We start from the raw sequence: 53,844 nt of genomic DNA, 5'->3' as shown, positions 1-53,844 counted from the left end.
CCTGACTTTCCCTCTCATATTCAATTTTTTGAATTTCAGTTCTTTCAATCATGGAGGCTCAGCATCACCTGTGGGTGTTACCTAGGGTGGTCTGCATGCAAATATAGCCTGCCTAGGATTGCTCACTCCTCCAGCCTGAAACCCACCAATGAAAGCAGTTTCACTTGCAGTGATTGCTGGCTGTGTGAACGGGCATGAATAGCTATGGCTGCCTACCAGGGCTGGTATTAGAAACCACAGGGCCCCCCCAAAACCAAAGGGCCCCATACAGCCAATCTAACAGGCCCCCCCACAAACAAAACAGTTTACTAGGCTTCAGTTATGAACACAGCGAGTGATCGGTACCGATCACTCATTGGGTCCATTCAGGAATGGGCTGGCATATTACTGGAACTAATCCCCTGCATGTTTCTCTCTGCAGCAGCTGAAAGCCAGCGGGGGAGGGGGGGAGAGGAGAAAAACCCAGCTTTCAGCTGCTGCAAGGAGCATGCAGGGGATCGGTTCCAGTAATTGCCCTGTTCACACTTCCTGCCCATATCCAATTCACCCAGCTGCCTGGGCCCCCCTGCAGGCCTGGGCCCCGTACAGTAGGACTGGTGGTACCCCCTTATCCATGGCCGCCTACAAGCTGTCAATGCAGCATATGGGCTCGGCCGTCGCTGCTTACTGCACGCAGCTGTCCATCCCAGCAGCAGATTCCTGCTGATGTGGTTTGTAGCGTGGCAAAACGCCCGTGTAAATGGCGACCTAAATTCTGTCTGTATTCCGACACCCAAAATCCACATCTAACACGATAATAAAGAAAAACACAGCACACAGGAGAAAAAGGCTTAGTTAAGTGTTTTTATTCTTGTTAAACAATACATTTTTTGTGTTTCGGAGAGGAAAAAACCTCTTTTTTTTTCCCTCCGTTTTTTTGTTTGTTTTTTTTTTTTACTGTTTTTGTATCTAAAAACCGATCCAACAATTTTTTTTCGTATAATAAATAATTTAAAGATATACTTTAGGCAAATAGATTTTAAAGGTAAATACGGTTTTACAAATGCAAAATAAACAAACAGAAAACCTTTAGATAAAATAAAAACAGCTTCAGAAAAAAGGTACCTATTATCACTATTACACAGTAGAAAAATAAATTAAAAACAAAAAAAAAAAAAAGGATTACTTAAATCGGGAGAAATATATATAGTGTTTTAATGGGAGTAATATATACACTAATAGTATATATATATATTTATTATATATATATGTATACATACATAGAGCAGAATTAAAAGCATACCACGCCCTTGTCAAAAAATTTAAAAAAAATGTAAATTAAGCATCAAATTGAAATGACGGACTGATTATGCGCTCTCAAAGAGTACCTGTTGCATATCTGCAACCCGAAGTAGCTATTTTGTGAGTAGAACCAATGTGTATTAAAGGTGGAACTCCAGGCGGAGAACAAAATTGAAAGTATGCTCATTGTTGTTGCCAGATATCTGTGAATTAATGAGAACCAGTCACAATGAATGCTTATGCAAGAATCTGAATACTCACAGGTCTATATATAAAACGTTTGTTGAACGGATGTGACAACAGTTGCACAATCAGGGCAAAAATTGCCGTACCTCCTCTATTATGTGTGATGCCTAGATCGTCAGAGCCATCTAATGGCCATAAAGCCTTTTCCAGAAATACCTCAATCAGGAAAAAAACCCCCAAAAAACAAACATTGTGGCCGCTAGAAGGTGCGGACGATGTAGGAATCATATATAATAGAAGTACAGCAATTTTTTTGCCCTGATTGTGTGAATGTTTGCATACGTTTTATATACAGACCCCATGATCCCAAATCCATGTACTTCTGCAGGCTTACTGATGAACAATCTTTATTTGCCTCTTTATTCAGTCATCAAATTCAACCTTTTTCTGAGGATCTTAAAGTGTTACTAAACCCCGGACCCTGCATCCACTATATCTGGTCCCCCCCCGGACCCTGCATTCACTATATCTGGTCCCCCCCGGACCCTGCATTCGCTATATCTGGTCTCCCCGGACCATGCATCCACTATATCTGGTCCCCCCATGGACCCTGCATCCACTATATCTGGTCCCCCCCCCGGACCCTGCATTCACTATATCTGGTCCCCCCCCCCGGACCCTGCATTCACTATATCTGGTCTCCCCGGACCCTGCATTCACTATATCTGGTCTCCCTGGACCCCGCATCCACTATAGCCGCTCTCCCCGGACCCTGCATTCACTAAATCCACTCTCCACGGACCCTGCATTCACTATATCCGCTCTCCACGGACCCTGCATCCACTATATCCGGTCCCCCCGGACCCCGCATTCGCTATATCCGCTCTCCCCGGACCCCGCATTCACTATATCCGCTCTCCCTGGACCCTGCATCCACTATATCCGCTCTCCCGGACCCAGCATCCACTATATCCGGTCCCCCCGGACCCTGCATTCACTATATCTGGTTCCCCCTGGACCCTGCATTCACTATATCCGCTCTCCCAGATCCCCGCATTCACTATATCCGCTCTCCCCGGACCCCGCATTCACTATATCCGCTCTCCCCGGACCCTGCATTCATTTTAATTTTACAACTTTATCCACGTTAAATCTCAAGCTGAAGTGTCAGGGTCACCCAAAGTATAACTACGTGAGGGGGGCACAAATATAAATATTTCATCAGTAAGTCTGCCCAGGTACAATACCTAAAATGTGAATATTCAGACTGGTGCATGAAGTCATGTGAGATCGGTTCAACTCAAGAGCAGAGAGCGAGGAGTTCCCACAAAACCGTTCAGATGTGCAAACCGCAATCTTATCTGGGCACGCTGTCCTGTACCTGTTCATCCAAATAGTGTACCATCACATCTCTCAAAAGGTCCATGTCACCCCCTATTAAACCGTACATAGAGGAAAAAAAAAGTAAAAACCTAACATACCACCATTATGTTTCAAGGTAGTATTCGTCGACAGGTGTGCCTACAGTTGAAGCTGCTTTGAGCAATGTATCTAATAATACATTTCAAAAAATGTGTTTTGCAGACAATATGGGCAAATTCTAAAGCTTCAGCTTGTTTTTCCATTGAAAACTTTTGCAGAGAAGCTCTACACCCTTTGTGCCCATCCTATGGCCCTTTGGTGCATATTGTATTGCCCTGGAGCCACAGCAACCTGTACTGGGTGTGGGATCATTAACAAATAAAGAGGCTGTATTGGCAGTGATCTCTAGCAGTCTCATGCAGCATGTCCCCAGTCTCTGACCACCTCCTGCAGCATATCCCTAGTCTCTGACCACCTCCTTCAGGATGTTCCCCAGTCTCTGACCACCTCCTGCAGCATGTCCCCAGTCTCTGACCACCTCCTTCAGGATGCTCCCCAGTCTCTGACCACCTCCTGCAGCATGTCCCTAGTCTCTGGCCACCTCCTTCAGGATGTTCCCCAGTCTCTGACCACCTCCTGCAGCATGTCCCCATTCTCTGACCACCTCCTGCAGCATGTCCTTAGTCTCTGACCACCTCCTGCAGCATGTCCCCAGTCTCTGACCACCTCCTTCAGGATGTTCCCCAGTCTCTGACCACCTCCTGCTGCATGCCCCTAGTCTCTGGCCACCTCCTTCAGGATGTTCTCCAGTCTTTGACCACCTCCTGCACCATATCCCCAGACCCTGACCACCTCCTGCAGCATGTCCCCAGTTTCTGACCACCTCCTTCAGGATGTCCCCTAGTCTCTGCCTACCTCCTGTAGTAGGTCCCCAATCTCTGACCACCTCTTGTAGCCTGTCCTCAGTCTCCAACAATATTCTGTGTGTATGTGTGTATATATATATATATATTTATACACACACACACACACACAATGTGTGGCCGCCTTGAGAAGTCAGGGACCGGAGTTGGGGCCCTCTTCTCTCTAATACACTGGCCCCCACCAATCTACACTGTCAGAGGGATTCTCCAGGGAAAAACCTTTTTTTGGTTTTGATTTTCAATTTTTACTGCTATGCCACCAAAAGGTAGGGTATCCCTCATTGCCTGCTACAGTGATCCCTGTCTCCAAGGCAGGCAGCAAGGGACCCAGACATGACAAATACTTTCCAAGACAAAACATAAAGCCAGCAATAAAATTCAACACTGGCAACCTTATTGATTCAGACAAAAAGGGACAAGAAGACCACCTTTATGATGAAGCTCAGTCTAGTAGGTGTAGCTTGCCAGAGGAAGAGGTCCCAAGTGGAGACTCCTTGCCCTATTGTCTAGAATCAATAAAGTTATCAGCATTAAATATTAATAGTGTCGCTGGCCTTTTTTTTTCCTTGGACCATTTGGGCATGTGGGGCATAGGACAAGCCCCTACCTGGTTTCTGGCACCTAGTGTTTCCTCGAAGGGTGGCCCGGTTTCTGGGCTTGTGAGCAGCGCATGCATTATTTTTGTTAACAGTTGTAATATATCCATAACTACTTTCAAAAATTAAAAAAAGAAAAAAAAAAAACGTCACATTCTGACACACAAGCTTGGCCATGTCAAGCTTTTATAAAATTGGAGAAAAACAGAAAATTTAGCAGCTGAACACGAGAAATGTATTTCATCGATCCTCGTGGCCTACAAAGTAAAAAAAAAAAAGACATAATCTCAGTACCAACATACTAAAGTACCTATCAGGGGTATGCTGCCAGTCAGAGGAGGTACGATGGCTCTAGGTGGTGTGGAGCCAACAATTATGTCAATTGATTTACAACACGATTGTAGCATTCCCAATGAAATGACGAGCTGCCCTGCCTTAATTACAGGTTCTACCCACAAAACATACTCCACTATCTTACGTAGGAGACAGGTCCACTTGAACCTGTATTTTTTACACAATATCAACACAAGAGATTTTTCAACTCTTCCCAATTTCTGTCATTTAGAAGAACTGGTGATTTGACTTTATCCCACAATCATCATTTAAGAGTTCACAGCTCAACTCCAGGCAGGTATAAAAGACACAAAGGAATATATCGCTGCATTCATCAATGCATCTTTAAATGCAAACAGTGTGAGTACCGGAATTTAATCTATTTCTGCCTCCTGCAGTCCCCTGTACAGCAAGGCTCAGACTGGTAGAGGAAGAAGCAGCACATGGAGCCCATCCGGTGATCTGAAAGGAGGATAGAGCAGCTAGAGAGATGGGCTTGTTAGTCTGCTGCTTCACTTTCCCATAACAGGCTGGGGCAGGGACAAGAGCTGTGTTACTGGACTGCAGAGGAGGAAAACAAAAACAAAAAAAACAACTGGTTCTCCTCCCCTGCCAGGCAGGACTGTGCTATGTGGTAGAGCCGTGTAAACCTCGGGATTGGATGGACAGAAATACAAAGATTTGGGCTCTTATATAAAGTCAATTTGTGTATCTAGCAGTTTGCCTGGAGTTTAGTTTTAAAGGTAACTTGTCAGAACAGAAATGTGTAAGCTGCCATTGCTGACTTGCTCTGAGGCTATCACTCCCACCCCTCCTGACCCTGGCTCCAATGCCTAGTAACTGCCCATAAGAGGCAATAGGGACCACATTAAAGAAGAACTCCAGTCTCAATCTTCTCGGAACATACATACTGTTCCCAAGTCATTAAAGCGGAGTTCCACCCAAAAAGAAAAGTTCCGCTTTAAAGATTGGTCCCCCGCTCCCCAGTAAGGATTGGCACCTTTGGAGAGCGAAGGGTGGGGGACAGGTACCCGAATTTGACAGGTACCCGCTCCCACTTCCGCATGTTGTCCTCCTACCGTCCCTCCCCGAAGTCTTGTGGGACACATGACAGGTCCCAGAACACTACAGGGCCATTCATGAAGCGCAGCGATACTTGCGCATGCGCAGTGGGCACCTGGCTGTGAAGCCGCAAGCTGTCAAAGCCGGGTGCCCACATTGAAAATGCAGACACCTGGAATACAGGACGGCTGGCTGGCTGCGGCGGGGGCAACGTGGGATCGTTGAACAGGTAAGTGGCTGTTTTTTAAAAGTTTTTACAGCTGCTGACTTTTATTTTTTTACAGAGTGAGTGGAACTCCACTTTAAATGTCCACAAAACGACCTTTAAATTTCAATTAAATGAACCACTCCCATTCTTGTAACCATGATAACAGTATTTAGTTTGTAGACAGGATTTCTATAAAACCATTTGGTGAAGAGCTCAGCCTCACCTGTTCTTGTCACTGGCTCCCTGCCTTTCCCACGAGCCAACAGTCAAATTACAGGTATTGCTGTAATATGGCATCCCCAGACTTGAGGTTTACTGCACTGAAACGTCATCTTTGGTGAGCTACTTAGCACAGTGCTAAACATCTAGAAGGATGCTGGTGAGTTTAGTGCTTCTATGACAACACTGGAGATAAGCATGGGGAATACAGTCAAGACGATGGGGGTTATGTACCGAAACGGCATGGTGCAAAATCGGATGCAGGTCTGCATAGAAACCAATAGGCTGCCCGGCTTTATTGTCAAAACTTAACTGAACAAGCTGAAATTCGAATCTGATTGGCTCCCATGCACAGCTACACCGGTGCTCTAGTTTACTCTCCCCCAAAGTCCTTCACTTGGCGCTGTCTGCATATCTACATGTCAAAGGCAGGCAAGGATTCTGGAACCCTCACCATATATACTGTAAAGCGGCCCTAGGTGGTACTGAGAATGGAGTTTCATTTCAAGTGACTTTTCACAGAAAAAAGGTTGTTCGTTCTTTAACCCCTTCCTGTCATTACGTGTGTGTGTGTGTGTGTATATATATATATATATATACACACATATATACATACACACATACATATATATATATATATAGGAATGAAGATGGGCCTGAACATCGTCCTGTCACATATGTGTACCTCTTCTGTAGGGAGCGCTCTCAATTGTGTGTCCCCACCGATAGCTCACGGCCACCTAGCAATGATCAGGAACTGGGAGGCCAGGCTCCCAGTCACATGATCACATGACAGTGAAACCCATGTAGCACCCAGCAAAGTGATGACAGCTATGAGAGGGGGGGGGGTATACATGGCCAGTGTTATATGGAAAGTTTTAAGGCAAATATTACTTATCAGAATCCTTCCTTAAGAAGCCAAGAATTACACGCTGGCAGACACTGACAGCAACGACAAAACCAGCCAACCAAAAGCTGTGTGCGTCCTTTCAAAATAAAAGGATTAGAACTGAGTGAGTTTATGAATGCAATATTTAGAGCTGCTGCTTTCTTTACTTTGCATCTCAGCTGTAAGGAAAAAAAAATAAAAAATCAGTGGCTAGAAGTCGTCTGAAGCCTAAAGGGCCGTTTTCAGCCATCTGCCCAACCTCATTCTCTCAGCTCCTAAACATGCATTACAGGATCCAATAGCTGAGTACTGTAGTTTTTTTTTGTTCAAATTCCTTTTAATGATGTAATTTCATAATGTTATGTATGCTTAGAAGCTGGGAGTCAGAATACAAGCTCTGGCTGATGGATGTAAAAAAACAAAAACAAAAAAAAAAAAAAAAAAAAAAAAAAAAAAAAGAGTGAGACTTCAGGAGACCTCTTATCCTTGATCCTTAAGCTGAAGAAGGAAAAAAAAGGCAGCAGCACTCTAGGAAGGTTCAAACATTGACAACTTTATTGTTGCCTGGCATGAAGGCCCAGCCAGGGACTCTTTACTTGTATTCCAGAACAATAAAAACTATCAGCGTTTGAACGTTTCTCCGGTGCAGCTTGACCTTTTATTTTCCTATATTTATTGGGCAAAGGATGAGCCCCCACCAGTGTTTAGCATCCAGGTCTTTAGGCCTAACTTGACCCAACCTAGGGCTTGGGAACAGCACACTCTACATATCTGTCTAAGCTCCACGGTAAATATTCAGGCTCTAAACAATAAGCGATATTCCAGATTAGGGCAGATATAAACCTTTTATCCGGCTTGCATTATCCCAATCATGACCGGATCTCTTTGAACTCACTGGCTACATGGAAGGGGTCGAGTGCATCCTCTCTCGACCTTTTTTACCCCAGAAGTACCCTTGAGATAATTTTCAGGTCTCAGGAACCCCTGCTAAAACAAAGCCAGTTGGAAAAATGCCCCTTCTATTGCTGGTTATTAGGAAGAATGCCCCCATAACTTTGATGGTTAGAATGCCACCGTTACAGACAACTACAAAGATCGTTAGTGTCATACTGCTGGCTCTACCAAGCGGCACTGGCTCTGGAGCTATGAAGGCACCATCAGATGGATGATCAATCAGCCGTAGTTCAGGGAACCCCGAGGAAGCCTAGTTAAGAATGGCTGGTCTAGACCGTACATAGGACAAGCAATCAGGAACATTGTGGTTGAGGTGAGCTCTCCTCTCTACAGGGTGTAGTGTACCATATTAGAAGACCTCAAATGGACCTGTTAGTGAGAAGTTTAGTGTGTGCCGGTGTCACCAAACTGTAGTGTTTTGCTAGATTCCAATATTATTCACATAAGGGGGAAGGGCTGCAGTGGGTTTGCGTACTCTGCTATCTCTGGTCTAGCCATGTTAGTGTGTCTATATCAGAAAACAAGACTGTTTGTGTCTGGAAAGGCAAGCTGCAAAAAACAGCAGGATGGGAGTAAGATCCAGATACCAAATCTGTCTATTACTTAGCCTGACCCCGCTTATACAAAGGAATACTGGTTGTTCACAGCTCGTGCACGAGAAGCAGCATTGGCATCGCTCATATCCTCCGAGCTGGCACCCCCCGGCTGCAACTGCTGCAGGCGGACTGCAGCTTCCTCCTGATCTTCGACAGGTGACGCACCCTCCTCGTGCTGAGTGATCGGAGGCTCGGGAGGAGGGCGGCTGATCACGGAATCTTCTGGAGGGGAGGTGCTAGGCGGGTACCAGGGCGGCTGCATGTTCCCCTCTGCGCTATGATGCCGCGACAAAGGGTGGGGGGGAAGTGGGGGAGGATTACGGCTGCTGGCTGCCTCTGCAAATGGGAAAAGAAACAAAAAAAGAATATAAGACACATTGACATGACCCAAATGGACTATCTTGAATCCAGATCTAGCTGGTGTTTAACCCCTTCACGTCTAAGGGTAAAAGAAATCTAAATGTCTAAGCACAATTCTGCAACGTTGACCTGTGTTAGTAAAACCGCACATATCATCACAACTACTTTGAACATCCAGGTGAATTATACCTCGTTTTTTCAGGACAAATTGGGCTTTCATTTGGTGGTAAATGGTAATGGATAGCTCCTGATTCTTTTTTATCAAAGGAAAACTGGCTCAAAATAATAAAAAAAAAATCATTATTTTTTATTTAGCTGTGTGTTTCTTGTTACTACCATAACCTACTACCAAAGAACAACCCAAAATAAATTCTCCAGCTCTTGGCGATCGCAGCGATACCATATATGTGTATGTTATTTGTGGTTTATACCCGTAGTACAGCCCAGAATCAATAGTGCGCATTTTGTTTTTGTCTTTTTTACCTAAAACACACTGACACCAATTTTTTTTTTTTTAAATCCTGACTTTGACCTTAACCTTTGACCCTGACCTTGACCCAAACACTTACCCTGGCACTGAACTAGATCAAACCTTGATCTAGGTATTTTTTCTTTATATAATATTTTTTTACCTTTTTTTTTTTTCTACAAGCATTTTTTTCTCTCTACGGTGTCCGTTTATGACACAGAGAATAGCTGCGATTCAGAGGATCGCAGTTACTCTCTGGTCATTCACAGTTTATGAGACTCAGGAGATTAGCGAGGAGCGATGTCAGCCCTTCACTGGAGATCTGTGTTCTCCCTCCAGATTCTCCAGCCCAGAGCTGGAGAAGCGGAGGAACCGCAAACTAAGCAGCGATAATTTACCTCTGCTTAGTAAACTGATCTCTTAGTGTGATCTTGCGAGATTATAGTAACAGCAGCCGTTTTCCAGCGTTTGTAGATCGCTCTCCCTTCGTTCGGAGAACTGATCTACACAGCTTCATTAAAGGCATTCGCAGGAGAACGGTGTTCTCCAAGAATGCAGGAGAACTGAGCAGCGATCATTTACTGCTGGTTCATAAACGGACACCTATGCCAGGAGTTAGAGAGATTACAATGCATCTCTCCTCCATTCATAGAGAGAAAAAAAAAAACAAGGTGGCCAGGCTGTACAGTGACTGATCACTGTGATAGCCAATCAGAGGCTATCACAGCGATCATATGACCCGGAATCGGAAGTCCCAGCTCCCGATTGTTAGAACGGGACCCAGAGCTCTCAGTGACACCGCGGTCCTTGTGCTGACGCGCTCCCAGCAGAAAGAGAGGTACACAAATATGCAGCCCCACGGAAAAAAGCCCAGTTCTGTGAAGCTGCATATTTGTGTTACGTCAGCGTCAAGGGGTAAAGTATAAAATCATCTCAAAGGCTAAAACATAAAGACAAGGAATCTGCAACAATTACGGGAGGAATCGTACAACTGCAAAGGGCATAAAACACTTCTCTCTTGCAAAAGAATCCAACAATTCACCAGAGTAGAAGGTAAAAGCACCTTACGAACCCAACAAGCACAGAAAAAGGTAAAGGAGAACTATGGGCAAGCAATAAAACCACATACTACTGTACATAATTCATAACATTTAGACTGCATTATTTGTTTCTCTATGACCCATGTAAATGCCTGTTGATCATGACAGTAGTACCATTCACCTGGCACAAATCCAACAGTCAGAATCCTTCTATACACAGAGAAGAAATAGGAGCCTACAGATGGACTTTGCCTGCTTTTTTAAACACATTCCCAATAGACATTTATCACGTCTCTTTTTAAAGGATAAGTTCAGTTTTGAAAAAAAAATAAAAATAAATGCACATTTGTTTTCTGATAAAAAAAAAAAAAAAGAAAAATGTGAATTTATTATTTTTTGTTGCAGGAGCCTGTAAAGCATTGCACTAGCGATCAGCAGATCACTGGTGCCATGCAGGACTCCTGCAGACTTGTCAGTATATCTGTTTGCCCACTAGCTGTCAAAGTGGGGGAGTGGGAAGGAGCAAGGGCCAGTCCTTTCATAACACGTTACACCCTGAATATGGGTGGAAATGAAAGGTGAACTTATCCTTTAAAACATTTCTTCTTTGATTGAAGCCGGCCATAGATGGATCGAATCTCGAGCGGTTCACCAGGGACCTGCCAAGATTCAATTCATCTATGGGCAGGCTGGCTGTACTGAAGTCATCGATCGACTTCAGTACAACCAGACTATCAGATTTTTTCATGCAATCACTTCTGGCGGCTATGACCGCCAGCAGTGATGATAGTTTCCTGCGAGAAGAACACAATAGGCAGTGTGGGAAGGATTCTGTGTTGATGGGGGAATTGAGCTTTTTTTTTTTTGCCTTCCACATGTTGTGAAAGGAAAGAAAATTGCATAATCTATGGGCTGCTTAAGTCTTGCTGCTGCTGCCCTTCATCTTCTTATATCTGGGGTGAAGATAGGAGCAGCCTATGTGTTCAAAATGGACATTAACCTGTTGCCACCCGTGTAATACATATGTGCAGCAGCAAAAGGGTGGGCTTTAACATCCACATGCTGCACATATACATCACTGGGCGGCCAATGATTCTGTGCTGAAAGTGTGCTCACTGTGCACTCCCAACACAGAGACCGAGCTGTCACAGACAGTATTTGCAAACAACTAATAATAATATAGATATCAGCGCACATCCTTAGGGATTGCAACGTTTGATGCGCCGCTCTCTAGATGCTTTACTCTCACATTCACAGACAGAACAATTGTAATCTTAGCGATCGCCCCTCTTGTCCTCCACACAGCAAGGTTCACTCAGATTCTTATACTCCCAAAATATCCGCCATCCTTGCAAATAAAAGTATTACCACCTACAGATATAGAAGTCATAGTGGTGGTTATTTTGTGAGTATAGAAAATGGAGTGAACGGTGCTGTGTAAAGAATAGGAGGGGTGACCGCTAAGATAACAATTGTTCTACGTGAAATGTGAGAGTAAAGTTTTCAACCTGCCCCCTCCTCTTTTCCCTCCTTTTGCCTTTCTTGGAACCCACATGTAGTTCTGGGGAGTAGTACTCCATATTTAGATCACACCGTATTTTACCTCCCTTTGTATTGCATTATTCCGTAAGGTTTCCCTGTTGTATATGTTTTTGAACGACATTTTCCTTTTTGCCTCTGGGAAACATGTTCTCTTCTATTCTTGTACATGTACTAAAATGTCCTACGCTTGTTACTAGCCTGGAAAATTCAATAAAATGTTTGAACAAGAATGTGAGAGTAAAGCAACTAGAGAGTGGCGCAGAGAACGTAGCGATCCCTAAGGATGTGCGCTGATATCTACATTATTATAGTTGTTTTCAAAAACTGTTCGGGTGTGGACTAAGGATAAGTAGCTGGAAGGACCGGCTCCCCATCATGTGCCCACTGTGAAAGCCAATCACAGATGCCACATGATCGACGAAACTTGAACATAAAGCTAAAATGATTAAAAAAAGAAAACCAGTGCAGTCACCACATCTAAAGACTGTAGAGCTGCAATACGTTACATTTTTGTTTTTGGATATAGGATATACTGTGTTTCCATCTTAGGTGGGCATAAAATTCAGCTGCTAACAAGTGAGATTCCACAGGCACAGGATAGGCCCTAGGATCCCCATTGCATGGTTACAAGCATGGTATAGTCCCCAGGATCCCCATTGGGCGATTTCAGGCACTCTAGAGACACTAGGATCCCCACTGGGTGATTACAGGCATGGTATAGACACTAGGATCCCCACTGGGTGATTACAGGCCCTCTATAGACACCAGGATCCCCACTGGGTGATTACAGGCCCTCTATAGACACCAGGATCCCCACTGGGTGATTACAGGCATGGTGTATAGGTCCCAGGATCCCCATTGGGTGATTACAGGCACTCTATAGACACTAGGATCCCCATTGGGCGATTACAGGCATGGTGTATAGGCCCCAGGATCCCCATTTGGCGATTACAGGCATGGTGTATAGGCCCCAGGATCCCCATTTGGCGATTACAGGCATGGTGTATAGGCCCCAAGATCACCATTTGGCGATTACAGGCATGGTGTATAGGTCCCAGGATCCCCATTGGGTGATTACAGGCACTCTATAGACACCAGGATCCCCATTGGGTGATTACAGGCCCTCTATAGACACCAGGATCCCCATTGGGTGATTACAGGCACTCTATAGACACCAGGATCCCCATTGGGTGATTTCAGGCACTCTATAGACACCATTACAGGCATGGTGTATAGGTCCCAGGATCCCCAGTGGGTGATTACAGGCATGGTGTATAGGTCCCAGGATCCCCAGTGGGTGATTACAGGCATGGTGTATAGGTCCCAGGAACCCCACTGGGTGATTACAGGCATGGTGTATAGGTCCCAGGAACCCCACTGGGTGATTACAGGCATGGTGTATAGGTCCCAGGAACCCCACTGGGTGATTACAAAATATTTGTTTTGCCATAAAGAAAGGTAAAGATGGGGTTTTTAAGGTATCAAGAGGTAATGGGTGGAATATTGTCTGCTTTCCCAATTATAAAAGAAAAAAAAAAAAGACATAATAATTTAACTGGTTGGACGTATAAAGTTGAAAACCTCCTTATGTAAAACATGCCTACTTATATGTCAGACTGAGTTGGGATTCTAGCAAAAATATTATGTCTTAAATGATTGTCTCATTAGTCTTCTTATAGAGACAGTAGAATTATCCCCATATTAACTTTACTTACTCTGAGGACAGAATTCAGAGGGCCTGCAGTTGTTGTGTCATTATGATAATACATGCTGTCTCCCAGCTCATTAGTGTGCATAACATTATCAGAAAGCAAAGTTGTTAAACTGAAAATTCAGAGCCATTGGTGACTGATAATCTAACATTGTGGTGTTCTACAAGATAGAAAGCCCCGTGTTAGTGATGCCATGTGCAGTCTTCCATTTATTAAGAATCTACAAGTCCCCACAAGCCGTATCAGGGCATGCTGGGAGCTGCAATTCTTCTGCATGTTGGCTACTATGTACACTCCCAAATATTATACAAATTCACAATGCCTGGCACCAGCACAGGTCCGTACCCCTTAACTCTCACCTTCCTGGGAGGGGGTTGTGGGAAGGGACACAAATGGGGCATGAATGGTTGTAGTCAGCACTTACATACAGTCATTCGCTCCAATGGAGATGGGGTTTGATGGTGAGTCTGGGATGCGGTGAGGGACCTCACATACGGTCGTTCTACTGTCAGCCCTGTCTCGGCCTGCAAAGAACAGACGGTGCCCAATCAGAGAAGAGGATGGAGTGGAGGGGCAGAAGAAGGGGGAAAGTAATGCATGTGGAGGGGGGAGGAGGAGAAAGCACTTAGAGACATCTCCTCAGCTGAGCACATGTGACTTCCTCTGGCGGCCATCTTGTCCAGAAAATTCAGACCTATCACTACGGATTTCACATCTTATCTGCTCAACAGAACCAACAACAAAAACAAAATTCCAGCAACCAATACCAGATCACATAATGATAACGTTCAATTACATCAGACTCTTATGTAAAAGAATTCCACTTTTCAAAAAAAGAGAAAGAAAAAAAAAACAAAAACAAAAAAACAAACAAAACAAAAACCTTCCCAACCTACTAAGGTCAGCTTATTCTGTACAGGTGATGGCACGTGGGATGTTTTTTCAGTCTCATTGTGTCGAGGTGATAATCAGTTGATTGTAAACTGTCCACAGCTTTTCGTGAAAACTTGTTTGGCTCTTTATGGTGGGGAAGGACAGATATTTTATTTTGAGCTTTAGGCTAGGTTCACACTAATGCGGTGCGGCACATCACACAGGAACCGCACCGCATTCCCCTGCAAATCACATGCGAATTCTGTGTCGTGTGATTTGAGCCATACATTGTGTATGGCTCAAATCGCACCACATCAAAAAGGTGCAGGACCCTTTTTTGGGTCCGCACTAGAATCGGATCGCATGGGTATTCACACCTATTTGATCCGATTCTGCACATCGCACTGCATTTTGCAGACTGATTTCATGGTGTTGTTAACTTAACCACTTCCAGTCCGGACACTTTTACCCCCTTCCTGTCCAGGGCAATTTTCAGCGCTATCACACTTTGAATGACAATTGCGCGGTCATGCAACACCGTACTCATATGAATTTTTTACCATTTTATTGAGACATATAAAGCTTTATTTTGGTGGTATTTATACACCGCTGGGATTTTTATTTTTTTTGCTATGTAAACTAAAAAAATTCAAAAATTTTGAAAAAAAAGTGTTTTTCTTATAAAATTTTGCAAATAAATAATATTTCATCAGAAATCTTGGCCAAAATTTATTCCATTATCTTTTTAGTAAAAAAAACAAAGCCAAATTAGTTTATAACCAAAAACTATAATTTTTAAACATTTTTATATTATTATTTATGGGGTTTTTTTGGGGGTTTTTTTTTTACATACTGTCACCCTAACAGTTCAGTGTCACCATGGTAACACTGTACTACTTGTGGGGGGTGATGAAGATTTTTTTTTTTTTACACTGATTGCTTTTACACCCATATAGGATGTAAAAGCAATCATTTCTCTTTCTCTCTGTCTGCATTCCTGCACTCATTGAGAAGTACTGAGTGAGCTGTGATTGGTCACAGCTTGTTACATGGTACAAGGCTGTTGTGAATAGCCTTGTACCATGTGACCTCTGTGATCATTCACAGATTTCACACGTAGTAAGCAATGATGTCACAAGTGACATCTTGCTTACTACTTTGCATGTGATCACTGATTAGCCAATCAGTGATCACATGATCAGGACCTCGCACAGAGGCCCCGTACGACGATTGGTGTTTCACTGTGTCCGGGGGACACAGCGGGCACCGGAGCACGGTGCTGCGCGCTCCCAAGGAGTGCGCACAAGCAGGGTGCGGGGAGGCCGTTTATAAAGGATGGATGTTGAAGTCAAACTCATCTCTCCTGCTAACAAAGTGATTATGTGGCCAGGCCATGGACATTCAAATATCTACAAATTCCCAGCAAACATTAAATCAGCTTTAAAACAAGCCCTCACTGACCTCTCTGTAGCTGCAGTCAGTGTGGGAGAACGCACCCTACATGTTCGCAGCAAAAACACTAAAATCCTTCTCTCTGCCCCCTATTCTGCAGTTACCAGAAAATAAAAAGGTAAAGAGCAATTGGGCTAGATTGACACAAGAAGGTGGAAGGTCCTCTTTATTGACTTCAGTATTTATTCTGCAAAACTTGAGCATGGATTGGTAGTCTACAGTGCCTGGGGCTAGGGAGACTGATGAGGGTTTGTTTTAAGTCCTCCTGCACACTGGACATTTTTACAGCGGCTGTTTTTGGCTTTTGATGTTTTTTTTCTACAGCTAGTAAACCCCCCAGCATGTTATCCTATGTGTCCATACACACACAGACTGGAATCAATGTTTTTTGACTGGTGGACTAGTGGGTTTCTAGAGAAGTATTTTAGCTGTAAAAACGCTCTAACGCTGAAAAACGTGGTAAAATGCTGCAAACCAGCGTTTTTGGACGTTTATTTGACCCAAAAAAAAATGGGTTTTTTTTATGGCTAAAAAAAAAAAAAAAAAAAAACGCAAAAAAAGCAAATGTATAAAAACGCTAATTGTGGCAAAACACTGCTAAACTCTAAGACAAAAATGCTAAAAAACTCAAGTTTTTAACGTGACTTTACACAGCTAACGTTACCAGTGTTATTAAAACGCCCCGTGTGCATGAGGGCTAAAGCTCATTTAGGGCTTCTTAGGAATAGGTATATACCGGAAAGTCCACAGTCCTGCCACAGACTCACTTTAAGCTCTTTTACAGCCCATTAGCAAAAGGTAGAGCTGCTGTTAATGTCGCAGACTTCATGCCAAATTAGAGATACAGGGCAACAAGGGGATCAGTAAAAAAAAAAAAGCCCTCTAAAAGGGGGGTCATACACTGATATAAACAGCACTATAAATGGTCAGATGAAAAAAAAAACATGCCTGTGTGCCATCACCCTGAGATTAGATAAGTGCTGACATATTCTCTGCTGGTAATGCGAAGAACCCTTACCATGCAACCTTTGCGAAGACACCACATAGCTGATGAGGGTGACATCACTTGAGCCACCTGACTCCAGAGGTATCGGGTGCACTCGAAAGTGCTCTAGCATGTCGAAGATGGTCTGAAACCAGAGGTGTTGCACTCGGCACTGGCCATCCTCATTCAGGGACAAGCGGAGGTGCTGTGGGAGGAAAGTGGAAATTATCCTTTGTGGAAGGAGGAAGTACAGAGGTGGGACAATAGAATATAAAGAGTGACCGACCTTGGCTTTGCCCTGGAAGTTGAAAGTCAGCACGTACTCCCCTCTTCGAGTCTCGCTCTGCCGCACCAAAAAGACACCGTGGCTGTTGGTGCCCCCTGCGAGCACAAGCTGGGCTGCTTTAAGTCGTGACAGTGTACCATGGAACCACTGGTACTCCGATAATGGGTGCTCCCCATCTCCAGGGTCCTGCTCTCCTTGGCACAGGAATGAAGCTAGAAAAAAAAAAAGTAAATTTCACAAATAAAACAACAAAAATAGACTTCAGGTCTACAGTACCAACCTTCTAAAGGTACCAAGCTGAAACTGAACATACCCGGGTGTATGGCCCAGAGTGAAAGGTTAATAGGTCATCCTACTGAAATGGGATATTTCAACTACAGTAGGAGTTTGGTGCGCTTGGTTCCAATCATCCTAGGAGTTTTACATGTTCCCGTCCTCTATAGTGTCTCATTCCTCCTGCTACAGAGAAGTAAAAGCAACAGGGAGAGCTTGGACTCCTCATATACCACACAGCAGGTCTGCCGACCCGGAAACTTAGTGCAGAGATCTCACCAAAACAGCTCCTGGGAGACAGATGAGACAGAAGAGACCGCCAGATGAATGAGTTTCCCACCATCTACCTGTATGGACTGACTACCTCCTAAATGAAAAGCACTGTTTTGCATGAGAATTGTGGAGCACATTTAGGAGTGTTGCATAGATCACCATTGGTACTGTTGCTTGTCTTAAAGTGTTACTAAACCCCGAACCCCGCATTCACTGTATCCGCTCTCCCCGGACCCAGCATTCACTGTATCCGCTCTCCCCGGACCCAGCATTCACTATATCCGCTCTCCCCGGACCCAGCATTCACTATATCCGCTCTCCCCAGACCCTGCATTCACTGTATCCGGTCTCCCCGGACCCAGCATTCACTGTATCCGCTCTCCCCGGACCCAGCATTCACTGTATCCGCTCTCCCCGGACCCAGCATTCACTATATCCGCTCTCCCCGGACCCCGCATTCACTATATCCGCTCTCCCCGGACCCTGCATTCACTGTATCCGCTCTCCCCGGACCCTGCATTCACTATATCCGCTCTCCCCGGACCCTGCATTCACTATATCCGCTCTCCCCGGACCCTGCATTCACTATATCCGCTCTCCCCGGACCCTGCATTCACTATATCCGCTCTCCCCGGACCCTGCATTCACTATATCCGCTCTCCCCGGACCCTGCATTCACTATATCCGCTCTCCCCGGACCCTGCATTCACTATATCCGCTCTCCCCGGACCCTGCATTCACTATATCCGCTCTCCCCGGACCCTGCATTCACTATATCCGCTCTCCCCGGACCCAGCATTCACTATTATCCACTCTCCCCGGGCCCCGCATTCACTATATCCGCTCTCCCCGGACCCTGCATTCACTATATCCGCTCTCCCCGGACCCTGCATTCACTATATCTGCTCTCCCTGGACCCTGCATTCACTATATCTGGTCTCCCCGGACCCTGCATTCACTATATCCGCTCTCCCAGGACCCTGCATCCACTATATCTGGTCTCCCACAGTACACAGAACATGGAAATGAAATTACTTTAGTAAATATAAACTGCTAAATACCTTTTCTTATCAGCAGTTAGAGCAGTCTTGTGACTTAAGCTGAGCACTGGTTAGTGCTTGTAGGAGGAGTTTTCTTTCTGCTCTAGGAGGATGTGAAACCTATGACCTCTGTCTGGACAGTGCTGATTGGCCCTGTAATGATCACATGCACTCTCCAAAGAAAAAAAAAGCCCTCTCTAGCAATACACACCAAACTGAGCATGTGTGACTACTGATTCAGTCTGTATCAGGTGGCCATTTCAACAAGAGGAGGGGCAGAGAAGACAGGATCAAACAGCCTTTTTACACAATGCAGAGGATTAACCCCTTAGGTCCCACAGTGAGTATAACAAGCATGCTTTACTGCATCTACAGACTGATTGTACTGTTGTGGGTTTAGTAACACTTTACATTTTTGGACGTTTTATGGACACATAGGGCTTGTTTTACTAAAGGTAAATAGGCTGTGCGCTTCAAGTGCACTGAAAGTGCAGTTGCTCTAGATCTGAGGGGAACATGCAAGGAGAATAAAAAAAACTGCATTTTTGCCTGCACATGATTGGATGAAAGAAATCAGCAAAACTTTGCCTCATCTCAGAGCTTCCGCTCGGATCTAAAGCGACTGCACCTGCCGTGCACAGACTATTTACCTTTAGTAAATCAACCCCACAGTGTTTGTTTGTTGGATTAGCACGTTAGTCATAGTTTTTTATTTGGATATATAAGATAGTTTGCTGAGAATTGTTACACAGTTGTACACAGTTGCTGGTGGCATACACGGATACCTAGCGCCCAAGTATTTCTGCAGTACATGCACAGCATCCTTGTGTATTTTACATGGGTGATTTGGGAACAGCAGAGGTATTCCAAGCATCTGGAGTGATATCTTTGGCGCAGTGATTTAGGTGTATAGTTGATTGCGCAGATCTGCACTGAGAATGATTGACAAAACGTGTGAGGACGGGTTTCCTTTCCTTTCACAAGGAACCCGTTAGAAGACCCTCACTGGCTTTGTGTACTCACTCCTAGTTAAGCACCCGAAATCTATGCAAACTGTACGCACCTGTAGTGTCAGGGGTGTCTGGAAAAGGGGCCCCCATAGCGGTTTGAGGTCTCTCCCCCTCATCAATAGGTGCTCGAGGAGGCAGCTCTGGTGGGAGAAGTTCCATAGAGTCAAAGTGTGAGGCGGTCATGGAAACTGAAGTGGGTGAGATGGATGCAGAGGGCCGATCAGAAAGGCCACCATAGGCTCCTATTAGTGAATTAAAAAAGCAGTCAAGGAAGATATATCCCCGCCAGCCAGAACCCATTTGCATCACTCAGGTTTAAACATATGCCATTTATTATTATTTATTTCAGGTACTTTTATAGCACCATCATTTTACGCAGCGCTTTACATATTTATTGTACATTCACATCAGTCCCTGACCCTCAAGGGGCGTACAATCTAAGGTCCATAACCCTCAAGGGGTGTACAATCTAAGGTCCCTAACTCACATTCATACATACACATACTAGGCACAATTTAGACAGGATCCAATTCACCTACCAGCATGTCTTTGGAGTGTGGGAGGAAACCGGAGTACCCGGAGGAAACCCACGCAGGCACAGAGAGAACATGCAAACTCAGGCAGGTGGTGCCGTGGTTGGGATTCGAACCAACGACCCGAGTACTGCCAGGCGGAAGTGCTAACCATTTAGCCGCTGTGCTGCCCATTAAAACAAACCTGTGTGCTTTGCTTATTCAGATTTTCTTTAAAACTCCAAACTGAGCAACTTGGACTTACTTCTTTCTGGTTTCGTCACGGCTTTTTTTTCCTTAGAGTCAATGTTAAAACCTAGTTGGGAGCATTAGACAGCAGACCACCCTAAGTAACGCCCCCATGTGATATCTCTATGATTGAAAGAACTAAAGTCCAATTAATGAAAAGGGCTGGTCCCTAACAGTCAAGCTGGGGAGGAAAGAGCTAGATGATTAGGGATGTTCTCCAACTAGGAAATGAGGTAGGTTCTGACTCGCTGCAGCTTCTAATGCAGACTGTAGGAAGCTCAGAGTAGCCAATTTCAGTACAGGAAAGGAGCCTATACAACTGTGCAAAACTGAAGGGAAGGCTGGAATTCAGCTTCAACCCCTCCAGAGGATTTGCCCCCCTTCCTGGCCAGGCCATTTTTTACAATACGGCGTTGCATTACTTTAACAGTTGCGCGGTCATGCAACACTGCACCCAAATGAAATTTATGTCTTTTTTTCCCCCCACAAATGGAACTTTCTTTCGGTGGTATTTGATCGTCTGTGAGGTTATTATTTTTTGCACTATAAACAAAAAAAGACCAAATATTTTGAAAAACAAAATTGATATTTTTTACTTTTTTCTATAAAACATATCCAGTAAAAATGTCTTAAATTTAGGCCAAAATGTATTCTGCTCCATGTCTTTGCTAAATGCCAATATGTGTAAATTAATTGGTTTACATGAAAGTTATAGTGTTTACAAATGGCGGAATAGATACTGGGATTTTTTTTTTCTTTTATACTAGCAATGGCGGCGATCAACGACTTATAGTGGGACAGCGGTGGGCATTCTGACACTGAAAGGAAACTGACTAACTGCCACTGACATCCCCAGTGACACTAATACAGTGATCAGTGCTAATAAAAAGCACTGATACTGTACTAATGGCACTGGCAGGAAGGGGTTAGCATCTGGGGCAATCAAAGGGTTAACTGTGTGCTGGGAGTGTTTTACTGTGTAAGCATGCTGCTATGCAGAGCAATACAAAGTAGCATGCTGGTGCTGACAGGGGAGAGATCTGTATTGTTTACATACAGACCTCTCCCCTGTCAGTGTTCCTAGGCAATCGCTGGGTACTGGCAGGGAATCTCCATCCGGGACCCAGTGACTGACAGCTGTAGCCGCCAATGGCGGTGCAGGTCTGGAACACAAAATCACACATATATCTATCTATCTATCTATTTATGCGATTTTATGCAGCCCTGAAGCCCTGTAGCAGTAGTTCTGCTATAGGGTAGTCGGGAAGAGGTTAAAGCAAATTCATTGTTTTGCCCTGAATGGTAAACCCGCTTTGTAATTCTCAGTGCTCACACACCTCCTGTTATACATTCTATAAAACAAAACAAATGAAAAATATCAGTTTTGTCTTCACCAAAGCTTAAAATTCATGCCATGCCTTCTGTGCCTGGCAAAAGCTGCTCCCAGGTCTTACTATCAGATAACGGATATAATATCACCGCATAAACATAAAAATAGAAAGCAGTTTCCTCTGGAAGTCACGTGACATGTATCAGCCTATACCTTGGCAGAGCTGCTCGTTGCTCTCCGTGGGTATCAGAGGTAGATCCCGGCTGGGCATACTTTCCGAATGGTTTATATGAATAGGTTCTGAGGGGTCAGGTCTTTCCCTGCTGAGTAAAAACATAGGACACTGTTACTCAGGGGCTAAAGGGATGATACTACATAAAAACTTGATAATCTACAAAACTTTCCAAAAAGAAAACAAACCAAAAAAACCTTTATTGTTAAAATGGCACAAGAATGACAGGAAGGCTTACCTAGACATCATGCAGTCCTGTATGTCAGAGAGCCAGGATCTCATCTGCAAGGGGTCTACTGACTCCAGGATGTACTCCGAGGAATTCTCTGTCTGGAGATCCAGAGAAATCACCATCAATATCAAAGCAGCAGAAACTAGTGCAACATAGATAACATACTTGGGGCATATATATATCTGCATTGCAGCAAGGACAGTGGAAAAGCTGAAAGGAAATTTAATGCATGCAATGTTCAACAAGAGATGTGAGTACAGTATACTGTGTGTATATATATATATATATATATATATATATATATATATCTATCAATTTCTATACACTGCACAAATGATTGATAGAATACAAGGTGTGCTGTGAATGGACAAGGGGAGAGGAGGAGTAGATAAACTTCTTTGTATCAGAGCCACGGCTATACAATCTGGCATTAAAAAAAAAAAAAGAACAAAAAAAAGGACAGCAGCAATAGGTGGGCGCTTCACTTTTATTGGGGGGGGGGGTATATCCAAACTAGAGCAGACAGAATCTAGAGTAGCTGTACATTGCAACAATCAGCTTCTATCTTCAGCTTGTTCAATTGAACCATGAAAATGGAAAAGAGCAGCTGATTGGTTGCCATGCACAGCTGCTCCAGTTTTATTGAATTCCCCATACTATATTAAATCGGAGTTCCACTCACGCTGTCAAAAAATAAAAGTCAGCAGCTACAAAAACTATAGCTGCTGACTTTTAAAAAACAGTCACTCGCCTGTCCCACGATCCCATGGTGTGTCCCCTGCAGCCCATTTTACCGTCCATCTTCTCTCTCTGGGTGCCCGGAATCTTCAGTGTGGGCACCTGGCTGTGACAGCTTGCAGTTTCACAGCCGGGTGCCCAGAGTGCATGCGCGAGTAGCGCTGCGCTTCCTGATTGGTCCTGTAGTCTTCTGGGACCTGTCACGTGTCCCAAAAGACTACAGGGAGGGAGGGAGGAAGGGAGGACACTTTCTGTTTCCGTTCGCCTAGGCGATCGGACCGGAAGTGGGAGCTGGTACCTGTCAAATTCGGGTACCCGCTCCCCCCCGCCCCCCAAAGGTGCCAATCCTTAATGGGGAGCGGGGGACCAGTCTTTAAAGCGGAACTTCCCCTTTTGGGTGGAGCTCCGCTTTAAGGACTGTTTTTCAAGGTAAGATTTGGCTGCTATATCATTAAATACGTTTAGGAAGACTGCAAAAGGACCTCATTAGAGATAATGTGTACAGATCCTGGAGGTGACATACAATGCAGCAGAGTAAGGATTTGTTACAGATTGGCCCCTAATGACGTCCCCTTGTGATGAAACATGCAGGGCAAAGCATAGCATACTGACATCACCACGTAACACGTCCGGTGGCAGGACAGTATGGTGTCAATGTTGCCATTTTGAGCTTTTATGTGCTTTTTAAATACATTTTTGGGACTACCTGCACTATTCTTAGACATTCTCCTTTGTTTCACATGCAGACTAGAGAGGAGCTGTTTGCCTTACTATGAGTGGTGAAAAGGCTGATGGTCTCACTAATTCTGTATGGGGATGACTTCCATACATAAAGCATGGCTTGACCTCCTGAATTCTGATGTCCAACTATCTGGTACAAGTCTTAGGCGCTTTCAGAGGAGATTGTGTCACTGAGGCATTCTGGCACTGAAGCAAGGCACTACACAGTGGAAAACGTTGCACTTTGCTGGACTAGAATTTTTGGAAAATGTTCACTAAACGTGTGGTGGAGATAGATTTTGCGGAAGAGCTGCATGTATTGTTTTAATAATTTTTTTGCCTGGAGTTTAACTTTAAAGGATAAGTTCACCTTTGGGAACATGTTACCTATTCCATCTGTTTTTAGAGTGGAACATGTAATATGTTCCCGCCACTGCCCGATCCCCCCCTCCCCTCCCTGTGACAACAGTACAGGAGAACTTCCCTGTACTAGCTGTCAGTGTTTGAAAACAGCGCAGCCATTGTGGGGCTCTGCCCGCACAGCCGCGTCATTCATGCACAGTGTACTGAGAATGAATGAACTACCTTTGCAGCGGTCGGCATGTAGTTCTCAATGAACTACCACGGCGCTATGGAGCTCTGTGGTAGGTCATTTAGTTTTCTTGTCAGACTGTATCCGCTTACCCGCATGGGATGTACAGGCAAGCAGATACACCTGACAGCCCTGCATGGCACCAGCAATTTGCTGATCGCAAATGCAATGTTTTCCAGCCCCCCCCCCAAAAAAAAATATAGTAAATGCATTTCTTACATACCAAAAAAATTGTTTTTTGGGGTTTTTTTTGGTGAACTTAAGGGAAAAAAAATGTTCATGAGTTAAAGATATGTACAGCAGATTTTTTTTGTTGTATTTTGCCTAGGCCTGCACTTATAATAGACTATGCATCATGTTTTACCTGCAACTAACAAGTACTCAAATAGATATATATATAGGTGCAGCACTAAAATATCAAAGTTGTCACAATAATGTACAATACGCAAAAATGATAATAAATATTGAACGAATCACAAGTGGCGAAGTGCAAATAATCACAATAAGGTGCTGATAAAGTGATAATTGTGAGCACACAATGGTGCTAATGAATCTATGTATCAATTAATATTGCACAAGTGTCCACAGATAAATGTTGAAGATTCGAATTGGTCTCAAATAAGTGCTTCAAACAGGTAATCATCCAGGTGGTGTGCTGTGAATATGTTAGGAATACGCACTCACCAGATGCGCAATCAAAGTAAGCATTTGTATGTATAATGTCAGCTGGAGGTCCCCTTAAGGATATGTACAGCCAGGTCTGGTCAGAAAACCTCGCTTCCCTTGGTCATCTGTCACCACTCAGCCGTCCTCCAGAATGGGCTCTATGATGGTGTTGGCTCATATAGAGCCCGAAAGAAGGATGCCCATAGTGTAGTATGTTTTTAAATGGTACTCTGTGGACACTTGTGCAATATTAATTGATACATAGATTCATTAGCACCATTGTGTGCTCACAATTATCACTTTATCAGCACCTTACTGTGATTATTTGCACTTCGCCACTTGTGATTTGTTCAAAATGTATCATTTTTTTGTATTGTACATTATTGTGACAACTTTGATATTTTAGCGCTGCACCTATATATCTGAGTACTTTGGAAGGTTGTTTTTGGTTACCTTTTATTGGTGCAATAGCTGCTGATGGTTTTAGTGCGCACTTTTCTTTTGTTTTATATATGCAACTAACAAGTGGTTTTTTATTTAGACTGTCTATTGTACATAAAAAAAATAGTTCTACCCTACTGTGCTGTTCTTAAAAGGGTGTTCTAACTGCTCTTTACTTTATTCTGAACTAAAACAAAAAATGTAGCTTTATATACACTTTCCCCCCTTCCAGTCCGGACACTTTCCCCCCCTTCCAGTCCGGACACTTTCACCCCCTTCCTGCCCAGGCCAATTTTCAGCTTTCAGCGCTATCACACTTTGAATGACAATTGCGCAGTCATGCAACACTGTACCCATATGAATTTAGCATTTTTTTGAGACAGATAAAACTTTATTTTGGTGGTATTTATTCACCACTGGGATTTTTATTTTTTCACTAAATGAAAAAGTCCAAACGTATTGAAAAACAAAGTGTTTTTCTTATAAAATTTTGCAAATAAATAATCATTCTTCATAAATCTTGGCCAAAATGTATTCATCTTTCTTTTTAGTAAAAAAAAAAGAAAATAACCCAAAATTAGTTTATAACCAAATATAATTTTTCAAAAAAAAAAATGACATTTTTATTTTATTTTTTTTATATTATTATTTATTTTTTACACTGATTGCTTTTACACCCATAAAGGCTGTAAAAGTAATAATTTCTCCTCCTCTCTGGCTGCATTCATTGAGAAATACTGTGTGAGCTGTGATTGGTCACAGCTTGTCACATGGTACAAGGCTGCTGTGAATAGCCCTGTATCATGTGATCTCTGTGATCATTCACAGATTTCACACGTAGTAAGCAATGATGTCAGAAGTGAAATTTTGTTTACTACTGTTTATGTGATCACTGATTGGCCAATCAGTGATCACATGATTGGGACCTCATACAAAGGTCCTGTACAGCAATCGGTGTTCCCAGGGAGCGCGCAAAGGAAGGGAAGCAGGGAGGACGTATATAAACGGCCATCCGCTCCTGCAATGCTTCCATCCAGCCATTTATATACACGGACCGGACGGGAAGTGGTTAAAGGGAAAATTTCATTTTTGCCCATTCCCTCGACAACAAAAGGAAAGTTTCAGAGTATGGGGAAGCATGTGACTTTTCATTTGTGACAGTGCTTGGGTCTGAGCAGCCAATGACTAGGTCTCAACACTGTCACGTGGCTGACCATGAAGTCATTCTGGTCTAAACTTCAACACTAGTTGACACTGATGCTTAGACAATAAGGGGTGCTGCAGTGGGAAGGTGGCAAGACAGTATGGCAGGGTAAGTACATGACCGCCTCTTTCCAACATACAATATTAGCATTCAAAAATCACAATCAATTTTTCCTTTTAGATTTAAAAAAAGGAAAGGAAGCCCTGATCCAACACTGCTCCTTACCTTCAACACAAATGTGTTTTCCTTGTCTGGCATCTCCAATGGCGTTGTGGTCCGTACATCAGCAATAGATGAGCATGGGATGCTGACCCGTGGCTTTGTGGCCTACAGTGCAAATATAGCAAAAAAACAAAACAAAAACTAGTGGAAACAGAGTATATAGAGACATACTGTACAGCAGGCACCATTCCAGTGTCAAATGGCACCACTACATTTTTAGGATCCCTCCCCATTGCTGCTGGAGTCTTCTGGATATACAAGACTCTTTGGGCAGAAAGCAGGCAGGCACGTTCCTCCCCTATGACAGGGAACTCACTGATCCATAGGGGCATGCCCAAGCCTCTCTAGCCGAGTTTGATGAGAAGTTCTATGGCCTCCTGTGAAGCTTACATTGCTACCAGGCATCATAAAATAGCCCGGCAAGAGGGGAAAATGGAGTGGGATTTGCCTTCACTTCCTGGAGATGTAACAGGAAATGAGTGAAAATCTTTACAAAGTGAGAGGAAATCCCCAACGAGACATTTCCCACTTGAACACGTCTCCTACACATATACTTAAAGGAAAACTTTTCTGACTCCTCAGTCCTAACATACTTGTTGACTGGCTGTCATCCGACCCAGCAGCTTCAATACATTTGGCCGCCTAACCCAGAACAAATATGCAGATAACAGGCTGTGACTTTCCTGAACTGCATTCTTGTTGTAGTGGTTTTGTCCCTGAGTACCCTCCTTTGCGGCTTAGGTTATGGCTCACCTTGGGAGGAATGTAGAACTCCAATATATACCCATCGCTCTCGGGTTTTCGCAATAGAAGCCGGCATTTCTGCCACCGAGCCCGGCTGCTGCTGTTCACCTCTTCTGCCACCACGAAGTTCAAAACCCCTTCCCGCCGCACGTCCCGCAGCTCCAGCCTGGGGGCCGGAGGTCTGCTTAGCCGCAGCTTCTCGAACCTGTGTGTCCATCGTTCTCCGCCTGCCCTGCCGGCTGAGGAATTGCAGTTGCTGTTGGCCCCTGTCTCATCAGTGGGGGATTCCGCCGAGCTTCTCCACTGAAGAATCCCCCTGACGCTACCCCGTACGCTGCGGCTGACGTTCCGCAGCGAGAAGCGCTTCTTCAGACGCGGTTTGGCCGTGGCCGAAGAGGTGGAGACATCCTCCGAGCTGTGGGACTGACTGCTGGACAGGCCGGAGGTGATCCCAGAGGAGTCCTGGCGAGGCTGAGTCTCCACTGGAGATGCCAGGGAGGAGTCACTGCAGGTCTCCGACAGGTCCCTGGTGGAGGTTTGAGCACCTGTAAATGGAGCAATGCTGCAGCGGGTGGGAGAAGGACCGTCCGGGACATGGGACTTGTTCAACTCCGTCTCAAAGTGCTCCACGAAATGCTCGGCAAACCGTCTTGAGAAGCTGCTCTCCGCCCCCGGCGTGGCGTACTGTGGATTCTCGCTCAGGAAGACCCGGAACCGTCGGGCAAAGTCAAGAGCAGCAGCATGGGCGTGAATCTCACAGAACTCCTTCCAGTTCGGAGATGGAGAGGAGGAGGAGGGTCCCTCTGGGGGCAAACTACCATTCATCATGGGGGCTCCAGCTGGATCAGCTGCTAAACAAAAAGGCAGAAAAAGAGTAACACCACGATTAGAAGAAAACATTCACCAAAATGAGAAAAAAAAATACATAAAAGTTACCAGCATTTAAGTGGCCCTTTCCTATTTCAATAATAAACCAGAACACTTGTAACCACCTGTCAACCCACTCACAGTAAATCTACTGCAAGAGGGTGGGAAGTGCAGGTACCGCCACCTACATGCACGTCGCAAGCCTGCTTCTGGGTTTTGGGTGCACACACGTGCACTCCCTGCTGATCAGTGCAGTAGTTGGCCACAGCACTAGATGGTTAGCTGATTACAGCCAATGATTGTGGCTATATACCAGCTGATTGGTTGTAGCAAATCACATAACACGGTTCTGCGTTAACAAACACACAGGACTCTGTACAGAGACAGTGATCTGGCTGTTTCTTCTCCCTGCAAAGCAGGGAGATGAAACAGCCAGATTTGTAAGTACACCAAGCACATATTACACTTGTTAGGCACACAGTTAACCCTTTGATTGACCTTAAATGCCAACCCCTTCCCAGCCATTGTCAATAGTACAGTGAGAGTGTGCAGTATTATATCAGATCGCTGTATTAGTGTCACTAGCGACATTAATGTCAGTCAGTTAAGTGTACCCCCAACCAGCGCCAGGTAGTGCCAAATTGCCTTCCACACTATCACCATCATTACTAGTATACGGTCACAGCTGTGGAAATTGCAGTATACATACCATCATCTGTGCACGCTAGTTTATTTTTACCAAAGACATGTAACAGAATTTTGGCCCAAATTTTGGAAGAAGTTTGATTTTTTTAATATGCTATAGAAAATAGTTTTTTGTTTTTTTAAATGTAAGGTTTTTTTTCATATATTAAAAAAAAACAAAAAAAAAACAAAACAGTGGTGATCAGATGCCATCAAAAGAAAGCTCTATTTGTGTGAAAAAAAAAAAAAAAAAAAATTCATTTGGGTACAGTGTTGCATGACCACGCAATTGCCATTTAAAATAGCACAGAGGTAAATAGTAAAAAATGTCCTGGTCATGAAGGGGGTAAAACCTTTCCGGAAGTCAAGTGGTCAATCACTCTTAGTAGTTGTCATGGAGCAACTATAATATTCATTCTGGTTTCCTGGACTGTGGGCAGAGACCTACACCAGTGCTTCTGTGTCATCATTCATCAAGTATTAAAATCCTAGGACCCTTATAGTCCTCCCGCTGCTATCATTCATCCAGAAGGAAGGATGGGACTATGCGGAATGTAAACTAGTCCATCCCAGGTCCATTCGCTGACAAACTCATGTAGACTTCACCTCCGCAACATCTCCAAAATACGTCCGTTCCTAACCCAAGAAACCACTAAGCAACTCATCCACTCCCTCATTATATCTCGCCTCGAATACTGTAACTCCCTCCTCATTGGCTTACTTCACCGCAGGCTATCCCCGCTTCAGTCTATCTTGAATGCTGCGGCCAGACTCATCCGCCTTACTAACCGCTCTGTATCCGCCACCCCTCTCTGCCAATCCCTTCACTGGCTTCCGATTGCCCAACACATAAAATTCAAAATGCTAACATTGACGTATAAAGCTGTTTATAATACTGCCCCAAACTACATCACCAATCTGGTATCCAAATACCACCCAAAACGTACTCCCCACCCCTCACAAAACCTCCTACTCTCTAGTTCCCTGGTCTCCTCCTCCCATGCCCGACTCCAGAACTTCTCCCATCCTCTGGAACTCCCTACCCAAATCCATCAGACTTTCACCTACTCTCACCTTTAGGCGCACTCTGAAAACCCATCTCTTCAGGGAAGCCTACCCCGCCCTCAGCTAATTACTTAACTCCTCCACTCTCCCTACCACTCCATCCCCCACAGCTATTTACTCTTGAACCACTATCCCCTCCCTCCTAGATTGTAAGCTCCAAGGAGCAGGGCCCTTGAACTCCTCGTGTATTGAATGGTATTCTTACTGTACTATCTTGTGTATTGTCTGCCGTTATATTGTACAGCGCTGAGCAAACTGTTGGCGCTATATAAATCCTGTATAATATTAATAATAGTGGGGGGGGGGGGGGGTACCAGCCTCTTCCTCCGGGTTAATGCTGTGCAAGAGCCTGCACACAGCTTTGTCACCCTATAAGTTTGAGTGATCTTAAAATATAACTAAAGGCAAAACATTTTTTTTAGGTTTTGGATACAGTGGACAGGTATTAGAACCCCTGTCAGGTTTTCACTGCCGCCTGTACACCCCCGTTAGGGAGTTACCATCTCTATATGTCCCGTTTGCCATTATCATTGAAAGTGAAAGTAAAAGAAAATCCCAAATTTTGGGTTGTCCCCAGAAAAGTAATCGAGAGGAAACCTTCCAATGGGAGCTCTGGTGAGCTTAGGGTCCCCAAGGAATTCCCTTAATTTGCAGGGATTTCCTCTCACTTCTTGTTTGCTATGGGACAGGAAGTGAAAGGAAATCTCCACTATGGGACACAGATGGCAAAAAAGAAAAATAAAATCTGACAGGGGTTATAACCCTCCCTTACTTTATCCAAAATGAAGAAAATGGGGGTGCGGAGTGGTTCCAGTCTCCCTGTCAGAACACAAAGGCACATCGGGAGAGATCACTACACTAAGATCACTTAGTACAGAGATCTCTCAGTTGTACCAGGCTTAAGCCATCAAAGCTAAAGTGTTTTCTACTTTAATGGTTTGGAATTATACTACACAATGTGTGGAAGGTAGAACACTTCCCGGTATTGATCACCTCTTGCAGAGATCACAGTACTCCCCCTGCAAAATAAAAACATTTTGTCACGTTTTGACTCTTTAAAAATGCTGCAAGTAAAGAAGAATTGCTGTCAATTTGCCAGAAATCCACTGTAAACTTAACTTCCTGTTTGGGCTGACAACACACAGCCTCTGCTATATTGAAATTTAAAGCAGTGTTGTCAGGCCTCAATATAAATGTAAATGGGGGTTTATAGGGAAGAGGAGGTGTTTTGTAGATCTGCAGGAGATGACAACATTGCATAGGGTTTCAGTGCAGCAGAGTCACTGTTGTCACCTCACTACAGGAATCTAGGTGCTCATTGCATTTCTGGCTGATCAACGGGTAATTTTTGTTATTTGCACGATTTGTAAGGAGACAAAACATGGTGAAATGTGCATGTATTGCAGAGATGTACTGACATTTTTATTTTAATATTTTTTCACTCAGCTGAACTCTGGGAAAGAATCAAAAACTACTTTTGCAAATAATCGTTCACTGTAAGGGTTAAATGCTCATTTTTGTCTAGTGCAGGGCTCTCCAAACTATGGCCCTGCAGGTGTTGAGGAACTGCAAGTCCCATGAGGCCTTGCAAGACTCTGACATCCACAGGCAAGACTCCCAGAGACAGCTGATGGGCCATAGTTTGGAGAGCCCTGGTCTAGGGTATCATTAAAAAGCAGTATTAATTACCTTTTCCCATGTTCCCTCCTCCCCATGCAACGAGTGTCTCAAAGCTGCTTCTTTTCAGTCCTCTGTCAGTCGCACTCAGACTGCAGGAACTTAAAGCCCAACTCCGGGCAATTTAGAAATGACCCCTTTCAGTGTGGCTGTGCTTACACTACAAGGGTTAATTGCTCAGTAATGCCTAGGAGAATAAAAGGAAATTTACTTACCCGATCCTCCACTCCTCCCTGCAGACCAGTCCCTGCAGCGTCTGCACCCCCCATTTTTCATTGTTTTAGGGTGACGACGTCATCAAGACCATAGCAGGATTCAAAACCTTGCTCTAGATGTGAGGATGCTGAGGGACAGTCTACGTCTGGATTGTGGGGGGAGCGCCATCTGCCAGAGGAGCGGAGGATCAGGTTCCTCTCCCCTAGACAAATACAAGCTATTAACCTTTGCAGTGTTCCCAGCACCACTGCAAGGAATCATTTGTTATTTGCCCACAGTTGGACTTTAAAGTGGACCTAAACCCACATTTTTAAAAAATGATGAACAAGCCGCTATGTCTCTTTTGCCATAATTATTATTATACAGTATTTATATAGCGCCAGAAGGTTTGCTCAGCGCACCATAAGACACACTTACCTGCCTGCCATCCTCTAATGAATGTACACCGAGCTGCACATGTGCAGCTCAACATGCATTCCTGACACTCCAAAATGACTGACTCCCATGTGCGGAATGTCATCCCCTGCTGGCCAATCAAGAAGCCAAATCCTGGCAACCAGAAGTAGCTTGGGGAGAAGAAGACAGCAGCCAGCAGCTGAAAGGTTGAGGTAGTTTGCAAAGTTTAGTTACGCTTTAAAACAGCATTAAACCCAAAAGCAAACATTTAATATATTGCAGCTTGCCCAATTCTAAGAGGAGATGGCTGCATTAGTTTTCTGTTTTAGGCTTTCTTTCCTTTATTTTCATCTGGTGATCCAGCCAGTAAATATGTTGTTGTTTCAACAGAAAAAGCGCTCTTGCAAATGTAGCAGTTTGTAGGGTTGAGACAAATACTTTACCAGTGACAGGGATGCTTTCAATAATCAGCATTTATTTATTCATGCAAAAACTTTTTTCCCAAAAGAAAACAATACTGTTGCTGTAATGAAGATGAAGCGTGGCTTCAATTTGTTATGTAAATTTATTATTACAAGTACTTATATATCGCCATCAATTTACGCAGCGCTTTACATATATATTGTACATTCACATCAGTCCCTAACCCTCAAGGGGTGTACAATCTAAGGTCCCTAACTCACATTCATACATACACATACTAGGGACAATTTAGACAGGAGCCAATTAACCTACCAGCATGTCTTTGGAGTGTGGGAGGAAACCGAAGTACCTGGAGGAAACCCACACAGGCACAGGGAGAAACTCCAGGCAGGTGATGCTGTGGTTGGGATTTGAACCAACAACCCGAGTACTGCCAGGCGGAAGTGCTAAACATTTAGCCACTGTGCTGCTGGTTCATCTAACACTCCCCCAAGACTGACAATGCTGCTGTCCAAAGGTGCGTCCTGTGCACTGTTTAGGAGAGATTTACTTGTGTAGCAGCATTGGCACATGTGCTCTGAAAGAACAGCATGCTCAGGTCATTCCTTCAGAGTTGTGTGCTGTAAAAAGTGACAGTGACGTCATTACGGCTCAGCCATTCAAGTCGCCGGAGCCTACAAACCTGGAAAAAGGACCGAGTGAAGATGGAAGCACCGTCAGCAGTGGATCTCCCCGGATCCTTTGAAGGCAAGTTTCACATATTGTGCTAGTATGCGATGCACACTAACACAGTATGACATTGATTTGCAGGGGAAAAGGGTTTCTTTTTCTATTTTTTTTGAATGACAACCGCTTTAAAGTGTTACTAACCCCCGGACCCTGCATCCACCATCTCCGGTCTCCCCGGACCCTGCATCCACTATATCCGCTCTCCCCGGACTCTGCATTCACTATATCCGCTCTCCCCGGACCCTGCATCCACTATCTCAGGTCTCCCCGGACCCTGCATCCACTATATCCGCTCTCCCCGGACCCTGCATTCACTATATCCGCTCTCCCCGGACTCTGCATTCACTATATCCGCTCTCCCCGGACCCTGCATCCACTATCTCAGGTCTCCCCGGACCCTGCATCCACTATCTCAGGTCTCTCCGGACCCTGCATCCACTATCTCAGGTCTCCCCGGACCCTGCATCCACTATATCCGCTCTCCCCGGACCCTGCATCCACTAGATCTGGTTTCCCCGGACCCTGCATCCACATGACAGGTCCCAGAAGACTACGGGACCACTCAGGAAGCGCAGCGCTCTTCGTACATACGCAGTGGGCATCCAGCTGTGAAGACGCAAGCTGTCACAGCCGGGTGCCGACACTGAAGATGCTGGCGCCTGGAATACAGGACGGCCGGTGAAACGGGCTGCAGGGAGGACACTGCAGGATCGTGGGACAGGTAAATGACTATTTTTTAAAAGCTTTAAAAAACTTTTATTTTTTCACAGTGCGACTGGAACTCCACTTTAATGATACCACATGAGCATTTAACCCTTGCAATACTAGGAGCCCAACTGCAGGGGTAGTTCTGATTTTTACCCTAAAGTTCAGCTTTAAAGCAGTGGCAAATGCTTAGCACTTCCGCCTGGCAGTACTAGGGTTGTTGGCTCGAATCCCAACCATGGCACCTCCTGCCTGTAGTTTGCATGTTCACCCTGTGCCTGCGTGGGTTTCCTCCCACACTCTAAAGACATGCTGTTAGGTGAATTGGCTCCTGTCTAAATTGTCCCTAGTATGTGTATGTATGAATGTGAGTTAGGGACCTTAGATTGTACACCCCTTGAGGGTTAGGGACCTTAGATTGTACGCCCCTTGAGGGTTAGGGACTGATGTGAACGTACAATATATATGTGAAGCGCTGCGTAAATTGACGGCGATATATAAGTACCTGAAATAATAATAAAGCAAAACTTCAGTCCGCCTCCCAGGTGGCTCTGCCCTCCTTTGGGCGTCACCATTATGGCGTATGTGCAGATGTGCCCATGGGCTCTACTCAACCTTCGAATCCTGGCGAAGCTGGGTCAGCGCATTTGCACAAGCTCAGGGGAATTTTCTGCACACGCACAACGTCAGGTTTCCAACTTCCCTGGCAGCAGTCGTTGTGCATGTGTGGAATGGTTGGGGGATACCAGCACATGCGCAGATGTGCTGCAGGGCTCCCTCTGGACTTGAGCCTATCGGCACATGCACAACATAAAGGAAGGTTTCCGACTTCCCTGTCAGGAGTCGTGGGGCATATGTGGGATGGTTGGGGGATACCAGCGCATGCGCAGATGTGCTGCAGGGCTCCCTCTGGACCTGAGCCCTGCAGCACGTGCACGGGGGGGGGGGGGGGGGAGAAAGTCTTGTCTAGGTGAGAAGGCATGAGGGCTCAGCACAAATAAGGTTCTTTGTTTTACAAAAAATAAACACAAGAGGGTGGGGGAGGGGGCCGGGCAGTACAACAGTTAGGGTGAAGGTCCACTTTAATAAGGTGGCAGACTCCCTTTCAGGCCAGCACCTCTTCCTACTTGGTGGAGTTGTCCTCCTGAGTCACCGGTAATCTGCCATTCACTGATGTGACTCCTTACTACTGATAATTACATGCAGTTTGTAAACAGATGTTTCACTTTCAGCACAGAACCTGAGTGACCAGCTCATCAATCACTGAAAAAAACCATTAGTGACTAATTACCCCGGGAAACTATCAGCCCGTCATTACAAGGTCATCCCATATGTCGGAGTGCAGTCTTCACCAGGTTTCCTGCCCAAGGGATGATCTTATCAACGGAGAACGAACGTTCAGATTGTTCCACAAATGGGTTAGTACAACTAGATTGTGCAACTCTTATTACACAAGGCGTGCAAATATACAGAGAGATTACACGTTATATTTAGAACAAGGAAACATTACTGAAGGAATATGGAAGAGGCCATCACTCATTCTCTATTTCTGGAAATGCTAGTGACCTGGCTGTGTCTGTTTTATTATTATTATTATACAGGACTTATATAGCCCCGACAGTTTGCTCAGCTCTTTACATTATGGAGGGGGACAATACAGTAACAATACAGTTCAATACAAGAGGGATTCGAGGGCTCTGATCCTTGGAGCTTACAATCTATCAGGGGAGGATAGAGGTACAAGAGGTAATGACTGTGGGGGATGGACTGGTTGGAAGAGTAGAGGATTCCAGTATCAGCTGACGTGGGATAGGCTTCCCTGAAGAGATAGGTTTTCAGAGATCACCTAAAAGTGAGCAGAGTAGGCGATAGTCTGATAAATTGGGGTAGAGAGTTCCAGAGGATTGGGGAGGCTCTGGAGAAGTCCTGGAGACGCGCATGTGAGGAGGAGACAAGGGAGCTAGAGAGCAGGAGGTCTTGCGAGGAGCAGAGAGGACGGTTTGGGTGGTATTTGGAGACGAGATCGGTGATGTAGTTTGGGGCAGAGTTATAAATGGCTTTATATGTTATTGTTAATGTTTTGAATTTTATCCGTTGGGCAATGGGAAGCCAGTGGAGGGATTGGCAGAGAGGGATGGAGGCCAGTGGAGGGATTGGCAGAGAGGGATGGAGGCCAGTGGAGGGATTGGCAGAGAGGGGTGGAGGCCAGTGGAGGGATTGGCAGAGAGGGGTGGAGGCCAGTGGAGGGATTGGCAGAGAGGGGTGGAGGCCAGTGGAGGGATTGGCAGAGAGGGGTGGAGGCCAGTGGAGGGATTGGCAGAGAGGGGTGGAGGCATTGGCAGAGAGGGGTGGAGGCATTGGCAGAGAGGGGTGGAGGCCAGTGGAGGGATTGGCAGAGAGGGGTGGAGGCCAGTGGAGGGATTGGCAGAGAGGGATGGAGGCCAGTGGAGGGATTGGCAGAGAGGGATGGAGGCCAGTGGAGGGATTGGCAGAGAGGGATGGAGGTCAGTGAAGGGATTGGCAGAGAGGGATGGAGACCAGTGGAGGGATTAGCAGAGAGGGATGGAGGTCAGTGAAGGGATTGGCAGAGAGGGATGGAGACCAGTGGAGGGATTGGCAGAGAGGGATGGAGGCCAGTGGAGGGATTGGCAGAGAGGGATGGAGACCAGTGGAGGGATTAGCAGAGAGGGATGGAGGTCAGTGGAGGGATTGGCAGAGAGGGATGGAGGTCAGTGGAGGGATTGGCAGGGAGGGATGGAGGTCAGTGGAGGGATTGGCAGGGAGGGATGGAGGTCAGTGGAGGGATTGGCAGAGAGGGGTTGCAGATATGGAACGGTTAGTAAGGTGGATGAGTCTGGCAGCAGCATTCATGATAGACTGAAGAGGGGATAGCCTGCGATGAGGCTGGCCAATGAGGAGGGAGTTACAATAGTCAAGGTGAGAGATAACCCGGGAGGGAATAAGTTGCTTAGTGGTTTCCGAGGTTAGGAACGGATATGTTTACTCTGCTTATATTCTGCCTTCCCTTTTTTTTTTTTCTCTTTGCACCCTTCATTAACAAGCTAATAACATTTCTAAATAAAACCTTTCCATTTTCATTACATACAAGGTGGTATCAAAACATTTCGAGACAAGGCTGCACACACAGTCACAGGAAGCACCGAACTTCATAAATCAGTGTGCCAAAAGATATCATCCTGTGTACATCGGGAGCTATGCAACTGGTGCTATTCTGACCACGTGCGTTACCACATCTGCCATTTCATCATGGATAGCGAGTTAGAACAAACAGCAAATGTGAAATTTTACGAGGAACTGGGCAAATTTCTGCATAACTGCAGTGTTGTCAAAACGGCATCCTTTGAGCTGGATATTCAGCTTTGGGAGGAGGGGGTTGAGCTCGTTGAAGGTCTTCCTGACCTCTCTTCGTCTTTCAGTGATATTCTTCCACTCTTGAAGCATGTGTGCCACTCGAAACACCTCGAACGACTATTACAGCATTGCCGTAAACTTGCCAGAAGTCTCTGTGGCATATTTGCCCAGTTTCACACAGAATTTCACGTTTGCACTTCCTTGTCCATGATGAAATAGCAGGTGTGATAACACGTGATCAGAATTGCACCAGTTGCACAGGACGCTGTCTTTTGGCACACTGGCTTATGAAGGTTGGTGCTCCCTGTGACTGTGTGCGCAGCCATCTGTTGGCGTGTTACAAAACTAGTCTCAAAATGTTTTGACACCACCTCGCACCCTTTATGCTTCTCTATGCAATGCAGGAAAATCATGACTGGTGAGAGGGGCCGCCAGGGGGCTGTACATAGCTTCCTGAAAACATCACAGCACCCTGCCTCAGCCCTCATCTCTCTTGGGAGGGTTTATGCAAATATCAATATGTCTTGATGGGTGGATGTCAGCCTGGAGGGTTGGAAGTTCCTAGGCAGGATGCATTTGCCCCAACTATGATGCTGAGCCACCAGGATTGAAACTGAAATCCTCACACTTATTTTGGCTGTGGGACAGGAAGTGAAGAAAAATCTCCCCAAAGGTACACAGATGGCCCAAAAAACCCCCCAAAAAACTGAAAGGGGTTATAAACCTTCCAAAAATGAAAAAAATATATAAAAATAATAGCCTTTAGTTTAATGTAATGGAGGGGAAGTGGGAAAGGATGAAGGTCTGCTTTAAAATATGTTGTCGTCACTTTGTGACTTCCCCGCTTTAGAGTTCTTCTCAAAGAAATTATTTTTCTTTTTAATGACCTGCACCTCCAGATTTTGTGGCTAGGACAGAATGACGAACCCCCCCCGACTGCAGCCTCCTAGAAGGGACAATCCACAGCATCTGTGCATGCACTGTGGTGCTTCATCAGGAGAATGGTTGTCTCCTACTGGTTCTTGCAGCTGGTTCTTTGATGACCCATGCACGTCTTCGGGGTCCGACTGCGAGAACCAGGAAAAGACTGCCGGCCCCCCAATGTCGGATGAAAATGGCAGCATGGGACCGGGACTGCAAAGCAAAGTGGTGGTGGATCGCTACAGGACATTGCTGAATTCGCTGGATGTGCGAGTATGTTTTTTTGTAGATAACCAGATGAAAAAACGGTAAGACAGGATGGGAAAAAGAAAAAAGAAAAAAAAAAAATCACACACACACACATAAAAACAATAATAACAGAAAAATCACACAAACCTAAGGGGAGGGGGTTGAAGAAAACACTAAGGCCCGGTTCACACTGAAGCAAACTTTACTTCACTTGAAATAGCGCGATTTCAAAGCCTCAGATTAATGCGATTTGTACCTCCGATTTCACTGTGGCTTGTGACTTCGTTTAACAGAAGTCAAAGTGATACTAAAATTGTTTCTAAAAAAAAAAAACAAACATGTCTATACTTACCTGCTGTGTGCAGTGGTTTTGTACAGAGCAGCCTGGATCCTCCTCTTCTAGTGTGCCCCCACAGCAAGCAGCTTAATATGGGGGCACCAGTGCAGGTCCGCTCCCAAGCCACAGCTTTGCATGTCCATACACACAGAGCCACGGCTCGGCCCTGCCCCCTCTTTGTCCTGGCTGTGATTTGCCAATGGGTCCTGCTGCTGCGTCAACCAATCAGGAGGGAGAGTTCCCGGAGAACTGAGGCTTTGGCTTCACTTCTTCCTTCTCCTGATTGGCTCACTGGTTGTGATTGACAGCAGCGGGAGCCAATGGCTCCCACTGCTGCCTCAGCCGATTGGAGTGAGAGTTCCTGGAGAACGGAGGCTTTGCTCCTTCCTTCTCCTGATTGGCTAACATGTCTGTGATTGGCAGCAGCAGGAGCCAATGGCGCCCACTGCTGTCTCAGCCAAATAGGAGTGCGAGTCCCTGGAGAACTGAGGCTTTGGTGGACATCGCTGGACCGGGATGGGACTCAGGTAAGTGTTGGGGGAGTTGCTACACACAGAAGGTTTTTTTATCTTCATGCATAGAATGTATGAAGGTAAAAAACCTTCAACCTTTACAACCACTTCAATGCAAGTCGAAATAAAATCGGGGAAAAAAAAAGTAGTGTAGGAAGAATTTTTTAAATTGTGCTACTTCAAATCGCAAAATGATTAAGACGGTGCCATAGAAATACATTAGATGCGACTTCAGGTGCAATTTGGGAATTAGATGTTGTACCGGTGTGAACCAGGGCTGACAAAGGAACAAATGTCTCAAGCTGAAGGTCATCAATGGTGGCAGAAGAGCACTTAGCCCGGGTTCACACTTGTGCAGTTCGGCATATTGCATGTGATTCACATAGGAACCCACCGCACTCCTGTGCAAATCACATGCGATTTGTGTGAGGTATTTTTGTATGGCTCAAATCACACCACACCCGCACCACAAAGGTGTAGGACCCTTTTTTTAGATTTGCACTACAATCGGATCACATGGCTATTCACACCTATGCGATGTGATTCTGCACATCGCACCACGTTTTGCAGAGTGATTTCGGGGTGTTAACATAAACACCCGCAGTGGGGTGCAATTGTGATGCGGTGCGCAATTTGCACAGAAACCTCTGCGAATTCTGCACCGCATCAGTGTGAACCCGGCCTTAAAGTGACACTAAACTGTTCTACAAAAATAATCCAAACACATTTGCTACCTAATGACCCTGTAATCTATTTTTCATGAAAATGTTTCTTCCTGTGTTTTTCTGCTTCTTGTAAAGTCCTCCATGAGCTCCCAAACCTCTCCTGATCCCCCCTTGTTTCTGTTTTTAACAAGCAGCGCACTGCTCTATACACACTACAAATCTCATAGTCTATAGTATATCGGAAGTGAGGGTGACTACGGTCCTACATACAGTGGGACCATGGTGAATGAACGTAGCCACCCTCTAAAAGGGAGTCAGATCACAGCAGCAAAAAAAAAAATAAAAATGTTAAAGCGGAGTTCCACCCAATCTGTAAAAAAAATACTGTAGCTGCTGACTTTTAAAAAACAGCCACTTACCTGTCCCACGATCCCGCGTTGCCCCCGCCGCAGCCCGTTTCACCGGCCATCCTGTATTCCAGGCGCTGGCATCTTCAGTGTGGACACCCGACTGTGACAGCTTGCGGCTTCACATCCGGGTGCCCACTGAGCATGTGCGAGTAGCGCTGTACTTCCTGAATGGTCCTGTACTCTTCTGGGACCTGTCACAAGTCTATGGGAAAGAAGGGGGGGACAACTTCCAATCCTTAATGGGGAGCGGGGGACCAATCTTTAAAGCGGAAATTCTCCTTTTGGGTGCAACTCCGCTTTAATATCGTGATTTGGAGGCGGCTGACAGCAATAGAAGGGACTTTTCTGTGATATTATACATACTGGAATAGAATTTTTTTAAATCGAAGTGCCACTTTAAAAAACACGGGTGTCAAACTGGCGGCCCTCCAGCTGTTGCCAAACTACAAGTCCCATGAGGCATTGCAAGATTGACAGTTACAAGCATGACTCCCAAAGGCAGAAGCATGATGGGATTTGTAGTTTCTCAACAGCTGGAGGGCCGCCAGTTTGACAAACTTGCTTTAAAATGTATCTAAAACTTATTTTTATTTGTCACTTATATACTTTATTTTATATTGTGGATAGAGTGGAAAGGGATCAGAACCCCCTTGTCAGGCTCTAATTGCTGCCTGTGCACCCGTTAAGGAGATCCACTCTACTTCTAGTGACCACCACTGACCTGTTGCCAAAACAGGAAGAGAGGGGAAATCATCCACTGGTGTCACCTGTTCCTGTGACAACATAGAGGGATTTTTCCCTCACTTGAAAGAGCTTTCCTTCTACTTCCTATTGCTTCTACAGGACAGGAAGTGAAGACAAATCTCCCCATGGGATGGCTTCAAAGGAGCGACCACATTTGTCACTAGATCCACCACCCCTTCCCACCTGCTTCGCTGTCCCTTTTATCAGTTCTGAACACTTGCTGAGGATGAGCAATAATACGGTATGTCCACTGTCACAGTGATCACGACTGGAAGCCAGTCCCACCCGCTAACGATCTTTAGTCCAGACTGGGTGCAGTCTGTGACATCTCAGTCTCTGTGATGGGAGCGCACTCTCGGCACATAAACATCAGCAACCTAGGGATCCTTATGTGCGGCGTGTTGCAATAAATTTCCCCCCTTTTGCCACTACACATGTCGCAAAGGAGCAAATATTGGTCGATGTTTTTGTCATTGTGCCCGCCTCTCCATATAGATGTATTATATTATTAATTATTATAATCAAGACACAAAGCCAGCAGATAGTTAAAGCTCAGCATACACCTCACAATCTGATTGTCCAACCGCCTTTAGATGTGCCATCAGCTACGTGGTGCAAGGACCTGCCTGATTGGATTACAAACTGATTGGATGGATTAGGTGTGTCCTCCTATCACATAGTTTTGGTAAATCTAAGGGAGATTGTACAGAAATTGTACAGTGTGTGGCCACTAGTAGTGAACTCGACACAAGTCCAAACCCACCTGAGCTATCCCGCCAGCCAGTCATAGGCCGTGAAGGCATTCCCCACCCCGCAGCCGCCTGTATGCACACCCTTTATATATGAGCATCTGCAGGGTAGGAATGCCTCTGCTGCCTGTGATTGGCCGTCAGCTATGAGCCTCCAGGCGAGGTTTCACTCGAGTCCAATCACCCCTAGTGGTCACCTTATGACAGCGCATATATCCAATTAAAGAAAAACAAAGACACAGAACAGAAATACCTCTTGGGATCCCTTTCGCCTCTGCCCATCTTGTCCCGGGTCCTCTATGCACAGGGCCCCCGGGATGTGGCCCTTGGCTGTGTGTGATTCTCCTTGGTTGTGGCCCCAGCCTTTCTGCTTGCCGGCTCACTAGGTAAAGCTCTGGGTCCGTCCAGCCAGTTTTGGGGTGCTGGTAGTATCAGATGAGGTGATTGAGGTTACTATGAGATGAGTCAGAGAGGTTAGCTACACTGGGTGGGAGATTTGGAGGTGTGGCCCTGAATTCCTCTATAGGGCCCGTTTCTCCCCCCGGAACAGTAACAGATGGGCCTCTTACTGGAGATCCCAATAACAGTGATGTGTCAGCACCAAGTGGAGCTCCGTGTGACAGGTGGGCCAGTGACAACCTAGACGGCAGTGACTGGTCAGCTCCCAGGAGGGGCCCCTGTAACAGCACCGCAGGTACAGGAAGCTTATGAGAGGGGCCCCTAGTGACAGTAATGGATACACTAATATAATGATAGCTGATCTACAGCCGTGTGACAGGTGGGCTCCAACAAAAGGGGCCCACGTGCCAATAGAGCGGGCTCCTACAGGGCCAATGTGACAGTGAGGTGTGGGCTCCTATGAAGTGCCCCCTGTGACAGTGATGGGTGGGATCCTCGACGGGGCCCCGAGACAGTAATAGATGGGCTCTTATTAATGGGTCCCTGTGACAGTGATGGGTGGGCTGCTATGAGGGAACCCCTGTAACAAGTGGGCTATTTTAAAGGGGCCCCCGTACCAGGTGGGGTGATAAAAAAAGGGCCCCTATGACAGTGAAGGCTGGGCTCCTATGAAGGGGCCCCCCTGACAGTAATGTGAGGGATCCTTAACTGGATCCCCAGTGAAAGAGATGCCTGGGCTCCTGTGTAAGGGCCCCCAGTGATGCCTGGGCTCCTGTGTGGGGTCCCTAGTGATGTCTGGGCTCCTTTGTGGGAGCCCCTAGTGATGTCTGGGCTCCTGTGTGGGGGCTCCTGGCGATGTATGGGCCCCTAATGATGTCTAGGCTCCTGTGTGGGGCCCTTAGCAATATCTAGGTTCCTGCGTGGGGCCCCCAGTGATGTCTGGGCTCCTGTCAGGCCTGCCTAGCTCCTCTGAGTGATGGTGGGGCCCCTCAGTGACAGTGATGCCTGACCCCCAGTCAGGGCCCCCCCAGTGACAGTGCAGGCCCCTAGTCAGGCAAGCCCCAGCTCCTCCTATCAGCACCTAGGCTCGGCTCCCCCAAGGCTCGGGACAATCACACACAGGGCCCGCCCTCCGCTGATCCCCGGTCCCCTCTTGTTGACTGATTCGGTCCAGTCGCGTCCCTGGGGCTGCGGCCTCACCACTAACACGCATGCGCAGTCTGCGTTACGTCACCTCCAGGACCAGCGAGGAAGCATGTAAACAAAGCAAGAACGTCTCACACATACCATAGAGACGACGAACCCGTGCACAGAGCGACTAAGAGCCAGCACTAGGAGGCCGTACTGTGCGCACCAGCGCCACCACCTTTTGCAGCGGCCAAATGTGTGAACTGCACCTATTATGGTGAGCAAGCACACTACAGCCATTCACTGTCATGTGTCTCATGTCACCCCTTGCTGTATATTAACTGCAGCCGTTCAGTGCAATCGTGAGAATGCTGCAAAAAGACCCTCTTCTGTCTGTGAGATACATCAAACAGACCACCAATCAGTATTCATGCATCCAATGTGACTATCCTCCATAAGTGACAGTCAGGGTCACGTGACTGCAGTCTATAAACAGCAACCCTTCAGTGTCATCAATGGACCATGGCTGTGCAGTTTCATCACCCATTATGGATGCATTAGTCATTTAGCATCATCATGGGCTCTGAAACTACTTTTACAGTCAGATTTTATCATAGAGCCAGCCATTGAGGTCCAGTGACTTTGCCTAGGATGAAATGATACCATCAGTCTGCTGCAGGCAGGATGAAGCATTTCTTCCGTCTCCTCTCCCCCCCCCCCCCCCCAGTGGTCAGTCTGCAACATTCTGTCTTCATAGCAAATCAAAAGATGAGGCTCCACAGGGGCTGATCTGTGTCAGACAATTGTGGACACAGCCAGGCACCAGGATTTACATGGTTCTGTCATCTCTGAGCCGGGATCTCAGTCCAGGAAATAGATGGTGAGCCTGGATGATGTGTGAACGAAGATGGTGCTGTCCTTGTGGAGAGAGAAGCAGATGACCAGAGATTGCACACATAGTACAGGAGATGACCAGAGACTGCGGACACAGTACAGGAGATGACCAGAGACTGCGGACACAGTACAGGGGATGACCAGAGACTGCGGACACAGTACAGGGGATGACCAGAGACTGCGGACACAGTACAGGAGATGACCAGAGACTGCAGACACAGTACAGGAGATGACCAGAGACTGCAGACACAGTACAGGGGATGACCAGAAACTGCGGACACAGTATGGGAGATGACCAGAGACTGCGGACACAGTACAGGGGATGACCAGAGACTGCGGACACAGTACGGGAGATGACCAGAGACTGCGGACACAGTACAGGGGATGACCAGAGACTGCGGACACAGTACAGGGGATGACCAGAGACTGCGGACAGTACAGGAGATGACCAGAGACTGCGGACAGTACAGGAGATGACCAGAGACTGCGGACATAGTACAGGAGATGACTAGAGATTGCGGACATAGTATAGATGACCAGAGACTGCGGACACAGTACAGGAGATGACCAGAGACTGCGGACACAGTACAGGAGATGACCAGAGACTGCGGACACAGTACAGGAGATGACCAGAGACTGCGGACACAGTACAGGAGATAACCAGAGACTGCGGACACAGTACAGGAGATAACCAGAGACTGTGGACACAGTACAGGAGATAACCAGAGACTGTGGACACAGTACAGGGGATGACCAGAGACTGCGGACATAGTACAGGAGATGACCAGAGACTGCAGACAGTACAGGAGATGACCAGAGACTGCGGACACAGTACAGGGGATGACCAGAAACTGCGGACACAGTACAGGAGATGACCAGAGACTGCAGACACAGTACAGGAGATGACCAGAGACTGCGGACACAGTACAGGGGATGACCAGAGACTGCGGACACAGTACGGGAGATGACCAGAGACTGCGGACACAGTACAGGGGATGACCAGAGACTGCGGACACAGTACAGGGGATGACCAGAGACTGCGGACAGTACAGGAGATGACCAGAGACTGCGGACAGTACAGGAGATGACCAGAGACTGCGGACATAGTACAGGAGATGACTAGAGATTGCGGACATAGTATAGATGACCAGAGACTGCGGACACAGTACAGGAGATGACCAGAGACTGCGGACACAGTACAGGAGATGACCAGAGACTGCGGACACAGTACAGGAGATGACCAGAGACTGCGGACACAGTACAGGAGATAACCAGAGACTGCGGACACAGTACAGGAGATAACCAGAGACTGTGGACACAGTACAGGAGATAACCAGAGACTGTGGACACAGTACAGGGGATGACCAGAGACTGCGGACATAGTACAGGAGATGACCAGAGACTGCAGACAGTACAGGAGATGACCAGAGACTGCGGACACAGTACAGGGGATGACCAGAAACTGCGGACATAGTACAGGGAAAATACCAGGGACACAGTACAGATGACCAGAGACTGCGGACAGTACAGGAGATGACCAGAGACTGCGGACACAGTACAGGAGATAACCAGAGACTGTGGACACAGTACAGGAGATAACCAGAGACTGTGGACACAGTACAGGGGATGACCAGAGACTGCGGACATAGTACAGGAGATGACCAGAGACTGCAGACAGTACAGGAGATGACCAGAGACTGCGGACACAGTACAGGGGATGACCAGAAACTGCGGACATAGTACAGGGAAAATACCAGGGACACAGTACAGATGACCAGAGACTGCGGACAGTACAGGAGATGACCAGAGACTGCGGACACAGTACAGGAGATGACCAGAGACTGCGGACATAGTACAGGGGATGACCAGAGACTGCAGACACAGTACAGGAGATGACCAGAGACTGCAGACACAGTACAGGAGATGACCAGAGACTGCGGACACAGTACAGGAGATGACCAGAGACTGTGGACACAGTACAGGAGATGACCAGAGACTGAATTTGACAGGTACACGCTCCCACTTCCTCTGCGATCGCCTAGGCGATCGGAAGCGGAGTTGTCCTCCCCCTCCCTCCCGGTAGACTTTTGGGGCACATGACAGGTCCCAAAAGACTACAGGGCCATTCACAAAGCACAGCGCTTCTCACGCATGCACAGTGGGCACTGACACCAGGGAGAGAAGATGGCCGGTGAAACCAGCGGTAGTGAGGGCACCGCTGTACTGAGGAGCAGGTTCTACTGCAGAGAAGAGCCGAGTGCCCAGCCCGGTATTCTACCGCGGTGACGGGGAATACCGGGCTGGCCACTCCATAAGACGCACAGACATTTTTCCCCATTTTTTGGAGGGAAAAAAGTGCATCTTATGGAGCGAAAAATATGGTAAATTCTTCAATCTTCCAAAGGTTCTCACCGTGGATTTTTAAGTGTTCAGTACATGTGAAAATAAAATATTTTTATGCGTGCTCCTCTTCCTCCTTTTATAAAAAGTGCCAGCTCCTCATGCAAAAAAATATAAAACATATACAGTGCATTATCTTTTTAAATATAATAAAATATATATTACACTCATGAAAAAAGACGTGATATTATGCCAATTCTCCACCATGTAACATCAATCAACATCCGTAATTCCTACTCATACCCTCCAATCAAAAATCCTCGCTTTATTAAAGGGGGACAATTCTTGAAAATCACTTCATTTTTAGTCTTCTTCTCTCATAATTATTATTATTATTATACAGGATTTATATCGCGCCAACACTTTGCTCGGCGCTTTACAATATAACGTGAGACAATACAGCAACAATACAGCTCAATACAAGAGGGTTAGGAGGGCCCTGATCCTGGGAGCTTACAATCTAAGAGGGAGGGGCTAGTGGTACAAAAGGTAATAGCTGTGGGGGATGGACTGGTAGGAGGAAGAGAAGATTCCGTGATTAGCTGAGGGCAGGATAGGCTTCCTGAAGAGATAGATTTTCAGAGATTGCCTAAAAGTCAGCAGAGTAGGCGATAGATAAATTGGGGTAGAGAGTTCCAGAGGATGGGGGAGGCTCTGGAGAAGTCCTGGAGACGAGCATGGGAGGAGGAGGAGACAAGGGAGCTAGAGAGTAGGAGGTTGTGGGAGGAGTGGAGAGGACGGTTTGGGTGATATTTGGAGACAAGATTGGTGATATAATTTGGGGCGGAGTTATAAATGGATTTATATGTGATTGTTAATGTTTTTAATTTTATTAATTGGGCAATGGGAAGCCAGTGGAGGGATTGGCAGAGAGGGATGGAGGACACTGAATGGGGGCCAGTGGAGGGATTGGCTGAGAGGGGTGGAGGACACTGAGTGGAGACCAGTGGAGGGATTGGCAGAGAGGGATGGAGGACACTGAATGGGGGCCAGTGGAGGGATTGGCAGAGAGGGGTGGAGGACACTGAATGGGAAGCCAGTGGAGGGATTGGCAGAGAGGGACGGAGGACACTGAATGGGTGCCAGTGGAGGGATTGGCAGAGAGGGATGGAGGACACTGAATGGGAAGCCAGTGGAGGGATTGGCAGAGAGGGATGGAGGACACTGAATGGGGGCCAGTGGAGGGATTGGCAGAGAGGGACGGAGGACACTGAATGGGGACCAGTGGAGGGATTGGCAGAGAGGGGTGGAGGACACTGAGTGGAGACCAGTGGAGGGATTGGCAGAGAGGGATGGAGGACACTGAATGGGGGCCAGTGGAGGGATTGGCAGAGAGGGGTGGAGGACACTGAATGGGAAGCCAGTGGAGGGATTGGCAGAGAGGGACGGAGGACACTGAATGGGTGCCAGTGGAGGGATTGGCAGAGAGGGATGGAGGACACTGAATGGGAAGCCAGTGGAGGGATTGGCAGAGAGGGATGGAGGACACTGAATGGGGGCCAGTGGAGGGATTGGCAGAGAGGGACGGAGGACACTGAATGGGAAGCCAGTGGAGGGATTGGCAGAGAGGGACGGAGGACACTGAATGGGGACCAGTGGAGGGATTGGCAGAGAGGGGTGGAGGACACTGAGTGGAGGTCAGTGGAGGGATTGGCAGAGAGGGGTGGCAGATATGGAACGGTTAGTAAGGTGGATAAGTCTGGCAGCAGCATTCATGATAGACTGAAGAGGAGATAGCCTGCGATGAGGTCGGCCAATGAAGAAGGAGTTACAATAGTCAAGGTGAGAGATAACCAGGGAGGGAATACGTTGCTTACTAGTTAGTAGTAGTCATAATCAAATCCTCCCCAAAAGGAGATAATATCATATAGTGTAGTATTTTCATTTCACTAGAAAACAATAGTGTCAATGTGCCGACACTCCTGCAATCTCTGTGATCACCAACCAGTGCTCAATCCACCGAAGGTGACCCACCACCTGACGGTTCATGCACCTTACCAGATCCTCCTAGGTCTGAAGCATGGAATCTCATAGTGAACTACTACACCTCAAAGATCTCCTCTAATGCCGATGTTCCATTCCATGTTACCCATATGTAATGTTTGCATTTCCTGGTAGGGGGTGCGCGCGCCCTGCCCGTTCCGCCATTCGCTGCCGCGGCTGTCACTCACTGGGTCCTGGCCACTGATTACCGAGGATCTCCAACAGGGAGGAGGACTGTTTTGTTTACTAACAGTTCTCCTCCCTGTGAGATTGGGCACACTGCTTTGGATGGCTCTACACAGCACAGCCATCCAGAGCAGTGTGATTACAATGAGGCACACAGACACCACCCCCTAGAAAAACACACACAGCACACAGTTAACCCTTTGATCACCCCAGATGTTAACACCTTCCTGCCCACTGCCATTAGTACAGTGTCAAAGCTTATTTTTAGCACTGAGCACTGTATTGGTGTCACTGGGGATGTCAGTGACACCAAGTCAGTTCCCCCCCCCCCCAGTGTCAGAATGCCCGCCGCAGTCCCGCTATAAGTTGCTGATCGCCGCCATTACAAGTAAAAATTAAAAAATCCCAGTATATGTACCGCCATTTGTAAATTCTATAACTTTCACGTAAACCAATTAATTTACATGTATTGGGATTTTTTTTAGCAAAGACATGGAGCAGAATACATTTTGGCCTAAATTTATGACAAAATTAGATTTTTAAAATTTTTTTACTGGATGTGTTTAATAGCAAAAACGTAAAAAATATTTTTTTTTTTCAAAATTGTCGGTCTTTTTTTATTTATGGTGTAAAAAATAAAAGACACACAGGAAATCAAATAGCACCGAAAGAAAGCTTTATTGCAAAAAATGGCCTGGTCAGGAAGGGGGGGGGGGGTAAATGGTTAAAGAGACCCCAACATTGGAGGTAAAAGCACAGAAAAATCATACGTTTAAAATGCTTCTTTGCAGTGTTTTTCCTCAGCACACAAAAACAAATGGACTCATGAATTCCTTAGTACAGCCCCCTCCTTCCTTGCACATCACAGCCCTCTCCTCTTCTGGAAGTGTTTAATTGCTGTCTGTGCTGGCCCAGCTCCTCTGCCCCTCCTGTAGATGTTAGGGGGGAGGAGGAGAGAAGGAAAATACTATATATTGTCTCTTGAGTGACAGCTCTGAACCGACTGATATGACATCCAAGGTGGCGGCTCCCAACAGCAGTCTCAGGGCTTTGAGATGTCTACAGAAGGGGAAGATTTTACAGGTAAATTACAATTTTAAATGCATATAGAATCTTATGGAAATACCTTTTTAAAACCACCCAGAGCTGCAAAGGCTATAAATCCACTGTGTGTGCACCAAAAGCCTTTGCAAAGCCAGTTATTACATAGTCTGTGCAGAGAGCAGAACTGTGGGTGGGTCCTAAGAGGGGCAAAAGGGGGCGGAGACAAGACCAGTCACCCAGTACAAGGAGAGAGAGCAGCAGTGAGCGGTCTTTATTACAGGAAGTCTCACACTGGATGACTGCACAGATCTGGAAGAAATACACAAAGTTCACCGAGATGCAAGAAGAATACATGAGGAATGCATTTATACAATATTTGCTTTTCCTGGCATCCAGCTTTAAATTAGTGGGTTGGTCAAAGGGTCTGGTGTAGTCACGTAATACAAACATGCCCATTCACTGCAATGTGAATGTTGTATATCAATCATTTTTTAATATCAGCTGTATTTCATTTCTGTGAGGATGAATTCACTGCACACTGCATGGCAACACATAGCACATAATGCTGGGGATGTGCACTGCAATGATATCTCTCTCTGGAGTCTATACCTCTCCTAATACAAGAGAGGAACCCACAGCTTGGCATTGCTGCCATTATTAAGCTTGTGATCTACCAGAACCCCCAGATCCTTCTCCACCATTGACCCCCTCAGATCCTTCTCCACCATTGACCCCCTCAGATCCTTCTTTACCATTGACCCCCCCAGATCCTTCTCCACCATTGACCCCCTCAGATCCTTCTCCACCATTGACCCCCCCAGATCCTTCTCCACCATTGACCCCCCCCAGATCCTTCTCCACCATTGACCCCCTCAGATCCTTCTCCACCACTGACCCCCTCAGATCCTTCTCCACTATTGCTTACCGCAGTTGTAACCCCCCAGTATGTATGATGCATGCATATTCTTAGCCCCCAAGCGCAGAACCTTACATTTATCAACATTAAACCTCATTTGCTACATAGTTGCCCAATTACACAGAGCATTGAGGTCGGCTTGTAAATTGGAGACATCCTGTAAGGACGTTATTCCACGGCACAGCTTGGTGTCATCTGCAAAGACTGAAATGGGATTTATAATCTCAGACCCCATATTGTTTATAAATATATTAAAAAGTAAGGGTCCCAACACTGAACCTTGGGGTACACCACTAATAACACTGAACCTTGGGGTACCCCACTAATAACACTGAACCTTGGGGTACACCACTAATAACACTGAACCTTGAGGTACCCCACTAATAACACTGAACCTTGAGGTACCCCACTAATAACACTGAACTTTGGGGTACCCCACTAATAACACTGAACTTTGGGGTACACCACTAATAACACTGAACCTTGAGGTACACCACTAATAACACTGAACCGTGGGGTACACCACTAATAACACTGAACCTTGGGATACACCACTAATAACACTGAACCTTGAGGTACCCCACTAATAACACTGAACCTTGAGGTACACCACTAATAACACTGAACCTTGGGGTACCCCACTAATAACACTGAATCTTGGGATACACCACTAATAACACTGAACCTTGAGGTACCCCACTAATAACACTGAACCGTGGGGTACACCACTAATAACACTGAACCTTGAGGTACACCACTAATAACACTGAACCTTGGGGTACCCCACTAATAACACTGAACCTTGGGGTACACCACTAATAACACTGAACCTTGGGATACACCACTAATAACACTGAACCTTGGGGTACCCCATTAATAACACTGAACCTTGAGGTACCCCACTAATAACACTGAACCTTGGGGTACACCACTAATAACACTGAACCTTGGGATACACCACTAATAACACTGAACCTTGAGGTACCCCACTAATAACACTGAACCTTGGGGTACACCACTAATAACACTGAACCTTGGGATACACCACTAATAACACTGAACCGTGGGGTACACCACTAATAACACTGAACCTTGAGGTACCCCACTAATAACACTGAACCTTGGGGTACACCACTAATAACACTGAACCTTGAGGTACACCACTAATAACACTGAACCTTGAGGTACACCACTAATAACACTGAACCGTGGGGTACTCCACTAACACCCCGAGACCATTCAGAGTATGAATCATTAACCACTACTCTCTGAATACCAATTCTTTAAGGCCCCGTGGGTGTATGCCATCCGGTCCAGGTGCTTTACTCACCTTTATTCTGTCTAAATATTTCTGGATCATATCAGTTGTGAGCCAATGTGGATCATCTGGAGCTGTGTCAGTACCATCCCCCATTATGTACAAGAGCTCCTCCATGCTCCTTTGTATACACAGAGCTGAAGAAGGGATTTCATAAATTTGCCTTCTCTTTGTCCCCAGTCACCCCCTCTAGATGATCCTGTAAAGGGCCTACATGCTAGGACCGGACCTTTCTATTATTCATATATTTGAAGAATTTTTTGGGAGTTGGTCCTGCTATCTTTTGCAATCTGTTGTTCATTTTCAATTTTTGAGGCCTTTATTTCCTTTTTGCATATTCTGTTATATTCTTTGTAATGTTTAAACGATGATCGCGTTCCTTCATTTTTATATTGAATAAAAGGTCTTTTCTTATTATCTATAGCTTTTTTAACTTTGGCCGTAAGCCACATAGGTTTTGTTTTTAGCCTTTTAAGCTTGTTGCCTATGGAAATATATTTTGCAGTGTGTTCAGATATAGTCTTTTTGAAGAACTCCCATTTCTGTGTTGTGTTAATCGATGCCAATATTCCCTCCCAGTCTAAGTCTTGGAGAGCAGCTCTCAGCCTTGGAAAATTGGCTCTCTTAAAATTGTGCATTTTTATTTGTCCCATATGTGCTCGCTGTTTACAGATAACAATAAATTAAATCATGTTATGGTCACTGCTACCCAAATGTTCTTTTATATGGACATTATTAATAAGCTCTTCATGGTTGGAGATGACCAAGTCCAGCAGAGCATCATTCCTAGTTGGGGCCTCTATGAACTGTACCATAAAATTGTCCGGTAGTAGGTTTATACATTTTTTGCCCTTTAACTGTTCCTGTAGTACCATTACTGCAGTCAATTTCCAGATAGTTAAAATCCCCCATTATTATTACTGTCCCAGCCCTTGCAGCCCTTTCGATCTGTGCAAGGAGCTGAGTCTCCTTCTAATCATTAACACTGGGAAGCCTATAAAAAAAACTCCAATGGTTACATTTGTAGTATGCACCCCCATGTGCAGTTC

The 53,844-nt window shown here is 45.8% G+C and overlaps 1 protein-coding gene across 4 annotated transcripts; it reads right to left on the bottom strand.

Annotated features, from left to right (window-relative positions):
* Positions 1 to 7,591: 7,591 nt before the first annotated feature.
* SH2B1 (SH2B adaptor protein 1) lies at positions 7,592 to 44,131 on the bottom strand. 4 transcript variants are annotated; one of them, XM_089655778.1, is made up of 10 exons: positions 42,781 to 44,131; positions 27,816 to 28,657; positions 27,066 to 27,167; positions 22,486 to 22,577; positions 22,229 to 22,338; positions 19,978 to 20,166; positions 17,329 to 17,540; positions 17,076 to 17,247; positions 14,157 to 14,256; positions 8,791 to 8,945 (listed from the first exon to the last, which is right to left on the bottom strand). In XM_089655778.1, exons 2-10 carry the CDS (start codon positions 28,632 to 28,634, stop codon positions 8,927 to 8,929), a joined length of 1,815 nt encoding a protein of 604 aa, XP_089511904.1. In that variant the 5' UTR covers positions 28,635 to 28,657; positions 42,781 to 44,131; the 3' UTR covers positions 8,791 to 8,926. The 4 variants fall into 4 exon arrangements, with proteins under 4 accessions (XP_089511901.1, XP_089511903.1, XP_089511902.1 ...); XM_089655775.1 differs by lacking the exon at positions 14,157 to 14,256 and having other exon boundaries at positions 7,592 to 8,945; XM_089655777.1 differs by lacking the exon at positions 14,157 to 14,256 and having other exon boundaries at positions 7,592 to 8,945; positions 22,229 to 22,335.
* Positions 44,132 to 53,844: the final 9,713 nt, after the last annotated feature.

The sequence above is a fragment of the Staurois parvus genome, unplaced genomic scaffold (assembly GCF_062004578.1).
Source record: "Staurois parvus isolate SC_StPar_1 unplaced genomic scaffold, SC_StPar_1.0 ptg000867l, whole genome shotgun sequence".
NCBI lineage: Eukaryota > Metazoa > Chordata > Amphibia > Anura > Ranidae > Staurois > Staurois parvus.
This window is presented reverse-complemented; position numbering and strand designations above follow the sequence as displayed.

What these genes read in the sequence shown, in the direction of transcription:
- SH2B1 (XM_089655775.1), bottom strand. Translation starts at nt 28,634, where the DNA reads ATGATGAATGGTAGTTTGCCCCCAGAGGGACCCTCCTCCTCCTCTCCA. An exon ending in CAACGAGCAGCTCTGCCAAG is followed by an intron (nt 20,167 to 22,228) that starts GTATAGGCTGAT and finishes ATTCACTAATAG; the next exon opens with GAGCCTATGGTGGCCTTTCT. An exon ending in ACTTCCAGGGCAAAGCCAAG is followed by an intron (nt 17,248 to 17,328) that starts GTCGGTCACTCT and finishes TTCCTCCCACAG; the next exon opens with CACCTCCGCTTGTCCCTGAA.